Below are 56,106 nucleotides of genomic sequence, written 5' to 3'. Positions count from 1 at the left end.
CCAACTACAGAATGACTCCTATGCAAGGTTGGGGCATATCTCAAAGGCCAGAGCATGGTCAAAATTCCAGAACATTCCCTGGCAGCTGCCAGGGTTAGATGGAGCTCAGCTAATTGCCTGAGACACATGGGACTTACAGGACTCCAGCAACAGAAGGGCAGCAAGGGGACATCTCCTATGGAGGTGTGCGCAGGTGGGTGACACCACACACCTGACCGTTGACCTGCCGAACAGACACAGAGATCCTTCGGCTCCAGCAGTCAAGCCCAATCAACATCCAGCATTGCTGGAGAAACTGCCAGTCGCCACCCTGAATGGGTGCAGGTGGACGCTGGCCTGCACGCTCCTGGGTGGCATGCCAGGCAAGGCCTTCTTAGCAGGCATGACATATACTCAGTAGTGTGCGGCCCAGCCACCAGGCAGTCATGCGCTCACATCTCTTACACGCACTGAAAGGCATCTTATGGCCACGAGGCGCACATCAGTGTTGTTTTTGCTTAATCATACACAGTAAGTAGTGTAGAACTCCAAGAATGAAAGTCGTGCTCTTCACCAAGCCATACTTCAAGGCTGAACACAGAAAATTCACTGTTACCTAAGCTGGCTCTGCCCCTCACATGGAAACAGCAGGCTCACTACTCCTATCCCTCTTATTATTATTTTTACAGATGTTTTTATTTGAAAGGTAAATTTACCGAGAGGAGAAAGATTTCTCAGCTGGGCCCAGGTTCCAGTCTCCTCGGCGTTGGGCACGAAGCGAGGAGCCCTGAGCTCCAGCCCGCCTTCCGAGGGCCCCCAAGGTTTAGGGGGTCTCCGTTTCGCAGGGCCGGGACTCAAACCCGCAGCTTAACCGTCACTCCCGCTCACCCTAATGCTTCACGGGGAGCCTTTAGGACACCCCGGGATTTGCAGAGGTCCTCCCGGCAAGGCTCTGAGGACGCCCCAATTCCCACGGCGTCCTGCGGCTGCCGGGGGACAGACGCCGCTGCTTTTAGTCCCACCCCGAAGGCCCAGGCCCGCTCTTCCACGCGGCCACATCTCGGGGCTCCGACCCTTCGCCCCAGGGCCCCTCCGCAGGCGCCAGCCCCGGGCGGCCACCGAGCCGGGAAGCGCCTTCCGCCGGCGGTACACACGTGACGCGCGCGCAGGCCGAGCGCGCAGGCTCCGCGGCCCAGGCGGGCGCGCATGCGTGACACGGGCGCGTACCTCCGGACGACCGTTTCTAAGGCTGAATGCGCAGGCGCCATGTGACGCCTCACCAGCCCGGGCCGGAGGAGCGCAGGACCTTGGCTCCCGTGCGCTTGCGCAGTAGCCGACGCGGGCGTTTCTTTCCTTTTTTTCGAATTGGTGTGGAGGTGGGGTCGGTCCGAGTTACAAGATGGCGTCCCGGGGTTCGTTGGGGGCTGTTAGCCCGGCCGTCTGAGGCTGGAGAGGCGGGCTTCCCTCTCACTGCGGAGCACGGAGAGACGAGGCCCCCAGGGGACATGGTGTGGGAGACCCCGAGTTTGCTGACCACGAACTCCTTCGAGGCTCTCAGCGCCCCGGAAGCCACCGAGCTCCTGTGGAGACGTGATCTCGGCCCTGCGCACGGCCGCGCCCGCGGGAAGGTGCGCGAGCGGGTGTGGTGGGGCCTGGGCGGGCAGGGGAGCGGGGCCTCCGGCGAGGGTGGGGCGCCGCGGTGCTCGGCCGTTTGTGGAGCCCTCCTGGGGCTCTCCGCGGTCCTGGGCGGGGGTCCCGGGGGTTGCTTGGGCGGGGGTCCCGGGGTTGCTTGGGCGGGGGTCCCGGGGTTGCTTGGGCGGGGGTCCCGAGGGTTGCTTAGGCTGGGGTGCCGCAGTCCTGGGCCGGGGGTCCCGCAGTCCTGGCCGGGGGTCCCGGGGTTGCTTGGGCGGGGGTCCCGGGGTTGCTTGGGCGGGGGTCCCGGGGGTTGCTTGGGCGGGGGTCCCGCAGTCCTGGGCGGGGGTCCCGCAGTCCTGGGCCGGGGGTCCCGCAGTCCTGGGCGGGGGTCCCGGGGGTTGCTTGGGCGGGGTTCCCGGGGGTTGCTTAGGCTGGGGTGCCGCAGTCCTGGGCCGGGGGTCCCGCAGTCCTGGGCGGGGGTCCCACGGTCTGGGCCGGTGTGTGGGTCTCCTCGGCCCTCCGCTGCTGGCTGGCTTCCCCGGTCCAGGTCGGCCCCGGGAGGGAGGGAGGGACACGGTCCTGCCTGGCCGGAAATCTGCCTCCTTTTGGCGGCTTTTTTTTTTTTTTTTAACCCAGAAGGACACACGTTGTTACAACTCTATGGCAGTAACGGCCACAGGACACTCGGGCGCTGGCCCTGTTAGGCCCTACCCCTTCTCTGCCTCAGCGGAACATTTATTACCCAGAGCAGCAGAATAATCTTTTTAAAGTCTAGGTCATAATTCAGATTCTATCCCTTTGCCGCCTGCAATGGTAGGCTTGGGTTTGGAAGGGGGAAAATTGATATTTTATTTGTTTTTTTTTTAAAGATTTATTTATTTTATTACAAAGTCAGATATACAGAGAGGAGGAGAGACAGAGAGGAAGATCTTCCCTCCGATGATTCACTCCCCAAGTGAGCCGCAACGGCCGGTGCTGTGCCGATCCGATGCCGGGAACCAGGAACCTCTTCTGGGTCTCCCACCGGGTGCAGGGTCCCAAGGCTTTGGGCCATCCTCGACTGCTTTCCCAGGCCACAGGCAGGGAGCTGGATGGGAAGTGGAGCTGCCGGGATTGGAACCGGCGCCCATATGGGATCCTGGGCGTTCAAGGCGAGGACTTTAGCCACTAGGCCACGCCGCCGGGTCCGAAAATTGATATTTTATAGATTTTGTTTGAGACAAAACTCTTCAAAAATGTTTAATAGTCCCTTCGTCAATTTCTGGTACTGTTCTCAGGTTTTTTTTTTCTTTTTGTCTGTACTTCCTGTTAATTTAATCAGAGGATCTGTGTAGTGGAAAATTCTCTTACCCAAGAAAAGCATCTTGTAGACTGGGTCAAGGTTTTACTTTTTTGAGCGCTTTGAGCTCATAGTTTTCTAGAATGAGTTTTCCTTGCTTACCGATGGCGAGTCAGCGGAACGGGTTTGGGACAGTTGGGTACATCAGTGAAGAACAAGCTTGAAAACTATTTGAGGAAATGTGCCCGGCGGCATGGCCTAGCGGCTAAAGTCCTCGCCTTGAACGCCCCGGGATCCCATATGGGCGCCGGTTCTAATCCCGGCAGCTCCACTTCCCATCCAGCTCCCTGCTGGTGGCCTGGGAAAGCAGTCGAGGATGGCCCAAAGCTTTGGGACCCTGCATCCGCACGGGAGACCCGAAGTTCCTGGTTCCTGGCATCGGATCGGCACAGCACCGGCCGTTGCGGCTCACTTGGGGAGTGAATCATCGGACGGAAGATCTTGCTTTCTGTCTCTCTTCCTCTCTGTATATCTGACTTTGTAATAAAATAATCTTTAAAAAAAAAACTATTTGAGGAAATCTTTTGGATGATTTTATTCTGCCAGTTGTGGTCCCCAGTGAGAGGGCCCAAGGTGTACTTTTTTAGTGCTTTGAGCTCCACCCCTTATTTTTAGTCTTAAACCAAAGGGACCCCGCCATCAGTCGCTCACCTCTCCCGGCCTCTGACGGAGGCCACGTGCCCAGGAGCCCCTCTTGGTCCACTCCCGTGTTTGTTTTTGTTTGTGTGACAAAGACCAACAGCAAAATTGAGCTGACCAGGTGTTTTAGGGTGGCATTAAAACAAGAATGTTGAGGTACTGGCTGCAAAGTGTATTTATTAAACCTGCTTTGTATTTTAGAATCGCTAATTTAATACATCAGAAATTCCTGCAGAAGGAAATGTCACAGGATATCAGGATGTATTAAAGCTGAAGGCCTCTGTGATGGCCACTGGAACCCAGCCTTGGGACTGTCAGTCACGTGGGCTTAGGCTCCACAGCCGGAAGTTCCTGGAAGCTTCCCTGGTGTTTAGGGCAAATGTGAAGGGGAAAGTTTGCTGAGGAAGGAGCGGGTGGATTTAAGCAGCCCTGGCAGGTGCCCACGACAAGAAGTGAGAGAAGATGGGCTGCTGGTTCACTGCAGGTTTTCTAAACAGACCTGGGATGGGGTTGATGAGAGCGCGCCAGGCTGCTCAGGCAGCTTCCAGCTGCTGCCTGGCCGTGTGCCACAGCGAGGCTCACCGAATTCCTCCGCACTCCCCGGGAACTGCTTGCCCTAGCGTTGGGAATATTCCGTTTTCAGTTTCAGAAATTCTTTGTAGGGGTTTACCTTGGTTTAGCAAAGTCAGCTTTTTACTCCTGTTTCCTGTCACTTAGGTTCAAAAACATGGCCAAAAGAATTGCTGAGAAGGAGTTGACAGACAAGAACTGGGATCAGGAGGATGAAGCTGAAGAGGTAGTGTGGCTTCCTGAGGACACACGCGTGCGGGAGATCTGGCTGTGGGCACGCCACAGCACGGCCCTGCCGGGTCGGTTGGACATGGGATGCTGAGTTTCAGAAAGCTGAGGCCTTGCTCTGAGCCTTTCTAGGAACCTGTTGCATTTCCTGTTTGTAGTGGGTCTGAGAGACCCCAGTAATTGTGAATAGAAACAGCCGGCTGCTCCATCTGAGCGGGGACCTGGAGAAGGGGGTGCGGCTTTGGCGAGGGAGAGACGGGCACTCCCATGGTGCCCTCTGCCAGCAGCCCGAGAAGCCGTCAGATGTTCAGTTGGTTAATGTTTTATTTCATGGTCACACAGGTGCTCTTGAAGATAATTGTGTACGTTGCTACCATCAGTTTCTTCAAAGCAAGCCATTCATTCTTCAGTGGTGGTCCTTAGGTGACAGCCAGGACTCCAAGGCCAAGGTTACCTACTGATTAGTAATACATTCCCACTACATTTCTGTCACTTAATGGGAGAAATACATCAAAAGGGAAAAAATATGAAGATCCAAGGCATAAGTTTCAAATACAACTGAAGGCTGTACAACCTCTGAACAATCAAATAATAATTAAATGCATATTTATGATATTAAAAAAGCACCCTATGATTCCTCCAGCCAAAAAATAAAGCAACTAAACAGTTGCATTTCCTGTGCTCCAAAGAGTTGCAAGGACAGGCTAACCTTTAAGGTCACAGTGACTGTATTTATCGCCATATAAGTTTCAGCTCATACTTCCATTACTTCCATTAATTTTTAGGATACTTATCAAGCCATTTCCCAGAGGTGTGCTACATGTCAGCCAGATTACGGGGCAATGGGTAGGCACACAATTAGGTGTCCAGAAATTGCACGGGCTTAATTGTAAATCTGAGTAAATTGTTAAAGGCCCACCCACTAAGACAGCAGCAGCAGCATTAACTCCCAAGCTCAGATTGGTTGCAAAACCCGTGTCACGGGGGCAGACAGTGCCTCAGAGGATTACAGGATTCTCAGCAGGGTAGTTGAGTGTTCAAGCAGAGGGGTGCCACTGTGTCCTTGGAAAGATATGCCACGCCCTGCCATACAGCTGGAAACTCCTCTGGGCCCTGCCAGCAGGAGAGCTGTTCTCTCCACACCTTCATGTCGTCCACACCCACCTCCCGGACCCCAGCAGGAACCGGACTTAGCTTAGTCTTAGGCACAGATACCTTAGTAAGCTCAGACCACTGGAATGGCTTGCTTTGATACAGAAATATCTGAACTGCCGTGGCACAGGGTCTAGTGAAAGCAGTGGGCAAGCTTTACTTGTCGCTTGGGGCGACTGTAGGATTGTCTGGGTGCCTTTAACCTCGTGTGTTATGCTTCAGCTTTATAGGATTAGAGGAGGGTTGAAGTGAAGCCAGTTCCCGCTGAAAGACCTTCGTAGCGTGGAAGAGTGGTCATTTTCATGTGGATCGTTTAGAATTGGGTGTGCCTGTTGGGGTGGCCTTCTGGACAGTAGGCAGGTTCAGGAGGACTGGTCAGTATTGTGGGTGTGAAATAGAAAGTGTCACGTTTAGGGCTGCCATTGTAGGGAAGCTACCACCTGCTGTGCCAGCATCCAGTGTGGCTGCTCATTGCCATCATGTGCCTGGGAAAGCTGCAGAAAATGGCCCGGGTGCCTGGGCCCTGTGCCCGTGTGGGCCGCCTGGCTGGGGTTGCAGCTCCTGACCCTGACCTGCTGTGGGGCGTGTGGGGAGAACACTCTGGATGGAAGAGCCCCGTCTCCTCGCCCTCTTTAAATCTGCCTTCAAAAAATAAAACATGTTTTTAAAGATATTGTTTTTGACAACTGTGGTAGTAGGGCTAGTAGAGCTGGGCTAGTAGAGCTAAGCTGAGGTGCCTGAGTTTGAGAACAGATTTCATGGTCAACCATTTATGAGCTTTCAGGCTTTAGGGAAGAGCTCACGCTTCTGAAGGCCAGAACTTTGTTAATATCAGAATATGTATCCGAAATATTTGAACAGTTGGTCGTGAATATTTTTGTAAGTTTGTAAGTTGCCTTTGTCTTTTCAAACTTGTGTACATACAGTCCTCTAGAGCAGGATTTGAAGCCTGGGATTCATGGTTTGCCTAACTAGAATTGGAGTCTACAAGATAATGTGTGTAAACTTATTTCTCTCGCTCTTTTTTTTTTTTTTTTGGTCTTTTGGAAGATTTATTTGTTTCAAAGGCAGAGTGACCAAGGGAGAGAAAGGCAGAGTGACCAAGGAGGGAGAGGCAGAGTGACCGTCTGCCTGCTACTGATTTACTGTCCAACTGGCTAGTCAGGAACTCCAGGCTGGTGTCCCACATGGGGATCAGGGACCCAAAGTCTTGAACCCTCCACCTCTGCCCTCTGAGGTACATTAGCAGGAAGCGGGACCAGAAATGGAATAGCTGGGACTTGAACTGGCAGGTGAGCCCGTGGTGCCGTGATGTGCCCCATACGCTCTGTCTTTATGCGCGTTCTCCGTAATTTCCCTGTGGGGTATTAACAGTATTTTAAAGCACCAAACGATTGAGTGTCTCCTGTTCAGTGCCCTGCCGGCCCTCCCTTCTCGCTGCTGACTTGGTGCTGTCTTCCAGGTCGGGACATTCTCGGTGGCCAGCGAGGAGGTCCTGAAGAACAGAGCCATAAAGAAAGCGAAGCGCAGAAACGTGGGATTTGAAGTGAGTGCTTGAAGGGCTTTTCTGTTACATACTCTGATCTCTGTTGGAACAGCGACCCTGCTGGCGGCAGTCATGGATCAGAACCTGCTTTACGACACGTGCAGACCGTGGGGTCCAGGCGAGCCTCTCCACCTCGCGGAGAGCTGTCCCGCTGGAGGAAGGGAGCTTAGGCTAGACCCGCCTGAGGCGGATGCCGAGTGGCTGTTCGCCCACCTGGCGGGGCTTGGGGACGCCCACCGGACCAGGAGGGCTTTGTGGTGCTGCACAGCACACCACACGGGGTGTGTTCCCTTTCTGCTTCCACGGACACAGCACACCACACAGGGCGTGTTCCCTTTCTGCTTCCACGGACACGGAACGTGAGCTGGACTCTGGAAGTCGGGGTCAGCATCATCAGTCCCAGTGTTTTTTTTTTTTTTTTAAGATTTATTTATTTTTATTGCAAAGTTCAGATATACAGAGAGGAAGATCTGTCCGATGATTTACTCCCCAAGTAACTGCAATGGCCGGTGCTGCGCCGATCTGAAGCCAGGAGCCAGGAGTCAGGGACTTCCTCCGGGTCTGCCTCGCAGGTGCAGGGTCCCAAGGCTCAGGGCCGTCCTGGACTGCTTTCCCAGGCCACAGGCAGGGAGCTGGATGGAAGCGGGGCCGCTGGGATTAGAATTGGCGCCCATATGGGATCCTGGGGCATGCAAGGTGAAGACTTTAGCTGCTAGGCCACGCCGCTGGGCCCGTCATTCCCTGCGTTTAGCAACCCTTTCCCCAGAAGGAGTTGGGCCTGTATCCTTCAACAGGTGTGGCTGTGTACACACGTGCGCACAGGGTGGAGTGGGAAACCTGGTTGTCTGTCAGACAGTTTTGTAAAAAAGCTTGTTGAGCACACATTCTGTAGCCCTGCATTTTTTCTGAAATTAAGAATGAAGGTTTGATTTTTAGTGGGTGGAGATGTGAAGAGGCAGTCAGAAATTTACACTAGAATTAACTTGCATATCAGCCTAAATGGTGTTTTTTGTGATGCTAATGAGAAAACAATTCACATGACAGAAATACCTTTAGATCTTTCTTACCGTATGGATCTGCTGTGTGATTTGAGGGAAAGAGGCAACCACTGGCGAGACGAAAGAGGCAACCACTGGCGAGACGGTGTGCAGGTGGTCCCTACAGTGCCTGTTCTGTTTGCTGGGAGCCTCTTTCCAGCCCACACGTAACGATCAGCTTCAAACTGCCTGCTGTGGATGTATTGTACTGGGAGTTGGTGGCCTTGGCAGGGGCCTTAGTGGTCCGCAGGCTGGGCTTTCCCTGCTGCAGCTGGAGTGATGTTTTCAGGTGCTGTGCCCTCCGATGGTTGGGGTATAGCGCTGCATGTCTTCAGTGATGATTGGCCTGGGCATGAGCTCCTGCACCGCCGGACCACATCCCCCAGGGCTGGGCCTGCCCTCACAGGTGCCAGGCGCAGCCCTGCTGTTTCCGGGTTAACACCTGTTATCTGGAAGCAAACTGGCTGTGCTTGTTTGCTTCAATGTTCTTTTTTTCCCCCTAAATCGTCTTTTTTTTAAAAAACAAAAATTGTAAGTATAATGTACGACATGAACTCCCACTGCACACGTTGTGGGCTGGCTCAGTTGAGCTGCTTGCATACGGCTGCTGCACACGCTGCTTCCGGGGGTGCGGTGCTGATGGAGTCGCTGAGCGGCACACGGGCTGCAGAGCCCTGGAGGTGGTGTTCACTGCTTCATGGTGTAGCAGCGTGGCCTGAAGTGCGGTGACCAGCTAGCGACAGTGGTCAGCTGTGACTGGGTTGGCTGGCTCTTGGAGAGGCCCATGGAGGAAGGACTTTGTTCACTGGGGAGGGGATGAGGAGTTCGGGTCATGCATGGTGCGTTCCAGTGTCCTCTCGGGACGCCAGATGTGAGGGCAGGAGCAGCGGCCAGAGGGGAGTCAGCCGTGGGCCACAGAGAAGCCTGGGGTGTGGGTGAGGGCGGAGCCCCTGCACTGCACCGCAACGCCAGAATCCACGGGCACTGTTAGCTCCGCTCTCGGCCCGTGTTTTCATCTGAACCTAAGAGACCGGAAAAATTCAATGTCATTGTTGTGAGCTGTTTCCATTCCAAAAGTAGGTTGGAGGCAGACTAAGAAGCTCGGGACTCTTCACTGGCTGGTGTGCGTCCTTCACCATGGCAGGTGGGAGAGGGAAGCAGCCCTGACAGGCTGCAGGTAGGGCCTTTGTAACTCACACTGGCATGAAGGCTGACCAAGCGGGGAGCGGTCAGGAACCCCAGTCTTCTCAAGGTTGGCCCCCTCCTCCCCAGGGCTGTAAAAGGCATGTGTTTTGGTCTGGGCTGTGAGGGGACACTTTACAGCTGAGTGCTCATCTGAGGGGAGGGGAAGGAGCCCACCTGCAGCCCCAGGGCCAGGAGACACAGACACCGTCAGTTCCCTTAGGCTGTCCGGTGGGCAGTGCTTACACGGACTCGGCAGCAAGGAGCTGAAGCAAGCAAGCCCGGCTTACAGGAGCCACTTCCGCAGGGAGCCCAGTTTTAAAGAGGACAGCAGATGCCTTTCTGTTCTGGCCCGCATAATTGTCCCTTGTGTCTGCTCACCCTGGGTCTGACTGACTTGACACCACTTGGAGTTTCCAGACTGCCGCCCCCATGGGCTTCATTACAGGAGGCAGCTCATCAGCTGGCAGGGGCTCAGCTCTGTCGCATTCCAGGCCCGGTGCCATAGCGTATTGGTTAAAGTCGCCTTGCACGCCCAGGATCCCATATGGGTGCTGATTCTAATCCCGGCAGCTCCACTTCCCATCCAGCTCCCTGCCTGTAGCCTGGGAAAGCAGTAGAGGACGGCCCAAAGCCTTGGGACCCTGCACTCGTGTGGGAGACCCGGAAGAAGCTCCGGGCTGCTAGCTTAGGATTGGCTCAGCTCCAGCCATTGCAGTTACTTGGGGAGTGAATCATCGGACGAAAGATCTTGCTTTCTGTCTCTCTTCCTCTCTGTATATCTGACTTTCCAATAAAAAAAGTCCTTTATTCCAGCAGGGTAGGCACAGGAGCAGGGGTGGAGGGGAGAGAACTGGAAGGGACACATGTCCTGTGGTGGCAGGATGGGGCTGCCAGGGCAGGGGGAGGGACGAGATGGAGGGCAGAGGAGCGCCAGGGAAGACGGAAAGGGAAGTGGGAGGAGACAGGAGAGTGGTCCGGTGGCTCAGTCCCAAGGGACGGGCGGCTCTGACTGCGCGCTGCTTCCGAGGCCTCGTTGGGAGCTGCGGAGCTCCTCGTGGTAACATCGGCCCAGCTCCAGGCATGCCATCTATTTAAATACTGAAACGCCACGGTGCCTAAACAGTGGATTGATTCGTTTACTCAGCAGATCTGCCCTGGAGTTACATCGGTAGGAGAATGAATCAAATAACTGTCTTATGGACTTTTTTTTTTTAGGATTGTTTTATGTTTACTGGAAAGGCAGAGTTACAGAGAGGGAAGACGGAACTCCTGTCCTCTTACTCTGCAGGTGGCCACAGTGACCATCCAAGATCAAGAGCCAGGAGCTTCTGCAGGGTCCCCACTTGGGTGCAGGCCACGAGCCCTTGTGCCGTCCTCGGCTGCTCTCCCAGGCGTGTTCGCAGGGAGCCGGATCGGAAGTGGGGCAGCCAGGGCACGCACCAACACCCACATGGGGTGCCAGTGCTACAGACAGAAGCTTAGGGTGCTATACCACAGGTCCCCCAGAACTTACTTTGTAATTAAAGTAAACACATACTATTGTTTTTCTTCTTGCCTCCCACTCTGATTTTTCTGCACGTGCCCGCCTTTTTTTCCTTAAGCTAGCAGCGTTTGCACTTTTGTGCATTTTGTGTTTGTAAAGCCGGTGCAGTAGCTGCAGGCGTCTGAATACCCAGGGACTCTGAACCTTGTACAAGCTCTAGGTCCGAGGGAAGATCCTCTGGTGAAAGGACTTTGGTGAGGTCGTGTCTGTGGCAGCTGGAGACCTGGGAAGCCACTTAAGTGTTTGGCCTTAGCAAGTCATCCCTGGAGTGTACGCCCTGCTCTGAATGAGGGCCAAGTGCATGGGGCCCAACGCTGGTCCTTCACCCGTGGTGCTGGCATCCCATAGGAGCGCTGGTTCTAATCCCTGCTGCTCTACTTCTGATCCAGCTCCCTGCTTATGGACTTGTGGGAGACTCGGGAAAAGCTCCTGGCTCCTGGTGTTGGATCAGCTCAGCTCCAGCCACTGGCAGCCATTTGGGTGGTGAGCGGGAGAAGGAGAGGAAGACCCCCCTCCCTGTTTCTCTAAATCTGCCTTTCAAATAAAAAGTGAATAAGTCTTTTAAAATACATATATTTAGCCATTTCAGACAGGCATCCTCGAATGCATTGCGAGGCTGTCCTCACTTGTTTTCCCCTGTTGCAGAAGTGACCCTCCAGTGCGGGTTGCGTGGGTGCCGTGCGGTGCCTTTGCTGACATGTGCCCTTTCTTCCTGTTCCAGTCAGATGGTGGAGGAGCCTTCAAAGGGTTCAAGGGCTTGGTGGCACCTTCTGGAGGAGGAGGATTTGCTGGGTTCGGTGGGAGCCCCGGCGGGAAGCCTCTGGAAGGACTGTCGAACGGAAGCAGCACGAGCGCCCCTCCCTTGGCCAGCGCACGGCCAGCGGCAGAGCCCACGGCTGCATCTGGTGAGTCGGCAGCCCGCCCTGCGCGCTCCGTGGGAAGAACAGCTTGGCGCGGCTGGTGCGCTGAGGGGCCGAGTCCTGGGACCAGGGCAGTAGAGAGAGGTGCCGCAAGGGGAAGTTGGCTGCTCCGAGTTCCATAGTAGGGCATGGCTTGTATCTTAAAGATTGGTTTAATTTATTTGAAAGGCAGAGTGAAGTGTGCTGGAGAGACAGGGAGTGGAATCTTCTGTTCTCGGATTCACTCGCAAATAGTGCAACAGCAGCACTGGCCCGGCTGAGCCGGAGTGTAGCGCGCCCCTGGCCAGCAGGGAATAAAACGCAGACACCGAAGTTCTTCTCTGATCACACTTTATTGGAGCGCCGCTTGGTTGAGGGCAAGATGGTGGTGGGGGGCCTGGAACTGTGCCTGCCTCCCATTTCCCTGCTTCTGACCCTGTACAGGCTGATTACTCAATTTACGTTGACTTCGAGGCAATAGAACTGTCCCATTCTTGTGGAATTTAGACTGACAAGCCTTTTGCCAATGAAATCCCTTCTCACACCTCGGACAGACGGTGCGAGGAATATTTAAATTGGGTTTAGAAGTGTCCACACAAATTTTTTCCTGTCTGAAATTTTGAGACAAATTTTTAGTGGGACAGCTGTGGCTGAAATGCCCTACTTCACCACAGCAATAACAATTGTTTCTTTTTTGACTTCCTTGATGTTCTTTAAAATCTGAATAGCAGTTTGACCTTGAAGAGCTGCAGCAATAGTTAACCCTTGCATGTAAGATGGAGTTACCTCAGCACAGGCTCGAACATAGTCTGACAAGACTCCTGTCCTTCTCACTGGCTGAATTAAGGTTTGACAAATTGGAGTAGCATTTTCAAAAGCTAGCTGTTTAACTATGAGATCTGTAGCTGTATTGTTAATTACTGTCCGGCTCACTGCTTCGGTGAGTCGAGCTACAAAATCTGCAAAAGGCTCCTCAGGCTTCTGCATTTACAAAACCCGAGGACTTCTGATCTGGAGATGGCAGGCGTTTCCATGTGCCCAATGCCAAGGAGGAGATAAGCTGTAATGTCTCCTCAGGCTGATTAAGTTGTTCTGAAACGCCAAGATGAGTACCCTGTCCTAGAAGCATGTCTGCAGTCCAGTGAGGATGCTGGTTTTGAACATTAATTCTGGCTTGGGCATGAGCTGCATCCGTGACTATAAATTTAAAATCTAAGTACTGTCCAACGGAGAGACAGGCTCGGGCTATCTCGAACCAATCGGCTGGGAGTATTTGCCTGTTGAGTAATTCTCCCCAGCAAAGTGAGAGTATAATTTGCATTTACCCCATATGTCTTGGATGCTTCTACCAGATCTTTCAACTGTTTATAGGTAATAGGTTCATGATATCTGTCCCCATTTTCCGGATTCTGATAAACCGGAAATGCAGAGTAGAGGCGACTTAGCGCCCTCCGGGGAATAAAGTGCCATCCTACACTAGATGGGTACGGGGGAGGTTGGCATTCCACGTCTCCAGAAGACACGGAAGCCTCATGTAGACCATGGTCCTTTTCTTCAAGTTCTGATAACTCATCGTCAGACGAGTCCTCTTGTGTAGCTACCTCTAAATTTCTAAACTCATCTACTTTTAAATTTCTAAACTTATCTAACATTGGATACAGCGGCCGTTTATTACTCTTTTCTTTATCTTCTTTATTATTACTCTTTTCTTTATCTTCTTTATTTTCTTCTTTTAAGCATGCTTCCTTTTTTCTTTTAGGCCTATTCCCCCTCTCACCAATTGATTCTGCTTCCGAGAGGCTCTTCCCCCTCTCATCAATTGATTCTGCTTCCGAGAGGCTCTCTTGAAACTTAATGAGCTGCTCTCGACCCTGTCTAACATGCTCCATGTTCCGTCCTTCTTTTAAACAGGACCGGACCAACTTCCAAAGTGGGAGGGATCCGGGTCCCAGCCTTCCTTCCTCTTTTGCTTTTTCTAAATCTTTGCCTAGTTTGTCCCAGCAGCTCAAGGTCAGGTCTCCGGAGACTGCGAACCACGGCGCAGCTGCGTCGTAATCATTTATTATCTTCTGCACTGACCTTGCTGAAACTTTTAAGCCTCGTTGTTTAAGGAGTCCCAGTATGGGGTCAGTGAACTCGCTGCTGGCTGATATTCAGCCTTGATTATTACCCGTTTTCTTAGATCTCGTGAAAGGCCGCTTTATCTACAGCGGAATTACTTTCACTTTGTCCGGGTTCACAGCAACAAAGACACTCACGACCAGGCTGATGTAGGCGCAGGAAAAAGCAACACCACAATCCTACTATAGCTGTACCAAAAACAATAAGAGCAACAAGAACAGGGTTTATCATACCTGAGAGGTTACCTACCGGTAGTCCGCTCCGTGTGTAGAGTTCTGAACTTCAACCCCTCACTGGTGTCCGCTGGATTCGAAGTTTCCCGGGTTTCGGCACCAGCTGTAGCGCACCCCTGGCCAGCAGGGAATAAAACGCAGACACCGAAGTCCTTCTCTGATCACACTTTATTGGAGCGCCGCTTCAGTGAGGGTAAGATGGCGGTGAGAGTCGCAGGGAGAGCAAAGCGGATGGCTTATATACACCTCCATGAGAGGCGTGTCTGTGGCTCAGTGACCGGTCGTGATAGGACAGTGAGTGCTTACTTGTCAGATTGGGATAGGTCGCTGCTGTTGCCGGGCAAACTAGGGCAGGAAGCTACGTCAGGGCAGAGTTGTTTACTCTGTGCCTGTCACCATCTTGTAATGGCGACTGACTGCGCTCTGCACCGGAGCTGGGCGCAGGGTGAGGCCCGCGGCCCGCTCCCACTGCTCTTGGGCGTGCCCGGGCGGCTGGACTCGCCTGGCTTCTGGTACGGAATGAAGATATGCCAAGGAATTTTTTTTTAAAGACTCATTTATTTTTATTGGAAAATCAAATTTACAGAGAGATCTTTCACCTGCTGGTTCACTCCCCAGGTGGCTGCAGTGGCAGAAGCTAAGCCGATATGAAGCCAGGAGACTCCTCCAGGTCTCCCTCGTGAGTGCAGGGTCCCAAGGCTTTGGACCATCCTCGACTGCTTTCCCAGGCCACAGGCAGGAAGCTGGATGGGAAGTGGGGCAGTGCTGCGACCAGCAGGGCCAGTAACATGGACAGGGAGAGGGTCTGGGGATGAAGCAGCGACAGGAGACCAGTGATGGTGGAAGTCTCTGTGAAGTCTCCCTTTATTGCTCCTTCACCTCTCCTTATATACTCTGCCCCCACATCCTCATTTAGCAGGATACTGGGTACAGATGCGTCCAGTTAGTCTGGGTGTTTTTAGCCACAAGCCCAGCTCCTGTTCTGCCCATCCCAAGGAGCACTAATCAACTCCTTAGCCCACAATAGAGCAGCTGGGACATGAACCAGTACCCGTATGGGATCCCAGTGGATGCAAGGTGAGGATTTAGCCACTAGGCTATAAGATGGGGCCCAATCTCTGTAATTTTCAGAAAAATAAACTTTAAAAGAGGAAAGCCGCTAAAAGAACAACAACAAGAAAACGTTCAGATAAAACACGGACAGAAAACGTCAATAATTTATATTACAATTACGAGCCAGCGCCCATAGGGTCCCAGTGCATGCGAGATGAAGACTTTAGCCTCTAGGCTACCACTCTGGGCCCCCCTTTTAAGATTTATTTGCTAATTTGGATTCTGTCTTCTGGTTCATGCACCAAAAGCCAGCAGCAGCTAGGGCCGGGCCTGTTCAGCTGCCAGAAACTCCTGGGTCTCTTAGCTGGGTGCCGTGCTGGGGGACACGAGCCCGGGGGCCGTCACACTCTGCCCCAGGTGTGTTAGCCAGAAGCAGAGCAGCCGTTGAAGAGCCAGGCTCCGTCAGGCCCCACTAGTGACGTCTTCCCACGAGCCAGGCACCTGCCCTGTCTGTAGTTTCAGGAAGTTAGTCCAGAACACTTGGGATTAGTAACAGAATGGGGTCAGAAGTAACATCAGAGATGATCCTGCGTGGTTGGACTACACTCAGCTCTATTCTGGCCAGTGTGCTGCTCAAGCGGATGGGTGGTGATTGAAGCAGCACTTCCTGCTACGATTTCAGCTGCTTTCATATTTATTAATATATGATTAATACACGGATAGTGCATTAATGTATCCTACCAACTTTTTAGGTATTGTGTTTTAGGCTAATCTGATATTCCAGTATTCTGATATTTGATTTGAAATAGGTGTCCTTTTGAAGGAAAGAATGTATATTTTTGAAAGATTTATTTATTTTTACCTTAAAGACCAATTTACAGAGAGAAGGAGAGAGAAAAATCTTCTGTTCGCTGGTTCGTTTCTGTAGTGGCCACAATGGCTGGAGCTGAGTGGATCTGGAGCCAGGAACCAGGAACCAGGAGCCAGAAGCTTCTTCTGGTCTTCCACATGGGTGCAGGGTCCCCAGGGTCTGGACCACCGTCTCCATCTTCCCAGGCCACAGAGAAGCAGCTAGGACATGAACTAGCACCCACTGGGATTCCAGCACGTGCAAAGCAAAGATGCAATCCTTAGCCATAGCACCGGACCCAGGCAAAGATGATTTTTAATTGTAGAGGCTTAACCCAGCATGTAATGGATACTGTACTTAAATAAAATGTGATTTTCTGGTAACCAGTTCCTAAATACTGCTGCTTTTTGAACTCATGCATTTTGAATTGTCACAGCCTAAAAGGCCTGGGTGGTTTAATCCAATCACTTCAGAGTAAATTCCTCCAACTTCAATTTCCTGTAGGTTCTGTTGCTGCAAACGGCCCTACTATCCTGGCCGATAAAAAGATCACAGATCCCCCGACAGCCAGCGATGGCCAGCCAGCCTGCGGCCTCGGGCCGAGGCCAGCCTGTGCTGGGAGCGCGTACCACAGGCAGCTGGCCGCCCTCAACTGCTGCGTGCGAGACTGGATCCTGCAGCATGTGAACGCCAACCCCCTCTGCGACCTGACCCCCATCTTCCAGGACTACGAGAAGCACCTGGCCAGCATCGAGCAGCAGGGCGGCGGGAGCACCCCGCACGACGTGGGCAGGACGGTGACCACATCCGCCCTCGGGGAGCAGGAACCCGCGTTTCTGTTTCAAGGCAGCAAAGCCAGGGACGCTGCGGAGAAGGAGGTCGGGTTGCAGAAGCAGGCCGCGTCACTGGGAGCAGCAGGTGCCTCATTCAGTTTCGGCAAGAAGCTTGACAGCTCCGCCGTGGGCCCCCTCAGCTCTGCTCCCCTGGCTGGATTTTCATTTTCCTCTGGGAACTCCAGTGTATCCAGCACGGACGGTACCCAGAGTCAACCGGCTTCTTCGCCCTTCCCCGCTAGAACGTCAGAGAGCCAAGCAGGCGGTGGCAGGAGCGAGAACCAAGGTAAACCTGACCTTGCTCACTCGGGCTCTTCTCTCTGGGTCGTGTGGCTTCTGCAGGAGAAGCGCAGGTGCCTGGTGTTTTGAATAGTATCCAACACTTGGCTTTGAATGATAAAGTGGATTAACACATTTTGAACATTGAATTTTACGGAAAAGCCTGACCAGTACCCTTACTGTTGATAGATTGGAAATGCAGTCACATGGCAGGGTGCTGTCTGTGCAGGGCACCAGCCCCCAGAAGCTCAAAGTCCCTCTCAGGAGTTGCTAGTTGGGCCTGGCCTGGTGGCATGGTGGGTTAAGCCCCCATATGGACATCAGCATCCCGCTGTACTCTGGTCAGAGCCCTGCGATGTGCCTGGGAAAGCAGCCGGTGACAACCAGGTCCTCGGACCCCTGCCAGCCACGAGGGAGGCCTGGCTTGGCCCACGCGTGGCTGTTGCAGCCATTCGGGAAGTGAACCAGTAGACAGAAGATCCTTGCTTCCCCTCCCCTCTGCCCCCTCCTTCCCGCGACTGCCTTTGAAATAAATCATTTAAAACATTAAAAAACCTGAAGGAATTCCTGCCAACTCCTTGAGAAATACAGTCGTCTGTCCGGCCCTGTGCTTTGCACAGGTCTCCCTGCCCCGACTTGCCGCCTTCAAGTGTCTTAAGGGGAAAGGCGGAGTGGGGGCCTCTCCCGGCTGTCAGCCTGAGCCTGCGCTGAGCCTGCAGCCCCGGGGTCCTGTCCTAAGGAGACAGGGACTCCAACCTGACACCTTCTCACAATTTGGTCCCCTGATGCACTTGGCCTTCTGAGAGGACCTGTCTGTGGTCGTTGGGCCGTGCAGGGGCAGTGTGCACGCACAGCTGAAACCCCGGCTTGTGGCTTTGGGGTGCTTGTCAGTTCTCCGTTTCCCCATTGCTGAGTGCCTGCTCCTTGGCATGAGGTAGGCGTGGTCCTAGGGACCGGTGAGGTTGTAAGTGTCGTTTCCTAGCCAGTAACGGGATAAGTAAGTATTGGATTTCTCTGCTGGTGTCAAACATGTGAACAGTTTTTAGTGTATGAGTGAATATTTGTTTCAGTGGCTTTCCTCTTAACTTTTTACCTGAAAGTTACAGAAATCGGGATCCAGCGCTATAGCCTGGTGGCTGAATCCTCACCTTGCAGCTGCCGGGACCGCATAGGCGCCAGTTCATGTCCCGGCAGCTCCACTTCCCATCCAGCTCCCTGCTTGTAGCCTGGGAAAGCCTTTGAGGACGGCCCAAAGTCTTGGGCCCCTGCACCCGCGTGGGAGACCCGGAAGAAGCTCCTGTCCCCTGGCTTTGCATCGGCTTAACTCCTGCTGTTACAGCCACTTGGGGAGTGAACCAGCAGGCGGAAAAATCTTTATCTCTGTCTCTCCTCTTTGTATATCTGCCTTTTCACTAAAAATACATAATTTTGTTTTCAAAAGTTAAAAAAAGTTACAGAAATCATCCATTGGCTGATCAGTTCACCTTGTGGATGCAGTGGCCAGGGCTGGGTCGGGCTGAAGCCGTGAGCCTCGTCTAGATGGCCCACGTGAGGGCAGGGCCCCTCAGGCCCGTCAGGGAGCTGGGTTGGTGCTGGGGCAGCTGGACCGGAACTCGAGCCCATCTCATGGAGGCTGTTTAGTTATTAGCTCACTGTACAACACTAGTCCTGGGAACTTCTACAAATTGAAAATTATGGGACCCGGTGCAATAGCATAGTGGTTAAGGTCCTCACCTTGCGCACCAGGAATCCCATATGGGCACTGGTTCTAATCCCGGCAGCCCTGCTTCCCCATCCAGCTCCCTGTCTGAGGCCTGGGAAAGCAGTCAAGGACGGCCCCAGGCCTTGGGACCCTGCACCCATGTGGGAGACCAGGAAGAGGCTCCTGGCTCCTGGCTTTGGATTGGCTCAGCTCCAGCCATTGGGGCCGCTTGGGGAGTGAATCGTCGGAAGGGAAATCTTTCTCTCTCTGCTCCTCTGTGTGTATCTGACTTTCCAATAACAACAAATAAATCTTTTAAAAAAAAAGGTTATAATTGTTTTAGAATAAATAAGTATATTTCCATTTTAAATCGTTCTTTTTATGTATATATATTATTGGAAAGGCAGATTGTAAAGTTTTTTTTATTGGAAAGTCAGATTTACAGAGCGAAGGAGAGACAGAAAGGAAAGATGTTTCATTTGCTTGCTCAGTTCCCAGCGGCCGCAATGACTGGAGCGGAGTCCATCCGAAGCTAGGAGCCAGGAGCTTCCTCCAGGTCTCCCACGCGAGTGCAGGGTCCAAAGGCTTTGGGCCGTCCTCCACTGCTTTCCCAGGCCACAGGCAGGGAGCTGGGTGGGACGTGGAGCAGACGGTATATGAACAGGCATCCCTGTGAGATCATGGTGCGTGTAAGGCGAGAATTTAGCCACTTGGCTATCATGTCGGGCCCCCTTCTTTTCACAAATATAATTAAAATCTAGTGCTCCCAGTTGGACTTGGGCATCCATGCTCCGTCTCTTGGTTTAAATGAGGTGTCCTGGATTGAGGGTGGTAGATGACCCGATGTGTCAGTTTTTCAAACTCTTGCTTTGCACAGCACTCATGTTGCATTGTTTCCAATCAGGAGAGGAAGAGGAGAGTGAGGAGCCGCCCAAGGTCGTGGTCACTGAAGTGAAGGAAGAAGATGCTTTTTACTCCAAAAAGTAAGTGGCCGCCAGACCCCAGGGGGACGCGTGGGTCATGTCCTCATCCAGGCCTGGTGTCCATCCGGGTGAGAATTCTTGGCCTGTTAGCTTCAAAACAAATCAGTTCTGGAAATTTCCTGCTGGGCATCTATTATTCTTGTGGGCTTTGGGTGCTGTGGGCAGGTGTGCTCATCTTCCTCCCTGCTCTGCCCCGCTCTTGGTGACCCTTCCAGTTCAAGCTCCCTGCACCCAGAGCTGCTGTGTTGTTTGGGTTTGGGGTTTGCTTTGCAGAGAGAACTGCTGCTTCCAGAAGACTCCCTGAGGGCCAGCGCCTGTGAGGAGGGCTCCTGTGTGTGTCCCAGGTGCCCCGCTTCAGGTTGAGCTCTCGTGAAGGCCTGGGCGAGCAGCGGAGGATGCTCCTAGTGCTTGGGCCCTGCCCCCAGGCCGGGGCCTGGAGGAGGGAGTGACCCTGAGTCTGATTGGTTTTCTAATTAGAACACACAAAATGAGCGTCTCCTATTAACGTCACTCCAAGGAAATGCCATGGGGTGACTGGTGAGTTGGTCCTCACCTCAGAATGTTTGAATGTGTTTGTGAAATCCAAGATGGCAGGGACCTGGAGGAGAGTGTGAACAGCTGTCCAGCAGGCCGAGGTGGGCCCGGTGCTGGTCCGAGCTCGGAGGACTGACAGCCCTCAGCCCTGGCCGGGAGGTGCTTGGCTATGAGCCTGACAGGCCTGTGAAAGGAAAGCTTTAAGAGAAGATAGTTCCAGAAAGCCTTGCAGGGCTTCCTCTTTGGTTTGGAACGATGGGAAGGGGTTCTGCAACACCTAGCCAGGGTTTCCTTTCCACTCAGCGTGGTCTTTCTGGAACATTCTAAGATGCCTGCTGAGCTTTCTCTGCTCTCCTCTCACGCAGAGCTTTACACAGATGTGCACACACTGGTGGTCAGTCGACCATGGGACGGGGTCAGTTGTTGAGCAACTCACAGCTGTCTTTTTTTTCTCCGTAGGTGTAAGCTATTTTACAAAAAAGACAATGAATTTAAAGAGAAGGGTGTGGGCACGCTGCACCTCAAGCCTACAGCAAGTCAGAAGACGCAGCTGTTAGTACGGGCTGACACCAACCTCGGTAGGTGCTGCTCGGGGCGTGCGCCAGCCCAGGGCGGCCGTTGCCACGTCCTGCTGGACTGCGGCGCGGTCGTGTGTGACAGACCCACTGAGGCTCTGACTGCAGAGATGGTCTCGCTTTCCTTTTTGTTAGGAATGCAAGGTCGACAAGCGGGGCGACTTCGTAAACACCAAGGGGAAGGCATCATTTGTGACTCACTGGCACCTAACCTTCAGTCCCTGCCCCGTGGGCCCTGGAGACGGGGCCGGAGTCGGCAGTGCTGGTGCCAGGACTGCTGGGGCAGCGTGGCTCCCCGTGCGCAGGGCCGTGTGTTTCCGGCCAGCCGTGCCTTGTTGGTGTGACGCGGTGAAGGCTGTGCCGCTGTCTGCCTTTGGTGCCCAGGGCACCTGTGGGGAGGAGGCTGCAGCTGCTCAGTGGCGCTCCTGGCATCTGTGCCCGTGAACCCCAGGGCTGTGTTCGTGCCATTCCCGCTGGCTCCCGCCTCGAGCTGTGCTCCCTGCCGAGCCCGTCGGGATGCTGATGTGTCTGCTTTGTTTCCACGCAGGCAACATCCTGCTCAATGTTCTGATCCCGCCCAACATGCCGTGCAGCCGCACCGGGAAGAACAACGTGCTGATCGTCTGCGTCCCCAACCCCCCGCTCGACGAGAAGAACGCCAGCGCCCCGGCCACCATGCTCATCCGGGTGAAAACGAGCGAGGACGCGGACGAGCTGCACAGGGTCCTGCTGGAGAGGAGGGACGCCTGAGCTGCTGCCCGCCTGGAGCCGCCGCCCTGCTGCCTTCCATGCGCTCCGCTTGCTCTGACGCTCCGAGAACTTCCAGAAAACCCAAGACTTCTATGAGGGAGACTGCTAACGCCAATAAACCTTGTTCCGTGTCAAGAAACTGTGTTCCCTTCTTGAGATCCTGGGTGTGGAGGACGTCTGAGGGACGTGCTTCTTGGAGGATTTCCAGTGTTCATTTGTTCATTTAACTGACCATAAGTAATTCCTAAGGGACTGACTGCGACCAGGGTATCGATCAACCTCCAAAGGCTCTTCCCTCCGTGGGCCCTTGCCTGCTGTCTGCCCGGTGGAGCTGGTGTCGGGCGGTGCCCAGGGGGACCGGGCCTGGCCTGGCCTGCTCTGCGAGGCAGCCGGGCCGCCACACCTGCCTGTCCTGGGCTTGCCTTGCTCTTGCCTGGCGCTGCCACGGGCGTGCCCGCTTCAGCAGGGCGTCGGCAACCTTGTATCTGCAGACATTGGCCTCTGACCGTGTGTGCGGCCTCACCGTCACCCAGGAACTGCCTTTTCCCTGGGAAGTGGGTTGGCGAGGACGTGCAGTTGTCTGGTTGAGTCCACCGTGATTAGGGTCAAAGGTGCTTGGTCGGGAAAGGGTGAGAGGCACAGCATGGATCGCTGATCATTCTCTGGGCTGCAGATAGGAGGTGGTGACGTCTGAGGAAGCAGACGAGCTTGTGGGCACAGCGTGTCGCGAGGGCTGCAGGGCTGGGCGGCCTCTGGGCACAGGAAGCGTGCGGGAGTGCCGGAGAACACAGGCCATGCACTCGCACCCCGCAGTCAGGCCACTCCGGCATGTTCTGAAGCACAGTTGTCGCAGCAGGTGCAAGTCTGTGTGTTTTAACTTGGGCTTGGATCTTCTGGAGCCCCAGACCTCATACCGAATGCCAGCTCACAGGTCAGGGTCAGCGCCATGGGCAAGGCCAGGCCTGGCTTAGGAAAGAGGACGAGCCCAAAGAATTGTGGGTTGTGCGATTGGTTTTGGAAAGTACCCCCTTCAGGTGGACGGGGGCAGGCAGTTGGCACCCGGCACCCGAGACGAGCGGCTGCGGGCGGTGCTGCACCGGTCCTGAGCTTGGGGATTCCTCAGGAGTGTGGCTCAGCGAGAGACCGATCGGTGACTGGGGATGGTACAGCCTTCAGTGGCAGCTCGGAGTGTTTTTGGAGGGCTTGTATGCAAGTGCTGCAGGGCCCTGCCTTGTTCACATCAGATGTAACACCTCAGATCACGAAGATGAAGGGGAACAGAGTTCTGGGGAGCCCTGGGTTCAGGGTGCAGGTGGGCTGCTGTGGCTGGAGTCCAGGGGAGTCCCTCCCCGCTGGAAGGCAGCGGGGCTTGGGGTTGTGTGCTGTAAGACTCACTGTAGAGTTAGATTCCAGGGGGAGGGGACATGGCCACCTAACACAGAGGGGAGATTTTCATAAAATCTGATGCTTGAGAACTTCACTGGTGTCCAGGTCAGTCACGTGTGTGTGTGTGAGGGCGCAGGTCTGTGTGGCCGTGGCGCTGTCGGCTTGGACTCCTGTGTGCTGCTCGGCGGGCGCAGCCCATTGGGCACACCTGGCAGCCCCCACTGTACTGACAGCTCATTCCAGTGCATAGGCTATTTTAGTTTTATTCATTTTTAAACAGACTATGAGGAATTAGGTTTAAAATGTTGAATGTGAGCTGAAATGTTCATCATTGTATCATCTATGTGACCGGAAGTGAGAATTTTTTATAAGTTTTAAGTCAAGTTGCATCTTGACAGCCTTCCTGTGGCCTTTGTAAACAGATTTGCCATCTCGTCCTTTTGCGCATTTTTAGTCAGCAAAAATCTGAGTGTCGGACCAGAACAGGTGGAAACGCGGTCTATAGGCAGTCCAGGTCGCGTTGCCCACGTCTGTTCCTGTACTGAGCTGCTCAAGCAGGGCCTTCTGTTTACGTTTTCTGCCCTAAATCATCTTGTTTATATGCTGCATGCCAAAAAAGTCTACCTGAGGTGGGGCCCCAGTGTCACCTTACGCTCAAGTTCAGAGCAGGTTCTTAATCACTGTGAGAGCCTTTTGGTAAACAGGTGTGGGTGTGCGTGTGTGGGGGCGCCTCAGCTGGGGTCTGCTGCCCCCCGTCTTGGACACTTTGCACACTGAGGTGCTCCCTCCCGAGCTGGCGCCTTCTCTGGGCGTGGGCGTGCTGCACGGCCCTGTGGGAGCAGCGGGCACCTGCTCTCCGTGCCTGCCCCGCCCCTGCCCCACGCACCCAGCCACGAGCCATTGGGGCCAGCAGGCCTTCCGTTTGATACAGATGTGATGGTCAATTTTCATAGCAATCAAGTGATTAAACTTTGCTTTTCAGTAGGAAATTGTTTTCTAAAACTCAGATACTTGAATTGCGGGACGGAACGATCAGTTTGTATTCTGTTCTGAATGGAGCTGTAACAATCCGTGCAATGTGAATAAACAGAAGTTACAGAATGTGTATCTGCCACCTTGATGTTCCTGGGATTCCCTCAGCGGTGACCTGAGCCAGTTGGGAGCAGCGGCCGGAACCCCCAGAGGAGGTCGGAGCGATGCGAGGCGGGAGGCCCTGCACCTGCACGCACTGCTGGGGGGCCGCTTCCCTTCAGGGTCCTGTCCTCAGGGGAGAATCCACAGCCGCACCTCTTGGTTCCTGGTTTCCAAGGTCACGCCTTGGCGTGTTCTGCGAGGTGGTGTAGTCATGCCTGGGGTGCTCTTCCAGTTCCCGAGTGTTTTTTTGTGTTTTTTTTTTAAGATTTATTTTTAGGGCCCAGTGGCGTGGCCTAGCGGCTAAAGTCCTCACCTTGAACGCACCAGGATCCCTTATGGGCACCAGTTCTAATCCCGGCAGCCCCACTTCCCATCCAGATCCCTGCTTGTGGCCTGGGAAAGCAGTCGAGGATGGCCCAAAGCCTTGGGACCCTGCACCCGCGTGGGAGACCCAGAGGAGGCTCCTGGCTCCTGGCTTCGGATTGGAGCAGCACCAGCCGTTGCGGCTCACTTGGGGAGTGAATCATCAGAGGGAAGATCTTCCTCTCTGTATATCCGACTTTGTAATAAATAAATAAATCTTTAAAAAAAAATTCACTTTTATCGGAAAGGCAGATAAACAGAGAGGACGAGGCAGGGCTCCCACGTTCGTGGGCTTGGCCCTACCCGGAGCCCCATCTCGGCTACAAGGGCACAGCGCTGTCCTTCCCCGCACCGGGCTATCACCCGCACAGTGGCCAGCCCTGGAGTTACCCCAGTGTCTGGAGAGGACAAATTCCTGAAGAAATAGTGCCCTCCCCGCCACCAGGGATAGATGGTGTCTTAGAACGTGGGGCCGGCTCACAGCTCCCTGAGCTCTGGCCCCCAGGGCTGACCTGTGAAATCACGTGGGGCTGGCATGGCTGCGAAGTCAGCCAGTCCCAGTCCGCTCCATGCCAGTCCTCAGGCCAGGCCACAGTGGGCAGGGGAAGGGAGCAGCCCCCTGGCCATGCTGCGGGACCCCCGCTGACCACGGCACAGGAACCCTGGGGACTGTAGTGAGGTAGCTGCTGTCAAGTGGGCAGACTGAGGCACAATGAAATGCAACAGCTCACTTTTAATAACATACAAAATCTGGAGAAAGCCTCAAAGAAGTTCCCTGTCCCCAGAGCCCATGGAATAAAAACGGACGGCAGAGTGCACGCCTCGCCTGCCTTTTCTGCCCAGAGCCCGCCGCCCGACACCGTTGGGGCTCTGCCCAGGCTCTGACAGGATACAGGCCCCCGGCTGAGCCAGTTCCTCTTGGCCTCGGTGAGCTGGTCGGAGAGATGGGACCAGCACACTGTCCAGTGGTGAGTGCATGAAGATCCCAAAAGAGATGAAACCACACGCGCCCTGCCCTCCTCCGTCCTGTGAGGCCCTGCTCTTCCCCACCGCCTGGAGGCCACAGGCTGGAGGGCTGCAGGGCAGTGGTGTTCTTTGGCTGGAAGCAAAAGGCCGGTGTGGGTGGATGGGACCTGTCTGCTGGACCTTCCGTGGAGCCAACTGTGGGGTGAGGGATTCCCAGCCTGGGGCTCAGTCAGCCAGCACCCTGGCTCCCGTCTCAGCTCTGGTTCTGGCCACATGATGAGCAGGGTGTGAGCTGTGGCGATGGCCAATGGTGGCAGGCCTGCCCTCCTCTGCTGACTGGCCCACGCGTGTCCGCTGGGGCAACCCCTGCGCTCTCCGCAGGCTCCTGCACTTCCCGGCCGGAGCCGCAGGTCAGGCTGTCAGGTGGGTGGGCGGGTGGGCGCAGCCAGCGGGGAGGAAGACGAGGCACTTCCGTTTGGGCTGGTGGTGGCCGCGGCTCGAGCGCTGCCTTGTCGCAGAAGAGCCCGGTGGCGGTGGCGGTAGGCACTTGGCGGCACTCCCAGGGCTGGGCAGGGCTCGGGCACGGCTAGGTCATCAGGATGGGCTTCTGCCGGACTTCCAGGATGTCTGGGCCCCACGGGAGGAGGCGGGGGAGGGTGAGGGGGGAAGCCTCTAGTCAGCAGGGAGGCCCACTGGGCAGCCCGCACCGTGCCCATGGAGCCCACGGAACAGGGAGCAGGCACAGCATGACCCGCATCCCACCCAGGACCACTCTCCTCAACAGGGCACCCAGCTGACAGGTGGGACTTGGAGTGGCATAAACAGGAAACAGCAAGTCCCCACGTGGCCACAAGGACAGTCTCCCAAGTTACCTGTCAGAATCCGATGCAGCGGCAAAGTGACGTAGGTCAGGTGTGCGTAGAGAAGGAAGTTTCCGTCGGCACGGTTCAGCTTCAGCCAGGACCCAACCAGGGAGCGGCCCGTGCCGGACAGGGACCTGGAGCGCAGGTTGGTGGCATTGTGCAGCTCAGCTGGAGTGGACAGGGCCAGGTCGGCGTGGTCACAAAGTGGGGGGCAGCAGGCTGATGCTGCCCTGGCCACGGAGTGGCCCTTGGGCTCCCCGCATGCCCAGCCAGAGGACAGCAGGCTGATGCCACCCTGGCCATGGCCCAGTCCCTGGAGTTCCCCCACACCCTAGGGCTCAGGCCAGGCCTCCGCCTCCAGAAAGGCCTCCCAGCTACTCCCCCCTCTCCTCTGGGTTATGCTCAGGGGCTCCATGGGGAACCCAGCTCACCCCTTGTTGTATGTCCCCGTTTGCCCCTCATATCAGGCACTGCTGGCTGTAAGCCCTGGGGCCACAAGTCCCTACGGGGAGGCAGGTGGAGGTGGTACCTAGGGATGCCAAGGCCCTGCTGGACTCTCCTGGCCACAGGCTTAGGGCAGGACCAGGCCAGCTGACATGCCCCAGGGCTCTGCCTGGGCCGGCAACAGGCATGGCTCCCTTCCCTTCCTCCTGTGAGCACAGCAGGCCCGTGCGAGCACACTCTGGCTCGTGTAGGCAACATGGGCAGGGGACACACTCAGTCCTCGCCAACACCTCAGTTCTGTCGCGATGGCCAGCTCTGTCCATCCCTCCCTCAAGGCCCTTTCTCAGCTGATGGCAGCTGCCTGCTCCTAGCACTGAAGCCGGCCCAAGGCAGGGACAGGCAGGTACAGGACTGTGGGGAGGGGGCAGGCCACGTCAGTACTGTTCATGCTGCCGCTGGACAGCAGGTGGAAGGAGGGAGTCCAGATTGGGAGGGGAGCACACCCACATACTGCCAGTGGGACAGGGGCCCAGAGGCAGGGACACGCGTGAGCCTGGGCCGGGAGTGTGGCTCCCAGGGAACCAGGGGTACCTCCGCCATCTTCCTCACGGAAGAACTCCTCGCTGTCATTGGCCGAGTGGGACTTCTTCATCTCAGCTATGCCAGGCCGTGGCACCTTCCGCTTGAGGGACGGGGAGAAGAAGGTGGGCCGCGTGCTGCGCTCTGGGGTGGGCGGCGTGCTGAAGGAAGTGACCTGCGAACAACGGACTGACATCACCAGGCAGGAGGGGGTGCTGCCCCTCAAACGCAGAGCCTCAGGAGGGGGACACGTGGGCCGGCCCGAGGCTCTCGGCAGCATGTGTGGCACACACAGCGTCCAAAGGGCAAGCAGCTGTCCCCACACATGACAGAGGGCTCCTTTCTCTGAGTCCCAGTGCTGGGCAGGGGTGTGCCACCACACCGTCCCCTGGGTCCTCCTGGCCAGGCCAGCGAGGGAGGGAGGCAGGACACCAGTCTCGACTTTCTCTGGCCACCACCCAGCGGGACAGTGGCAACGCTGGGACCACAGCGACTTATTCCCTGGTCCCTGTCCCATGCGCTGAGGCCCCAAGCACCTCCTCCCCTCCCTTCAGGGCACACTGCTGTTCACAGATTGTCCTCACGCCCACCAGGGGCCAGGTGGACATGGTCCAAGACAGGCAAGCACGGGGTTCGCGTCCCTGCCCTCAAGGAGCTCACAGTCTGCTGGGGAGACAGGCTCAAACAGATGGTGGGGGCCGGGGGCGGGAACGTGCAGGCACAGAGGGAGTGACAGCCGGGGAGGCTTCGGGGGAGGTGCCGCTGGAGCTGGGTCTCGAAGGACGAGTAGGAGTTCGCCAGGTGAAGAAGGGGGGGAAGGGCGTTCCAGGCAGAGGGAACTTGGCCCATCTCCTCCCTCCTCCCCACGCAAACAAGAATCCGAGCAGCCAGATGAGCCAGCCCAGCCTCCAGGAGCCCCGTCAGCCGCTGCCTCATGGCTCCAACGTCCACACAGTCCTGGCGGCTGCTCGGTTCCAGACGGGGAAAAAACAAAAACAAACACCAGGCACCACGATACAGAGTCTGCACGTGTCCTGCACTGGGCCCCGGGCTCCAGGGAGAGGACGCCAGGGGACAGTAAACACTGCCAGCCCCTCCCCTCAGTCCCGGGCAAAGGACACCCCTGGACAGAACACATCTCCGGCCCCAGCACCCACATGGGCAAATCGCAGTTTGGCCGCTCAGGGAACAGGCTAGCCGGAGCTGGCCGAGCCCTCACAGGGCCAGGCATGATCACCATGTGGCCACGGGTCCTGGGGAGAAAACCCAGAACCCGACACTGTCCCTACGGCAAAGGCAGGGGCCTTGCAAGGACTTCCCAGCCAGCTTCACCCAAACCCGCACGCCACACTCTTGTAGATACTGAGAGCCACAGAGACACGGAGTGACACGGAGAGCCACGGAGACACGGAGTGGCAGACATGGCACGGGAGAGGAGAGGCAGCCTGCTTGCATAGCGCTAGGATGCCAGTGGCTAGGCTCCCACCACCGAGCAGAGGACACAGTGCCCCCCTGGCCAGGCACCTTGGTGGGAGTCATGGGTCCGAGCAGAGCAGCCGCCTTCTGCTCACTGCCCCATGGCCATGACCTGGCCAGATGAGCGAGCTCGGTGAGGCTCTAACGGTTGTGTACAGCCCTGGCCAGCCAAACTGCTGGGTGGACCCTGAGCATGGCAATTCCCCTTGCTGGACCCCGGTGTGTATGTACGTGGTAGGGCACTCCTTCCCTTGGGGGCTGGGAAGGGGGTCCAAGGGACAGAGGCCCCACCCCAACACTGCCACCCTTACCCGCTCCTGCATAGGTGAGGCTGGGCTGGAGTCCTCCTCGGTCCCACAGGGGGACGTGTCACCCGTGGACACGCGGCTGACAGCCATCTCAGCGTGGCCCTTGCCCTGGGGCCCCTTCATGCGCACAAACTCCATGTTGTTGTACTTGTAGAAGCCAAATGACATCTTCTGGGCCATGCGGGCAGCCACACTCACCTGTTGGCAGGTGGGCCATGACCTGAGTCAGTGCCAGAAGGGGCAGCTCAGTGGCCTGGCCTCCCCACAGCTCACTCAGGCAATGGAAAGGGGTGGAGCTAGCCGAGCGGGCCACCTGCTGGGAGCCCTGGGAACAGAGGGCTGGCTCCTGGGGGACTGCGGCTTACCCGGTTGTCGTACACCTTCTTGAGCGCCTCGTAGCGGATGGAGCCCTGGAAGATGACACCCTGGAAGGTGTTGGTTTTGTCACTGGCCACCAGCTCCACGCATACCATCTCTCCTTCCCCCACAGTCATGTCACCGAACACCTGGGGGCAGGGTACAGAGCGGCAACAGGGGTGTCAGCCCCGAGCAGCAGCGGGGAAGCCTGGCTTGGAGACCTCATCTTGAGGGCAAGGACACGGGCTGCAGGGCCAGCTGCTCGGTCACAAGTACCCTGGTCAGCACCTGAGACGGGCAGGTCTGGGTGACCTTGTAGGGGTGAGCTGAGTGGCAGGGAGGAGCTTCAAAGTCAGAGGAGGCCCCCATAGGGGAGGCTCCCAGCAGCGGCCCTGCAGGGAAGGCGACACCCGCTGACCGTCCCCCAGCTCTGCCCTGGGCCCTGTTACCCCAGTGAGGCTCCCAACCTTGACATCTCTCTTGTCTTGCAAATGTGGGGGCCCATCTCTCTTGTAGCTTGGGGTGTTCTCTGCTCCAGTTGAAGGGGGACATGTGCAGGGAGGAGCTCACAGGGGCAGGCTCACCTCCTCGAAGCTGTCAATCATGAAGAAGATGTTGGGGTAGCTCATCTTGGACTCCTCCCCCTTGCTGTCCATTGGGTGCTTACTGGGGGATGCGAACACTTGCTGCGAGAGAGCAGAGGGAGGACTCAGGGTGGCTGCGGCCGCATGCCGGGAGCTGGGGCTGCCAGGGAGGAGCCAACTGCGGGCACCAGGTGCTGCACGGAATGCTGGTGTCAGTGCACCAGGCGGAAAAGTCACAGCTCTGGGGATGGGCTGGATGGGCAGTGGTTGGGAACCCTGGCATGATCTGGGTGGGCAGTGGTTGGGAACCCCGGCATGATCTGGGTGGGCAGTGGTTGGGGACCCTGGCACAAGCTACCCAGGCAGCAGCCGGGGTCTTGGCCGTGAGAAGACAGCTCCGGGCATGAGCCGGGCGGGCAGCAGCCGTGGACCTGGGCACGAAAAGCCACAGCTCCGGGCATGAGCCGGGCGGGCAGCAGCCAGGGACCTCCGGGCATGAGCCGGCGGGCAGCAGCCGGGGACCTGGGTGTGCAAACTGGGCTCACCTGCGACTTCTTCTTGTGGATGTGGATGTCCCCGCCATCGGCACGCGTGCACACAGCACAGGTCACCATGTAGTCCAGCTGTCGGGAGCACAGGTCCGTGGTGGGGACGGGCGGGGGGGTGCAGCTGCCCCGCCCACATGCAGCCGTGCCCCTTACATACCTTCTGCAGGATGAGATTGAGGCAAACGCTCTCCTCCCAGTCGATGTCAGGGTCCCCCAGGCCCGGCAGCTTCTTCGAGTCCCGCCGGTACACCTCTACCTCCACCTCGGGCTCAGCCTCTGCTGGCTGTGGGCATGGGCAGGAGTGAGCGTGTGCAAGGACAGACAGGCTGCACAGCCCTGTCCCCACATCTCCAGCTTTGTAACTCAGAACCCCCACTCTTCTCTGGGAGCCTATCTCCTTGTTTGCACGAGGAATGAAGTATTAGTGACTCACTGGGGACACCTGCTGACACGTGCTGGTTTTACAACCTTGTCAGCTCGGCCAGTGGTGACAGGGCCAGGCTGGTGCTCCCCACCCCACGTCAACAAACACGGAGCAACTTCTCTACGCACCTGTGACTTCTCGAAGGCAGAAAAGCCCTTCTATCTGCTGCTTCCCTTCCCCGAATTCCAACAATCAGGACTGGGCCAGGCTACAGCCAGGAGCCTGGCACCCCACCTGGGTCTCCCTCATGAGTGGCAGAGAGTGGCAGAGACCTGAGACCTTGGGTCATCACCTGCTATGACAGCAGGGAACTGGAATGGGGAGTGCAGCCAGGACTGGACCCTGAGCCCTCGGGCCTGGGGTGTGGGCCATCCCGGCAGTGTCCCAGCTGTGGTACCAAGCGCCTGCCCCAGGAGCAGGTTTATTGATGATCAAACAGCCAAGAGAAGCCAGAGCAGCCGCCTCCCTTCTCCCAGGAGCTGTCAAAGACACACTGTCCCGGCTGGGGGTCCAGGGGTGGTGGCCACACCCCGCTGCCACACAGGCATCTCCTGCAGGTGCCCATGCCAGAGGCAGAGTGGGGAGCTCGGGGTGGGGCATCCACTTCCACTCCCCAGGGGTCCCATAGAGTCCCCACAGCAGTGCTGTGTCCTCTGGGCTCATTCTGCAGCCCTGGTTGCTTTGCTCTGCTTTCCTCCCAGCTCCTGTCCCGACATCATCCCCCTTGGCCGCCTCCTGGAGAACACAGCTCCAAAGCAGCAGCCAGTACCCGTGTGTTCTACTCGGGGAGGAGCTCGGCGGACCTCGGCTGACACAGCCAACAGCAAGCGCGTGGGGACCGCTCAGCCATCTGCAGGATCACGCCAGCCCCAAGCCAGGAGCCAGCAGTTCCTTCCAGGTCTCCCACATACATGTCAGGGACCCAAGCAATCAGGCGGACCTCGGCTGCTTTCCCCGGCCATCAGCAGGGAGCTAGACAGCAAGTGGGGCAGTCGGGACTGGAACCGGCGCCCCCATGGGATGTCAGCATCGCAGGTGGAGGTGTACCTGCTCTATGGCACTGTCCCCTGGGCATTTTCCTATGCAAAATCCCAGGAATGGGGGCTGCTGCTGCTGTGGCACACAGTCCCCAGACCATCTGTAACACCAGCAGCCCTTACACTCCGCTTCCCAAACAGCTCCCTGCCTGTGGCCTGGGAAGGCAGCAGAGGACGGCCCAGGTGCTTGGGCCCTGCCCCATGTGGGAGACCTGGAGGAAGCTTCGGGCTCCTGGCTGCAGCCTGGCCCGGCCCCAGCCACTGTGACCATCTGGGAAGCAAACCAGCAGACGGAAGGTCGCAACCTGTCTCTCTAACTCTGCCTTTCAAATAAAACACATCTTATAACTAAGAAAAGGGGCGGGCCCGGGGCGTGGCCTAGCGGCTAAGGTCCTCGCCTTGAACGCCCCGGGATCCCATATGAGCGCCAGTTCTAATCCCGGCAGCTCCACTTCCCATCCAGCTCCCTGCCTGTAGCCTGGGAAAGCAGTTGAGGACGGCCCAAAGCCTTGGGACCCTGCACCCACGTAGGAGACCTGGAGGAAGTTCCTGGCTCCTGGCTTCGGATTGGTGCAGCACCGGCCGTTGTAGTCACTTGGGGAGTGAATCATCAGACGGAAGATCTTCCTCTCTGTCTGTTCTCCTCTCTGTATATCTGACTTCCCAATAAAAATAAATAAATCTTAAAAAAAAAAAAAAAGAAAATAGAAAAGGGTGAGGACAGAAAACAAACAAACAAAACCAGAAAAGATGGGCACAGGGCTGGGTCACTGGGTGGCCTCAGGCAGGCTCCTGCCCGTCTCTTGGAGCCTCAACATTCTCAAGCGGGGTTAGGATACGCTGTGCCCTGGGCCTGCCCAAGACAACCATGCAAGTGACAGCAGCCCATAGCATGGCCCACTGGTCCTGGGCAGGCCCCTGCCATGCCAGTCCCCCTCGCTGCAAAGCAAAGACGGGATCCCCTGGTGTCCTGCCCACTCACCCTCCTTTGCTACCACTGGTTGCCACAGGATCAAGTACCATTGGGGGAGTGGGGAGGGGCACTGGCCATAGCAGCTCCACAGTGCGCAGGCGCGCTACCGTCCTTGCCCCACTGGCCCAGGGCTGGCCCCTGGGCCTCTCCTCTGGGCCTCTCCTATCCCACATGTACCTGCAGACCACCCTCCACACTGCGCCAAGGAAGCTGGAAAAGGCACCTAAGAGACCAGGGGCCCTATCCACTCCACAGGACACCACCCGGGCCCCACCCCACGGGACGTCCTGCTGGCACTGTCACAGGCTGTGTCCCGTGTGCCTGGCAGGGTCCTCAGACCACAGCTGCCCTCCCTGTCCGACAGGGGCCTGAGCGCCATTGGCTGTGCTGCCTGCCTAACAGACTGGGGGCTCCCCGAGAACAGGGCTCTGGTGTTCCTGGTGCAGAGGAGGGCAGCATCTGGGCAGAGCTCACAGGAAGCTCCATGGAACATTCCGGAATGGGACCCCACCTCACTCCTACCCCTCCCACTCTGGGATGCTTTGCTCCTCCCAGAGGGTGGCAGGCACTTTCAGCAACCCTGCCACCCACGAGAGCCCTCTGACCCTCCTGGCCAGAGCTGTGACCCACCTGAACCCAGGTGTTTACCCATGTGTGTCACCCTGCCTCGTCCGGGCTGCTTGCCCTCCACCGCAGGCCTGTGCTGAGGCATGGGCAACACCACACGGCAGCAGTCACCTTCCCACTAGGGGCACGTGAACCCGACCAGGTGTCCGTGCGGGGGCAGGGCGTGTATCTGTAACAGGGGAAGCTGACCGGGTGCTAGCATGCCACCCAACACCTGCTCTGCAGACCATCTGCTGTGCCTCCCTTTGCCCTTCCACCCCTCCGTGCCCGGCCTGCCCGGCTGCGGTGCCCGCCCACCTGCCACTAGGCCTGCATACCCTCCTTTTCCAGTTGCAGGGAGCACTACTGGCCGCGCCCACTTCTCCATGCCCTTCCCTGGCAGGAGCAGCTCCCTCCACTGCTGTTCCCCCACTTGCGGCCAGTGGCTCAGGGCTGCCCGGCAGGGGCTCACTGGGGACGGAGCTGCACAGGCGCCCCCGTCTCGGGACAGGGACCCCACACCCTGGCGCAGCGCTCACCTTCCTGCCATCCCCGGCGTTCTCGCCGCCCGCGTAGGCCAGCTTCCGCCGCACGTAGAAGAGCAGGTCGTCCTGCCGCGGGGCCCACTTCTCCATGAAGTAGGTGGAGAACATCCACGTCCAGAAAACGATGCGGTCATCCTTCAGGCACCCTGCGAGGCAGGCCGGGCGGTGAGGAGGCGGCCCGCCCTCGCCCCACCGCCCATGGGGCGCCCCTCCGTCCAGGGGACGCGCTCCTCCACCCAGCGGCGAGGCGCAGCCCGAGCATGAATCAGCAGCTCCGGCGCGCAAGCAGAAACCTGAGCCGCAGGAGAAACGTCGCTGGCCCGGGGCTGGGCATCCTCCCTCCGCCCCAAGGAGAACCCCACTTAAAGGACCCGCTGCCCCGCTGGCAGCCACTCTCAGCAGGCGACACTGGCAGGAGCCGCGCGGGACTCCTCCCCTCACGGCAGATGCGGCTTCCCTCCTATGAATGCCCGCATTCTTCCCTACACAGGCTCGGCTGGGTGCCCGACAGCCTGGGGCGCAGGCATCGGCATCCCCTCCCTCCATCCCCCCACGCAGGTAGCTGAACTGAGGCCTCCGGAGCACAGAGCGGGCAGCCCAGCTCCACATGCCCTTCGCTGACCAGGCCAAGGCAAGTCCAAAGTCAGCGACTGCTGCCCCTGCCATGCACAGTACGCTCCCCTGGCAGGGCTTCCCTCTAGGCACCGAGCCCCTCCTCCCCGGAAGCTGGCCAAGGGCTGAGTCAATACAGAAATCCCATTAACCCTACCAGTCAGGGCTCAGGACCAACAGAGGGCCGGTGACCTCTGCAGAGCCACTGGGGCCACTCTCTCCTGTTCCCACCCCTCCCTCCCTCTTCTCCCACTCACTCCCCCATCCAGCAGTGAACCAAGGAGGAGGGGCAGGCTAGGAGCCTCAGGGGCCTAAGGCCTGGAGCCCCTGCAGGACCCCCTGGTCATCCTGACTCCCAGGCCCAAGGGAGAGTGGAACACCGACCCTCCCTGTGCACTGGGGGTGGGGGATGAGAGGGTGGGCTCCTGGGAAACCAGGCAAGGGCACCACGGCTGGTCCTGGGTACGCCCAATGCCTCCAGCCCCTGCTTCGCATGGGGTCCCCTCGCTGAGCCACATTAGGTCTTTTAAACCAAAATGCTCTTACAGGGTGGCTCAGGTTGGCTGCTGCTCCGACCGACGGTGGTTACAGGGTAGCTTTGGCCCTGCCGAGCAGAGGGGCTGGGACTCACCCCCCACCATGACAGTGCAGCACCTGGCCACCTGCCGGAGTGACCAGTGGGCATGGTCCCACCTACACCATCCTGTGTCCTGGGCCTTCCCTGCCAGGTCACCACTGGTGTGTCCAGGGAGGTACTGCCTGGCTTCATCACCGTTAGGTCCTAGTGTCTGCTGCCATGCCTGGCACACAGGAGGCACTCAATAAATGCAGGAAAATGTACAGCCCCAGCTTCACGGCCCCCAACACCAGCAAGGCAGAGTGCCCAGAGTAGATACGGGTGTCCGCGGAAGCCTGCCTCGTAGTGACTCTAAGCCGGATACCAGGAGAATGGGCATGAGGCACATGGGTCACCCATCCCTGGGTCATCTCTGGCAGCGAAAGGAGTGCCCACACCTGGCGCCAGGAGGTCAGGCCTAACAGGCACCTGACACAGCGCATGGAAACTGGAACTTAAAGGTAAGTTCCTGTTAGTGCCAGGGACCTGTGAAGTCTACACCTAGTTTTTCTGCACCACTTATCTCTCATGAATCTAAAGACCCCTACTGCGGGGGTACAGCTGTCCAAAAAGTGACCCAAAGGGTCTGGCGCCACAGCCTAGCGGCTAAATCCTTGCCTTGAATGTACCGGGATCCCGTATGGGTGTCAGTTCATGTCCCAGCCGCTCCACTTCCCATCCAGATCCCTGCCTGTGGCCTGGGAAAGCAGTGGAGGACGGCCCGAAGCTTGGGACCCTGCACCTGCGTGGGGGCCCAGAAGAAGCTCATGGCTCCTGGCTTCAGATCGGCTCAGCAGTAGCCTTTGTGCTAGCTGGTGAGTGAACCAGTGCATGGAAGATCTTTCTCTTTGTTTCTCCTTCTCTCTGTAAATTTACCTTTCAATAAAAATAGAAAAAAAGAAGTGACATAAAATTAATGATTACACTTGAGGGAAGTGGCTGGGAAACTCCAACCAAGACAATAAGGCATAGACGTGCAGGCCACGGTGAGGCCAGGCGAGACCCAGGCCTTAGGGGTCATGGCACAAGAGCCAGACTGCCTGGCACCGGCAGCTTTGCCTGGGTGGACAGAAACACAAGAGCAGAAGTCGTTACATGCGGATTGTCCTTCCTGAAGTCATGTTCGGCGCATTCACCCGTCGTCTGATGCTCTCCACACAACCAACAATCGTTAGCTTAGTTACAATCCTGTGATCAAGAAATCCTAGACAACAGCCAGACACCAGGGTTGCTGCTGGCCCTTGCACTGGCTAAGCCACAGGCCCCTGGCCTCCACTCGATAGGGTCGTACTATTGTTTCTTTCAGCACAGGTCTCAGACCTGTTGTGCTGGGTTGCAACATGAATTTCAATATCGCTTTTCTGCACTCTAACCAACTCATTGTTTGAGTCCCATCCCCACCAGGTCAGAGCAGGCCACCGCTGCCCTCCTCTGGGTCCCAGCTGTGGCAGGGGGGTCCCAGGACCACTCAAGGCCACCTGTTCCCACTTGCACAGATTCACAGCGCGAGGTTACCAATCCAGGTTACATCCACCACACCGGCGAGGGTGCGCTGGGTCGGGACTATCACCCAAGGAGGGCACAGACCCCGCCAGCCTTGGTGACAAGGAACGGGCACTCTCTCACTTGTTTGCCTTAAGGTGGAGAAATATAAAATACAAAGATGAAAGCCCTACACAAAGAAAATGTCTCCTGCATTATTAACCAAACAACAGAACAACATGTCATCATAAGAAAGGCGGCCAGCATGGTAGCATAACACGTTAATCCTCCACCTGCTGCCTCATGTCCCAGCTGCTCCTCTTCCAAACCAGCTCCCTACTAAAGCACCTGAGAAAACAGCAAAGGGTGGCCCGAGTGCTTGGGCCCTGCACCCACATGGGAGACCCAGAAGAAGCTCCTGGCTTCGGATCGGCCCAGCTCCAGCTGATGTGGCCACTTGGGGAGTGAACCAGCCGATGGAAGATTTTTCTGTTTCTGCTTTTCTCTGTAACTCTGTGTTTCAAATAAAAATAAATAAATCTTTAAAAACAAAACAAATAGAGCCCAAGCTGCTGACTCACTGACCCTGGCCGCTCAGATCACACAGGAATACCACAGATAGACACAGCAAGAGTACGTGAACAGCTGAACTGGTGTATGTCGTACAAGATTAAAGGGACAGCAGGGGCAGAAGAAACATACGGTCTTCTGAGGCAAGGAGGGGACACTCTCCGTGTGGACACATGGAGGGGCCAGCCCTGGAGGGGACCTGTCCCTGAGGGTACAGACACACTCCCCGTGTGGACACATGGAGGGGCCAGCCCTGGAGGGGACCTGTCCCTGAGGGTGCAGACACACTCCCCGTGTGGACACATGGAGGGGCCAGCGCTGGAGGGGACCTGCCCCTGAGGGTGCAGACACACTCCCCGTGTAGACACATGGAGGGGCCAGCACTGTAGAGGGCCCCAGGTAAGACACATGAGGTGCTCCTCCTCATGCAGATGACCAGGCCGTTCAGCCTCTTGGGCCTCAGTGACCACACTCCGGATGGGCCAAACCGGCCACCCTCACAATCAACAATGAGGCCTGCAGAAGGGCCGTAACAGTAGCCCCTGCTAAGCTGAGGTGCTCTGGGGGAACCGTTGGTGGCCTCTCCTCCTTTGTTTTCCTTTGAGATCTGTTTATTTGAGAGTTACAGACCACTGGTTCACTCTCCTAAAGGCAGTTCTAGCCAGGGAAGGGCCAGTTGGAAGCCACAAGGAGCTAGGAGCTTCATCTGGTTCTCCCACAGGGTGCAGGAGCTAGGAGCTTCATCTGGTTCTCCCACAAGGGTGCAGGGGCCGCTTGTGCTACCCCACAGCACCAACCCGAGGGAGCCTTCCTGTAATCCTCTCTGCAGGCCGAGCAGCTGCCACTCCAGCAGCGAGCCTCCCAAGGATCAAGGGCTTGGTCCTGGGCGGCAGGTCCCTGCCTCCCCCACTCCCACAGAGTCCAGGGGGGTCTGCAGTGGGATGTTGCAGGCAGAGCCATTGTTGAGACATCCACATCCCAAGTGGGCACCGGCTCAGGGCCCTGCTGTCCCACTTTAGATCCGGCTCCCTCACAATGGCCCCAGAAAAGCAGCAGAGGATGGCCCACGTCCCTGGGCTCCTGGTCCCTGGCTTCAGCCTGGCTCAGCCCTGGCCCTTAATGCCACTTAGGGAGTGAAACAGACAATGGAAGACCTCTCTTTGTGTCTCTTTCCCCCTCAGTATAATGCTACTTTAAAAAAAAAAAGATTTATTTTTATTGGAAAGTCAGATATACAGAGAGGAGCAGAGAGCCAGGAATTCTAAGCCAGGAGCCAGGAGCCTCCTCAGGTCTCCCACACAGGTTCCCACAAGGAAGGCTTTGGGCCATCCTTGACTGCTTTCCCAGGCCACAAACAGGGAGCTGGATGGGAAGTGGAACAGCCAAAACACAAACCATCCCATCACATGCAAGGTGAGGAGTTTAGCCACCAGGCTCCCGTGCCAGGCCCTGTCTGTGTAATGCTGACTTTAGAATAAACACATAAAAAAGCAAGCAAGCAAGCAGCGGGCACTCACACGGGCAGCACCATGGACAGTTCTGCGTTTCAACCTGGGTGAGAACAGCAATTAATCCTTCCTCCAGATTTTCCATGGCCCTTGCTATAGGGATGTCCCCAGTGGGAACTGGTCCTGCTGACCCAGCACCCCCGGAGGAGAGGACAGGGCTGCCACTAGGCACCCATTAGCCAATTCCTCACTGCCTTGTTCTCTGACACCCTCTCAGGCCTGGCGACCGCCTCCTGGGTCAGGGCTTCATCAGTAACCAACAAGAAGCACAAAAGGTGTGACCTGTGTGGTGTTTCCCAGAGGCAGAAGCACAGGATGGGGCCGAGCTGGGCAGAGGTCACCTTGCTTGGCCTCCGTTAGCCACACAAGTGCTGCGCATGCTGACCTTGAGATGACAAAGGGATTCTAGCAAATAGGCAAAAAATGCAGACACGCGCGGTGTGGGCTCGTGCCTCAGGAAGGACCTACAGGCGGATGCTGAGCCCACGCGTTTAAATTCCTATGTGCCAAGGAGAGAGGGACCACTCTTTTCTTTTTCCTTTTTTTTCAAGGACTATTTATTTTTATTGGAAAGTCAGATATATAGAGAAGAGGACAGACAGAGAGAAAGACTGGTCTGCTGATTCACTGCCCAAATGGCTGCAACGGCTGGAGCTGAGCCAATCCGAAGCCAGGAGCCAGGAGTTTCTTCCAGGTCTCCCATGCAGGTGCAGGGTCCCAAGGCTTTGGGCTGTCCTCTACTGCTTTCCCAGGCCACAAGCAGGGATCTGGATGGGAAAGTGGGGCCTGTAGAACACAAACTGGTGTCCATATGGGATGCCGATGCTTGCAAGGCAAGAACTTTAGCCACTAAGATACCACACCAGGCCTGGGAGGCAACTTTCTACCAGGAATACGGCTGCCAGCAGGGCTGCAAAGTAAGAGCCAGCTTGACCCAACTGCTGACCCACTGCCCCTTCCGGGAAATTCCTGATCTCCCAGCCTGAGTTTCGTCATCAACATGATCAGAACAGTTGCCTCCCACGGTTACTATGGAGACCAGAAGGGAGGCCACAAGGTGCCCAGGAGAACAACTGGCACTTGCCAAACACTTCAGAAATGACAGCCGCTGCCCTTGTGGCTAGGAATAACTTGCTGATTTCCTACCATCAAGACCTTGGAAATCACAATGACGGGGATTGGCGGAGGTGCTCCTTACACTGCCCAGGCCCGGAGAGCCACGGTAAAACCACTACGAGAATTCACAGCCAGCGAGGAGGACAGTCACGTGTCACAAACGGCAGGACTGTCCATGATCTACTATCAAAAACACACAGGGGAGGAGTCGCCAGCCAAGGATGTCCCTGGGAGGACAGTCCTGCCAGACTGCACGCAGACAGACACTGTCTTCACTTACTCTCTGCTTTTCAAATACAACGAAAACAGATTTCTCAAGAGGAGGCAGGCATTTACTCAAGTCACCAGCTGGGATGCCCACATCTGGGTTCAACCCTCGGCTCTGTGCCAGATAGCAGCTTCCTGCGAATGCGGCAGGTGAGGGCCAGGTGCTGGAGCCCCTGCCACCCACGTGGGCTCCTTCCTGGCCCAGCCCCAGCTGCCGTGGGCATTTGGGGGGTCAACTAGAGGAAAGCAGATCTCACTTTGTCGCTCTGTTTTTCAAATAAAATCAAAATAAACAAACAGATCCAGAGCTGTTCATGCATTTCTGGGGTTTATGAAATCTGTAGATTCTGATCGGTGAGAGAGAACACTGATGCTAGACCGCACGCACATTCACACACAGGACAGTACAGGCTAATCCCACTGACGGACTAACACTTCTTAAATACAGTATTAAAAAGAATTCAAGCCCTGGGCCTGGCGGCGTGGCCTAGCGGCTAAAGTCCTCGCCTTGAAAGCCCCGGGATCCCATATGGGCACCGGTTCTAATCCCGGCTGCTCCACTTCCCATCCAGATCCCTGCTTGTGGCCTGGGAAAGCAGTCCAGGATGGCCCAAAGCTTTGGGGCCCTGCACCCACGTGGGAGACCCGGAAGAGGTTCCTGGTTCCCGGCATCAGATCGGCGCAGCACCGGCCATTACGGCTCACTTGGGGAGTGAATCATCGGATGAAAGATCTTCCTCTTTGTCTCTCCTCCTCTCTGTATATCCGGCTTTCCAATAATAATAAATAAATCTTAAAAAAAAAAGAATTCAAGCCCCGACATTACATCAGTAACCATTTATAACGTTATGGAATTAGTTGACATGGTATTGAGTAACCAATATATTGAAAGAGAAAAAAAAAGAATGCAAGTTCTGAACCACATCCTGTGACTTCTACATTGACATTTCAATTATTAGTTTATATGCAACTGGGTTCTATACACCTTAAAATGGCTATAGATTACTATTCAGCTGTCTCATGTCTATTTTAATGTTAGTATTTAGCAGTTCATAGTGTTGAAGCATGATGTTGCCGAACCTGGTTGTGTTTCGTGTAATCTAACTCTATAACTCTAACAAGACATATGTCAACAGTTTAGGTGATCAGGATGATACTCCGCCAGCTCTACCTTCAGACCAGAGATGGTCTCCCCAAGAAACCATTGAACTTATCTGGACAATAAGATGCTGGACTTTATGCTTGGTAGATGCTTGCAATGAAAGGATCTCAACTGAACTTGAACTGTGGTAATGCAACAAGGTGGAGGAATCCACCATTGGGGGGGTGGGGAGGGGTGGGGGATCCCAGTGCCTATAAAACTGTGTCACATAATGCAATGTAATCAATTAAAAAAAAGAAGAAAAAGGAAAAAAAAGAATTCAACTGTGTATTACAAACACCTGCAGGCAGGCTGTGTTCAGGAACACAACAGTCCAATATTACGAAATCTATCATGACATTCCGATGCATTTGCAGCTCGGCAAAGGTCACTTCCTCTGGCGCTGAGACAACAATACAATTTAAGCCTTATTTTCGGTTGTGTGAGTGTTTTTAAAGTCTTCATAAAAGCGGAATAACTTAGCACTTCCTTAAACAAGGTATATGTCACAACCAGAACAGGAACCAGTTCCATGACTGCATCGCAGTGCTGCTGGAAGGGCTGAGGGTTCTGTGAGTCACAACCACGGAGCCGCACAGGTGATAACGACCTGCTCTGGAAACACACAAACGAATCCATCTAAGCAGTGTCTGCCAAGACCGCCAGGACACGGAGCTGACAGCAACTCTACATGTGGCACGCATGTGGTTTAAAACTTAAATAAGGCGTGGACACACGACAAAGCTTACCAGGTGCTCAGCTAACCCTCCTAAGTTAACACATCAGACAGTGTCTTTCTTCAAAAGCCGCAACACCCAGAAAGATCCTGAAGAGCCATGTGGGGAGTGCTACCAGGTGTCAATCCAGCCACACCCTTCGGGCATGGCAGCCCCAACTGCCCAAGACCGGCAGAGCTGCAGCCATGAAGCTCAGGGTGGAGCAGGCAGGCCGGTGCCTGCGGCGCTGGCATCCCATCTGGGTACCAAGTCATATCCGCTGCCCCGCTGCTGATCCAGCTCCCTCCTCCTGCACCTGGGAACGCAGTGCAGGAAAGCTCAGGGCCTTGTGTCCCTCTGCTCACATGGAGACCCTGAGGAGGCTCAAGGCTCCCAGCTCCACAGCAGCCAGCTCCAGCCACTGCAGCCACAACCAGTGGACAACAGATCTTTCTCTCTCCCTCTCTCTCTTTATGACTCAGCCTTTCAAATAAATAAATAAACCATTATAGAAATAAGCAGAAAGTATCCATGGCCCCAGGAAAGGGTTATTTTATAAGAATGAACAATGGTCTAGAGCTGGCCTGGGCCACAGGGCACACTGCCTCGCCACAGCTGACACACGCCCGCAGACACCTCACTCACAGCTCGAGCCCTCGGATCGTTGTTTGCTGCTGTAAATGTAGTCGCTTAGGACAGCGCCTGGCACATGGGGAACAATAAATATCTGCAACCAGAATAAAAAAAGGAAGTAGGTAAGCACAGCAACCGTGGGACACGGCCAACGGGATGGGGACACACGGTCAGCCGGGGACAAAGGAGCAAGGCTGGGCCCCCGCGCAAGCCACAGGACAATCCAAAAGTCAAACTCCCAGAGGGGAAACCCACTCTGGAAGAACAGAGAAAAGCTTTTCAAAGTAGAACATGGGAGCCATCAAAGCAACAAATGATAAAGTAAAACCTACATGAGAATTACAGAAAATTACATATGTTCCCCTTACAAATGCACACCTTAACAATGCAGAAAGCAGTCCAGAGCAACGATGCCATTGGCTAATCCTTCCCCTGCAGACCCGCATTCCATATGGACACCAGTTCATGTCCCAGCTGCTCCACTTCCCAACTAGATCCCTGCCTGTGGCCTGGGAAAGCAGTGGAGGACGGCCCAAAGCCTTGGGACCCTGCACCTGCAAGGGAGACCCGGAAGAAGCTCCTAGCTCCTGATCAGTTCAACTCTGGCCTTTGCAGCCATTAGGGAATGAACCAGTGGACGGAAGATCTTTCTCTCTGTAAATCTGTCTTTTCAATAAAAATAAATAAATCTAAAAAAAAAAACCCGCAAAAAGTAAAAAATGGGGAATGATGACGACAAGCCCAGCAGACATGAGTGGTTTGCAAAGCGTTAAGAAAGGAACTTTCAGAACGCTCCACACGCCACGGCCAGGGCCAGGGAGACCGTGCCGTCCTGTCCATCGCGTCAGAGCCCGCACACAGAAGCACCTGACAGCCCTGCAACGGCAGAGGCTGTGCAGAAAGCGATGGCGTTGAGCACGGACGTAAATGGACCGAGTCCCCGACACACGCTGGACAAGGAAGCTCGTCGCGCACACCGGCTGTCGTTACCTCCCACTCAGCAATTCCAGGAATGAATCTTCGCCCTCCACAGTGCCACACGTGTGAATGTTACTTCTTGTAGCAATTTTTACAACATCCTGGAATCATCTCAATGACAGGGTTTTAACTAAACAGGTCAGAAAGCACACTGAAAAGCAGGCCTTTGGTGTGGGTGTTGAGATGTTGCCTGGCCCGCCTGCATCCCAGGTTGGGGTCCCCGGCTCTACTGCTTCCCAGCCACACCCTCGGAGACCACAGCTTGGGGTCTGGACCCTGTCACCCACACAGGGGACCTTCACTGGCTTTGGACAATAAGCAATGCTGTCTCCAGGACTTTGAAATAAAAGTGCAAATAAAATATCTACCCCAACTGTAGCCTAGGTTGCCTTACACCTAGGCCAGGATTACGCTGCTGGGAGAAAACCAGCCAACAGCTGGCAGGCATTCTGGGCCTGGGTCATGCTAAAATCTGTGTTAGCTAGACCAGTGTTCCAGCATAGTTGCCCATCCTGCTTTTTTTTTTTTTAAAGACATGTGGGGAAGATGGGAAATGCCAGGCTGGGACGCGCCACCCTGGCCCCTCCAGGTGGTGGAGCTACAGATTGTCCGGGCACACATTGGAGTGGCTGCCGCTGACGCCATGTTTGACGGGGAGGAGTGACTCCTGGGGACTTTCACGGACCAGGCCATTGCACTTGCAGGTGGGCAACGGAGCTGATGAGTACTTTAGACGGGGGAAACGGGAGGGCATGTCTGGGTCAGGCCAAGGCGTCCACCCACACGGGAGACCTGGGCAGGGCTAAGTAGTATCACCCGCCACCTGCTGGTATAAGCAGAAGCTGGGGCTGGGGCCATGCCTGGCTGGGCCAGACTGTAGTACCTACCCGTGAGGGTCAAGGCAGGGAGTGGGCCACATAAGACCGGGCCACAGCACCCACCAGAACATGAGAGAAGCGGATCTGGGGACAGATTCTGTAGGGGACTTGTGGGCTCACCTTTGAGGGACTGCAGCACCCACTGGTTTGCATGAGAGCTGGGCGTGGTGAGAGGCTGAGCCAGGCCGGACCACAGAACTCCCCTGACAGGAACCCAGCTGACACTCACAGGAGCCGAGGCTGGAAGAAGGCTGGGCTTGGCCAAGCCTGAGCACATGCCAAGCACATGCCAGCATATGCAAAAACAGGGGCTGCGGGTGGGCCTGGTGGAGATTTTTGGGGGTCACCCTGACTAGGCTGCAGCATCAGCTTGTGTGTGTGGTGGGCTGGGTCGCAGCTCCTACCAGCTCGTGTGAGCAATGGGGCTGGGGGGTGGGAAAGCTGACCAGGTGGCTGTATCCACTGGCACGGTCATTATCTGATGCGGGTGAGGCAGAGCCTGACCCTGCACTGGCTGCTGCACACAGGAGTCAAGTCTGAGGTTACCCCAGGTGAGGTTTCTTGGGGGATTCCCCAACTAGACCACTAGAAAATCTTAGTATATGTGATCCGACCTTGGAGAGCATGTGTTGAGACTGGGCCTGCTCGGTTGCCGATGCCTGTGCAGTGAACAGCATGCCCTTATGACATGGGAGACATGACAGCCAGCTCATCCAGGTCAGCAGAGGACGTCAAGTGCCTAATCAGAGGACAGAAAGCAGGTTGGACCAGCTCCGTGCCAAGCTCTGCAGCTCCTGGGCCTGCGGACGCAGTAACGCGGACCTGGGCAGCCAACGGACCTGGGAAAGATTTACTCAACCCTGGAGCTACAAAGCTGAAGATGTGGCAGAACTATCAAAACCACTCCAGTAACACCTCCAGAACACTCTCCCCATATCGGGGTCTCTAAGGCGTCATCAAACAACTGTCCCCCATCCTCGTGCTGAGGTAGCAAGCAGCAGCTGCCACCCTCCTTTCTCTTCACCTGACCCTGCTCACCTAATCAGAGGCCCATGCGGGTGTGGATCCTTCTCAGCTATGTAAACAATATTAAAATAAAATAAAATGTTTTTTGAAGACACCATTTTCCTGAACACTAACTATAGAGCTGTCACAAGGGAAGCAGGCCGCTGAATCTGTCCCGGCGAGAGCAAAGGAAGTGCAGCACGGGCCACTGTGCCTCGCGGGCATCAGGTAATGACTATGCCAGTACATACGGCATCGGAGGTCTGCGACCCTGAAGTGACATAACCATGTGTCACACACGTGGCATGCCTGGACGACGGGCTGGGAGGCTGGCTGGTGAGCACAGTGGGAAGGGGGTGGGAAGGTGGAGGGGCTGCTAGTGTGCCTCCAGGCCCAGCAGCGCTGGTCTGTGACCTGCCAAATCCCAGAGCCCGGCACCTGGTCCTAGGCTTGCCAGGGGATCACAGTGGCACTGCCTGCTGGGGCCGTAAGTACTGCCCCTAAACTGCCCCCCCATGGCTGTGTGCATGGTGTCTGGCGGTGGGGCCGTGGTGGTAGGGGTGCCTTAGTGGACTGCACCCTCCCTCTTGAGCCCTGTGATGCCTTCACCCTCAGCACACCACACCCCATGTGCACCCCTATCCTCCACTTCCCAGCCAGCCCTGCTCTTCCGGGTCACACCGCCAGTGGAGCTGGGCCACTCGGGCTCACGGCCTTGCAGACGGAAACCAGCGGAAAGACGCCTTCCATTATGAGTCCTCTCACATTCACTGAATTCTGTCCCCAGACTACAATCCTCTATTCCAGAATTCGCCAGAGCGCTCATCCTGACAACAATGCACTTACTTGAGAAAGTGCCTGGCCTGGGGGTGGGGGGAGGCAGTTGTACAGTTTGTGCAGAGCTCATGTAAACACTTAAGAGGGAAGAAATGTCTGAAAGTGACCAGGAAGGCCCAAAGGACACACAGCCAGACGCTCTCAGAGCTGGCATGGCAGCATCTCCATCCCACGAGCAGCAGCAGTGTGCCAGCCAAGGCACTCTGCCCCAACAGGCTCATGGGGGCAGGTGCTGCTGTTGTGAATGGGGGCCCTGCAGCCAGGTGGCTGCCCGGGTCACACAGCTGGTGGGGCTGGAATTTGAACCTGGGACCCTGGCGGCCTTGGCCTGCAGAGCCAGCCAGGAGCACCCAGCAGGCTCGGAGCTCAGTGTCCTGGGCCTGGAGTAGAGCTGTGGGGGGAGAGGAGCAGGATCTGTTAGTAAGTCAGCAGGCAGGGCCAGCTGGGCACTGGAGGAGTAGACACTGAGTTAAGAAGGCCAGGGGACGGTTGAGGTGTCCACAGGGAGGACTGGGGAGGGAAGGGGACCCAGAGGCCTCCCCCAGGGCAGGGGCTGGCGGGAAGGGACTGAGATGGTGGCTCCCTCTACATCCACCCATCCATGCCAGGTGCCCAGCACAGCCTGTCCCTGCGCTGTCTGGGCCAGGGGTCACGAGGCAGGGACTCCGCTGGGCAGCCACCTACCAGGGTGAAGGGCTCAGACGGCCCCTGGGGAAGAGTCCAAGGTGGCCTTTGGCCTCTGCACTCTCAGGCCGCCAGCACAGGATGAATGGGCCTCTTTGGCCCTCAAAGGGCCTTTCTTCACTAGAGCCTCTCAGGCACAAAAGACAAAGAGGTCACGAGGAGGCCAGGCCAGGACAAGGCCGAGGCAGGGCTGCCCCGGTGTGCGTTTGGAAGAACCAGTCAGCCGGGTCCCACGTGAGCCATCGCATCCTCCGCTCTGGCCTGAGGGGAGCCCGGGGTGGCCAGGCTCTCAGGACAGCCCCCAAAGTCGGCCGTGCAGCCCTGGACACTGCCACCAGCAGGGCACCTTCCCGCCGTGACCACACCAGGGCTCCCCTGCCCCAACTGGGGCCCTGCAGCGTGCACCCAGCCAGTGAGCTCCCACAATACTTCCCTGATCTCCACTTACCAGTCTGTGTGCCACGGCTGGCCCACAGACCACATCTGTTGCAGCCAGGTTCTCAGCACCACTCATCCTTAACTGCCTGCCCGCAGGGGTCCCCAGCCCCTGCCTTCCTCCTCAAAGGAGCACTCACAGGATCCCTTCTGAGTCCTGCAACGTTGTGAAATCCCTCAGGCCATCCTGTGACCTCCCTAACAACCCCAGTGCACAGTTAAGGATGTGAGGGGGGCTGGGCAGCCTGCTCCGAGAGGGCCCGGGGTTTGGGGAGGGATAAATCCTGACCATGACCCTCCATGTGCCTTGCAATTTCCACCAGAGCAGCCCCCAGGCCACCGTTCCCGTAAGGAACACTCCCCGAATCACAGCAAGAATAGCAAAAACCCAGGACCTGCCCCTTCCAGGCCACGGCCTGCCAACAGGATCATGGCAATGACTGCCCCGCCAGACCTGTAGCCCCAGACGCCAACTCCTCACACAGAACATGGGCTCCCACAGGCAAGCTGTCATGCCTCCTGAGTCACCCCTGCAAGGGGCTGCCCGGCCCAGGCAACCGCGAGCTGCCACGCCAGCTGTAGCATGCCTCTCACTGCCCAGCTGCCTGAGCCAGGGGCCACCGGCCAACACCACTCTCTCCACCGGCTCACTGCATCAGTGCAGACACCAAGAGTCAGCTGGAGGACCTCAGGCTACAGGCCCCCTTCCTCCACTGCCCTGCTCACAGCTCACCGGGGCGGGCTCCAGGCTGTGAGCCAAGCACGTGCTGGGCAGGTCGACACAGCCGGGAGCCCTTGTCTGGGCACACTCTGCTCACTGCAGGTTCTCGGTGCCCGGCTGATTGCAGCCTTTGTCTGGGCACACTCTGCTCACTGCAGGTTCTCGGTGCCCAGCTGACTGCAGCCCTTGTCTGGGCACACTCTGCTCACTGCAGTGTTTGTCAGGGCCAGGGACACTCCACAGAGACAGGGAATCCAGGGCACTTCCCAAGCTGCTCGCAGACACCAGGGGCCCAAGTCAGCCCTTCAGCTGTCCTCCCTCTAGGGGCCAGATCCTGGAGGCAGCCCCTTCAGCCCGGTCGTCATCTCCTTGCTCAAGCCCATAGCTTCTGCAGTAAACTTCCTCTCCAGAAAGGCCCATCCTTCCGCCCAAATCCTCTTTCACGCCCTCCTTTATCTGCACTTCTTCCTGTGGGAACCAGGGGACTACATTCTTGCTCACATACTTGAGGACATAAAGATCCCAAATGCTCTCCTTAGTGGGTGCGCGTGCGTGAGTGTCGGAGACAGCCCACAGCTCAGGAGAATGAGCTCCTAACCCCACTCTGCTGTGGGTTCAAACTCCTTGAGTCCCAGGTCCCCTACCCAGGCATTCAGGGACGAGGGCCACCAAGCTGGACACCCAGAAAGAGGGGGTGGCTAGTCGCACAGATGCCAGGCGTCCTTGGGAGAAACCTGGGCCTTGGGGAGAGGTTGCTGGACGCGCAGCCTTCCTGTCGCAGGGATGACCTCATCCCTGCCCTGCAGCAGCATGACACGCTGCCTGGGGCTCACTCGGCTCCCTGGGGCTTGCTGCAGTGAGGGCTCCGGAGTGCACCGGGGCAAGGGGACCCCACAAGCCTAGGCCCCCAGCTCCTGACAGTGGACAGCCCTGGCAGTGATGGGGGCAGAAGCAGCCTTGGGCCTTTAGACCGAGAGGGGCTCAGTGTGGAGGTACCTGGGCCCAAGTGTGCACCTGCAATCCTCCCCTCCATCACCCAGCATGCCCCACAGCAACTCCTCAGGGGTCATTCTGAGCTGGGACAAGGGACCCAGGCAGCATCAACTGGGCCCTGGGGGAGCCGTGGGGTTAATGGCAGGATCACACCAGAGGAAGAAGTGGTCAACCCATCGAGGGTCAACGGGAGGCCGCCAGACAGACGGGGCAAGGCCGGATTCCTGCGCCGTGACAAGTCACTGGGGGTATGGGGCTTTTTGCCTGTGACACCCTGCCCAAGGTGGCATTGATCATTTAAGGGAAGCAAAAATTACATATGTTCCTGTAAAAACTCAGGTAGGCTGGAGGCGTCACTGGTCCAATGTGTCCTTTTTGGAAAGGGCAAGTCCCTCCCAAAATGAACTGGTAACAACAGTCTTCCTCTGCTGGCAGGATGGGGTCCACATGACGGACCAGGGCAACCCAGATCCCAGATCCAATGTTCAGGCCCCAGGACAGCCAGCCGAACATCCCCCTCAACCTCCTGATCCCACTGTCCTGGCCAGGCCCCCCAGACGGCCAGCCAGACACCCCCCTCAACACCCCAGGCCCGCTGTCCTGGCCAGGCCCCACGAACAGCCAGCTGGACACTCGCCTCAACACCCCGGCCCCGCTCTCCTGTCCAGGTCCCCCAGACGGCCAGCCAGACACTCCACTCAACACCCCAGCCTCACTGTCCTGGCTCTTCTGTCCAGCTCCCAGAACTCACTGTCCCTGCCTGGGCAACAGGGGACCTTGGCTTCAGGAGGCAGGGCAAGCCGGAAATGCCAGGGAGTGAGCCAGCAGGTGAGAGGCCACAGGTAAGGGGCACCACTGACGGCTCTGCAGCAGGAGCCTTGCCGAGCTGTGCCTGCAACCCAGTGCTGGGAAGTCACCACACCTGAAACTCCCCTTTCCGCTCCCCATGGACTGCTGGAAACACCCGGCTGTTGGCCTCCTGTGTGCTCAGCCCTGCCTCGAAGGGTCAGATAGGAGTCACCAAGAAATGACCTTGAACTTGGCACCCTGCAGAAATAACCTAGGAAGAATCGCATCCCAGCTAAGTTTCCAAGGAAAGGAGATTAAGTGTGCAAATGGGCAAATCCATTGCTCTTTCATGTAATCATTTAAGTAACACTTGGGCCGTGACCCACAGAAAGGCACGAGGAAGAAACGTCCTGGCGGACAATGGGTCAAGCCACCACCGGGGACGTGGCATCCCATGAGTGCTGAGTGGACTCCTGGCTGATCCACTTCCTGTGGGAGCAGCCAGAGGCTGGCCCAAGTGCCTGGGGGCCTGCACTCATGTGGGAGACGCGGATGCAGCGCCAGGCTCCTGGCTTCAGCCCAGCCCAGCTCTGGCCAGTGTGGCCATTTGGGGAGTGAACTAGCCAATAGAAGCTCTCTCTCTATAAATGTGTCTTTCAAATAGAAGTAAATCTTCATTTTGTTTTTCTGCAGCGAATATCAAATAGTATGCAAGAAAGACCTCAGTGGGTGACTGGGAACCTGAGTCACTTCTCCCTCTGCTGTTTTCCGGTCACTGTAACACACACATGACGTTTGTTTAGGAATGGACACGGGATTTTTAACAGGTGCCCGTCGGGGTTTGCCTGTGATGGCAGCACAGCTGATTCCCCACAACCCTGGCCAGCCTGTGAGGTGGGCGGGGAGTTCACCCAACTCCCTGGGGTGCTATCACCCAGGCCGGACAGGAGGTGCCAATCTAGCTGACTGACCCCAGGGACCCCCTGCCTCTGGGGCTGTCCCAGCCCAGGGACAAGGGAGGCCGGAACCCTTAAAATAGGCCCAGGAACCGAAAGAGGCCCCACTAGCCCGTTCCCAAAAGCCACACTTCCTCCCTGCAACAAACAGCTCCAACTGCCTGAGGGCCCAGTGACTGCAAAGCCAGCTGCAGGTGGGGCGCCAACACAACCCAGACTCTGAGCCTAGGTGCTGGGCCAGACGTGTTCTTCACAGCAGCAGCAGGAGCGCATGGACTGTGCTGACCTGAGCCAAGCCTGCACCTGCTGTCTCGCATACTTCCTGCCCGCCCTCTGCATGCCCAACTCCCAGAGTCCACTGCTTCCACGAGTGAGGACAACATGGCCTGAAGGCTGGCCTCCATGGCCTTGCTCTCCCAGGTCTGCTACCACATCTACCTGTGGTCACACAGTGCCCAGGAAAACCACAGGGGACCAACCGAAGGTACGCAGGGCTCGTTCCAATTCACAGGTGGCCCCGGGGGCCCGGAATGCCCAGCCTGTGCAGGGTTACTGGCACACAGCCTCCTCCTGCCGCTCTATACCATCCCATGCCCCTCCTTGCTTCGAGATGGTCATTTGCACTGGATAGGCCTCAGCTGGAACTCCAGCTTGGCCACCTCCCAGCCACACGGCCTTGGGTGAGTCACCTTCCTGCCTGAAGCTTAACTTCCAAGTGTGTAAAATAGGGCCGTGAGAGAGGTTCTCTATAGGAAACATTACAAGTGCACACACAGGTGCAGAGTAGCCAGCCCATGGCAGGGCTCGCACACACGGGCCACAGTCACGGGGCTCTCTCAGGTCCAGAAAGCCCCAAATGCTCCGATTGAGAATGGAGCTGACAGCCTGGGAGACACCATTCAAGCCAGTGAAGCCCTGCTTCTCTCTGGGTGGGCCCCCCCAGCCTCAGCCCTGGGGCCCCTCCCTGGGGCAGACCTCACTCTGCATAGGGGAGAGATATCCCCTCACCTTCCAGGTCTGTCCCCTCCAAAGCTGCAGGTGCCTCCCGACAGAAGGAAGCGTGTGATAGCTGCCTGTGGGATGAGTACAGGGTAGGAGGGAAGACTGGACACAGGACAGCTTCCAAAGCCCCAAAGTGCCCAGCCAATCAAGGCCCGAGGGAGGAGCCTCAGCCCTCCCAGCACTTCTCAGACACAGGTCACCCACTAGTGGCAGCGTGGCCCCTACTGAGAGGGGGTCCGCCCACATGGCATGCTTGGGCCAATGTCTGGGTCCCAGGAGAAAGTGGCAGGCCACCTGCGGCCTAGATGTCCACTTCACACATCTGGACAGGACACCTCCACATGCACCACCTGCCAGCCCAGCCTGGTCCGACTATCAGCAGAAGCAATAGCAGGGGCAGCCGTAGCTTCTGCTCTGGTCTGCAGCCACCTGTGACAGAGTCCCTGCTCTGGTCTGCAGCCACCAGTGACAGAGTCCCTGGCTTCCCTCTGCCACCACCAGGCACCCCCAGCAGGCCCTCCAACACAGGCAGCAGCCCTGAACCCAGCGTATCCTGTACCCCGCACAGCACACACAGCACCCCCAGCATACACCGCACACTGCACACACCACACACAGCACCCCCAGCACACCTAGCACACACCGCACACCCAGCATACACCGTACACTGCACACACCACACCCCGCACACTGCACACCCAGCATACACCGCACACTCCATACACCCCACACACAACACACCCCATACCCTGCACACAACATACCCCACACTGCACGCAACATACTCCGCACTGCACACCCAGCACACAGCACACTCCATACACCCCACACACAGCACACCCTATACCTTGCACACAACATACCCCACACTGCACACACAGCAATCCCACCCACAGCACACCCTGCACACAGCATACTCCGCACACCCTATACCCAGCACACCCCACACACAGCATACCCCTCACACAGTGAGGGCTGAACATGAGACTCCAGTCAGGTCTGGGCTGTGGGAGCTTCCGCCCTGAAAGCAAGTGGGGACTCCTGCCAGGGAAGGCAGTAGCTTTGTGCCATCCACAAACAGACCTCCAGCGGGGACTTCCCCAGTAACATCCAAACAACCTTAGGACCTGGCACAGCTCTGCATAACCTAAGTGCCAATCAAACAGCAACAACAACCCAGGATTTAAATTCCTACATGAACCTAACAGGTCATCCCACTGTGGGTGCGAGAGGGTTCAGTGATTTAGCAGCTAGCCAAGGACTGGGTTTCCACCTTCTGGGCACTTGGGCCTAACAGTATTTGGGGCACTAGGTACCTAGCTAAGCTCATTGTCCAGATGTCAAACTTCTCATCTGAGAAGCCAGAGAAACAGGCACGGCAAGCCCCTCTAAGGAGCTAGGAGGCCAGCCAGGATAGCCACGCCCTTCCCTGGCCATGTGCCCAAGGCACACCTTCGCTGTGTATGCCCCCATGCCAGCCGCTGGGAAGACAGTGCCCTTGGGGGTTCACCTGCTTGCGGGGAGCTAGCCACACCGCTCATCCCACAGGCACATCCCACAGGCACGCTGATCCTGCCAGGGCCCTGGGAAGGCCGCTCTGGAGCAGACACCTGAAGGCAGATGTGAGCTGGGGCGGCATCAGGGTGTACAGGCACACAAAGAGTGAGGGATTCAGAGAGGATGGGGGAGGGGCTGAGCACGTGGGAGGCAGCCAGCGGCCAGGGGAGGAGACCCCACCCTGGGGCAGAATCCTGAGTCCTAGGCTCCTGGAGCTGGGGGGAGTTGTGGGAAGGGCAGGCTCTGGGGTCAGATCCATCAGGGGTCATTGGGGCTGTGTGCTGGTAAGCCTTAGCAACTCCCCCTCAGGGAGCGGGAGAGACCACCACACCTGGCCAGGCCAGTGATGGGACAGGCAGGTGCACACACCAGGACACACCAGCTGCCCCTGCTGGTCCTAGGGCATGGTCCTTCCAGCTCCTTAGGGCAGGACTGACAGACAACGATGCCAGGACAGAAGGGGCTGCTGTGCTAACAGGGCCTAAGAGCCCACAGCAGATGGTCCCCCAGACCCCTGCCGGTTCAAACATTCTGTGCCACGAGTCGGGTGAGCCCACTGGGCTGGCACACACACAGTAGGTCTCAAATGGATGTTTGTGGAATGAAACACATTCTGTTCAAATATGCCACAGAAACCCACGTTCCTGTCCATCCCGTTGGCACGCTCCACCCAGCCCCCACCACACCCACCAGGAAAACTTCATCCCCAGGCAGGTGGCTGGCCAGCCTGTACCTGCTCCGTCTGAAGAAGGATCTTGGGTTACAAAAAAGGAGGATTCAGCTTCGTGTCTGCCCCTCACCACAGCCTCCAGGGTGTGGCCTGGACCGCCCAGGGGGAGGCCATGTCCCAGCTGCTCTCCTGGACTCAGTTTCCCCAGTGGTCAAGAAGGGGAACATTGGCAGAAAGTGGACGGCTGGCACAGCCCACCCAGCATCACCACCGTGGGGCGGGGGGGGGACGCCCATGCAACGTCCCCAGCCTGGGCTGGAGGTGGGGCGGGGGCGGTGACAATGTGGTATGAAGTCACCCCTGGCACACAGGAGGGAGGGGTCTTCCCGTGGAGAGAACGGCCAGCCCGCGCCTACAGAAGGCCCCTCCCCCGCTCAGGCCTGCGCCCCAGCCGGCCCGGGACCCCTCCCGCACCCCACCCACGACTTGGGGCGAAATGACCCCCCGACAGGCGGCAGCGGGTGGGCCAGGGGGCTGAGGGAGGCCCAACAGGTCCCCGGGAGGCAGGGCCAGGCGGGCGCCCAGACAAAGGCTCGTCTTGCTGGTCGGGGGCGGCGGCTGAGCGCGGGGGCGGAGAGGTCCCCAAGCCGCACCCCAGGCTCCCGCAAGCTGCCCCTTAGGGACGTCCAGGCAGACCAGGGGGACGACGAGCCCGGCACCCGGCCAGGCGGACGCGGGGCCCACGCGAGCCGGGCGCGCAGAGGCAGGGTCACGCACGAGCCCCAGGAGCCCCAGGGGCGCGCACGGGGGGACCCCCACTCACCGAGGCCGCAGACCTCCCGGCGCAGGCTCAGGCGGCCGCGCTCCTCCGCTATGGCCCGCAGCATGTGCTGCAGCGAGCGCTCCTCCGCCTCGCCGCCGCCCGCGGGCTCCGGGGAGACGGCGGCGCTCGCGCCCAGGGCGGGCGGCCCGGCCCGGAGCCCCGCGGGCGCCGACGCACAGGCCCGGCCCGGCGGCCGCGCGGAGGCCATGCCGGGCTCCGGCTCATCGCCCGCGCCGCGCCCGCGGGGGCCCTCGGCTTGCCCCGCCGCCGCCGCGCCGCCGCCGCCGCCCGCCGCGAGCACCAGGGAAGCCACAATCCGCCCTTGAGCGCGTCGCCGCCGCCGTCGCCGCCGCCCGCCGAGCCGAGGTGAGCTCACCCGCACCGCTCCGGAAGCCCCGCCCCGGCCCCGCCCCGAGGCGAGGCTCCGCCCCGGCCGCGCTGTGGAGAGGCCCCGCCCCGGACCCGCCCCGAGGCGAGGCTCCGCCCCGGCCGCCTTGTGGAGAGGCCCCGCCCCGGACCCGCCCCGAGGCGAGGCTCCGCCCCGGCCGCGCTGTGGAGAGGCCCCGCCCCGGACCCGCCCTGAGAGAGGCCCCGCCCCGGACCCGGCCGCTCTGAGGAGAGGCCCCGCCCCGCCCCCCGGCCGCTCTGAGAGGCCCCGCCCCTGCCTCCACCTAGGACCGCCCAGATCCGCTCAAAGGGAGGCCACGCCCCCTGTCGGGCTCCGCCTCCAGACCCGGTGGCCCCGCCCCGCCCTGACAGGCCCCGCCCCCGCCCTTTCGCTCCTCCCCGAGCGGACCTCAGCGTCCTCCTCCTGCTCGTCACGCCTTCACACCTCAGTGGACCACGCTCTTCTGACCCG

The 56,106-nt window shown here is 57.2% G+C and overlaps 2 protein-coding genes across 2 annotated transcripts; one reads left to right on the top strand and one right to left on the bottom strand.

Annotated features, from left to right (window-relative positions):
• The first annotated feature begins 1,224 nt into the window (after positions 1–1,224).
• NUP50 (nucleoporin 50) lies at positions 1,225–21,675 on the top strand. Its single transcript, XM_058673171.1, has 8 exons — positions 1,225–1,607; positions 4,310–4,388; positions 7,005–7,088; positions 11,575–11,758; positions 16,514–17,128; positions 19,728–19,806; positions 20,800–20,918; positions 21,463–21,675. Exons 2-8 carry the CDS (start codon positions 4,320–4,322, stop codon positions 21,663–21,665), a joined length of 1,353 nt encoding a protein of 450 aa, XP_058529154.1. The 5' UTR covers positions 1,225–1,607; positions 4,310–4,319; the 3' UTR covers positions 21,666–21,675.
• A 3,591-nt stretch (positions 21,676–25,266) lies between these two features.
• KIAA0930 (KIAA0930 ortholog) lies at positions 25,267–55,616 on the bottom strand. The gene is made up of 10 exons (XM_058673495.1): positions 55,248–55,616; positions 34,253–34,404; positions 30,831–30,956; positions 30,671–30,748; positions 30,126–30,227; positions 29,550–29,690; positions 29,188–29,382; positions 27,413–27,575; positions 26,387–26,545; positions 25,267–26,141 (listed from the first exon to the last, which is right to left on the bottom strand). The coding sequence occupies exons 1-10, from the start codon at positions 55,453–55,455 to the stop codon at positions 26,101–26,103; spliced, it is 1,365 nt and encodes a 454-aa protein (XP_058529478.1). The 5' UTR covers positions 55,456–55,616; the 3' UTR covers positions 25,267–26,100.
• Between the last annotated feature and the right edge of the window lie 490 nt (positions 55,617–56,106).

The sequence above is a fragment of the Ochotona princeps genome, chromosome 15 (assembly GCF_030435755.1).
Source record: "Ochotona princeps isolate mOchPri1 chromosome 15, mOchPri1.hap1, whole genome shotgun sequence".
In the NCBI taxonomy this organism is placed as follows: domain Eukaryota; kingdom Metazoa; phylum Chordata; class Mammalia; order Lagomorpha; family Ochotonidae; genus Ochotona; species Ochotona princeps.
This window is presented reverse-complemented; position numbering and strand designations above follow the sequence as displayed.

What these genes read in the sequence shown, in the direction of transcription:
- NUP50 (XM_058673171.1), top strand. Translation starts at nt 4,320, where the DNA reads ATGGCCAAAAGAATTGCTGAGAAGGAGTTGACAGACAAGAACTGGGAT. An exon ending in TGGCAGGAGCGAGAACCAAG is followed by an intron (nt 17,129 to 19,727) that starts GTAAACCTGACC and finishes GTTTCCAATCAG; the next exon opens with GAGAGGAAGAGGAGAGTGAG. An exon ending in GATGCTTTTTACTCCAAAAA is followed by an intron (nt 19,807 to 20,799) that starts GTAAGTGGCCGC and finishes TTTTCTCCGTAG; the next exon opens with GTGTAAGCTATTTTACAAAA.
- KIAA0930 (XM_058673495.1), bottom strand. Translation starts at nt 55,455, where the DNA reads ATGGCCTCCGCGCGGCCGCCGGGCCGGGCCTGTGCGTCGGCGCCCGCG. An exon ending in ACGCCGGGGATGGCAGGAAG is followed by an intron (nt 30,957 to 34,252) that starts GTGAGCGCTGCG and finishes CCATGCCCACAG; the next exon opens with CCAGCAGAGGCTGAGCCCGA. An exon ending in CCGTGAGGAAGATGGCGGAG is followed by an intron (nt 26,546 to 27,412) that starts GTACCCCTGGTT and finishes TGTCCACTCCAG; the next exon opens with CTGAGCTGCACAATGCCACC.